Below are 63,457 nucleotides of genomic sequence, written 5' to 3'. Positions count from 1 at the left end.
ACAGCAGCTCTGGAGAGAGAATAGGGCCTTTGGAGTCAGACTGATCCTCAACCGAACTCCAACCAGGCTCTACTCTCTCTCCACAGATGCTGTCAGACCTCCTGAGATTTTCCAGCTTTTTTCTATTTTTGTCTCCCAGGAGTGTGGGGATGTTTGACCTCTTTCGGAATGCTTTGAGGACATCCCTAAAGTTTTTCCACAGCCTTCCTGGGAATCTCCAGTCACGGCTGAGATACTAATAAAACACTGAGAGAGGCAAGGGAGGAAATTGCTGGGGCCTTGAGAGAAATCTTTGTACCCTCACAGGCTACAGGGGAGGTACAAACAGTAAGATGTCTCACAACACCAGGTTAAAGTCCAACAGGTTTATTTGGCAGCACAAGCCACTAGCTTTCGGAGCGCTGCCCCTTCATCAGGTGAGTGAGAGGTCCCAGAGGAGGTCCCAGAGGATTGGAGAATAGCCAATGTTGTTCCTCTGTTTAAGAAGGGTAGCAAGAATAATCCAGGTAATTACAGACCGGTGAGCCTTACATCAGTGGTAGGGAAATTATTGGAGAGGATTCTTCGAGACAGGATTTACTCCCACTTGGAAATAAGTGGACATATTAGCAAGAGGCAACATGGTTTTGTGGAGGGGAGGTCGTGTCTCACTAATTTGATTGAGTTTTTCGAGGAAGTGATGAAGATGATTGATGAGGATAGGGCAGTGGATGTCGTCTACATGGATTTCAGTAAGGCCTTTGACAAGGTCCCTCATGGCAGACTGGTGCAGAAGGTGAAGTCGCATGGGATCATGCTAGCAAAGTGGATACAGAACTGACTCGGTCATAGAAGACAGAGGGTAGCAGTGGAAGAGTGTGTTTCTGAATGAAGGGCTGTGACAAGTGGCGTTCCTCAGGGATCAGTGCTGGGACCTTTACTGTTTGTAATATATATAAATGATTTGGAAGAAAATGTAACTGGTTTGATTAGTAAGTTTGCTGATGACACAAAGGGTTGGTGGATTTGCGGATAGCGATGAGGACCATCAGAGGATACAGCAGGATATAGATCAGTTGGAGGCTTGGGAGAAGAGGTGGCAGATGGAGTTTAATCCGGACAAATGTGAGGTAATGCATTTGGAAGGTCTAATAAAGATAGGAAATATACAGTAAATGGCAGAACCCTTAAGAGTACTGATAGGCGGAGGAATCTGGGTGTACAGGTACACAGGTCACTGAAAATGGCAGCGCAGGTGGAGAAGGTAGTCAAGACGACATACAACATGCTTGCCTTCATTGGCTGGCGCATTGAGTTTAAAAATTGGCCAGTCATGTTGCAGCTTTATAGAACCTTAGTTAGGGCGTACTTGGAATATAGTGTTCAATTCTGGTTGCCACACTACCAGAAGGATGTGGAGGCTTTGGAGAGGGTACAGAAAAGATTTACCAGGATGTTGCCTGGTATGGAGGGCATTAGCTATGAGGAGAGATTGGAGAAACTTGTTTGTTCTCACTGGAACGACGGAGGTTGAGGGGTGATCTGATAGAAGTCTACAAGATTATGATGGGATGGACAGAGTGGATAGTCAGAAGCTTTTTCCCAGGGTGGAAGAGACAATTACTAGGAGGCATAGGTTTAAGGTGCGAGGGGCAAGGTTTAAAGGAGACGTATGAGGCAAGTTTTTACACACGGTGGTGGGTGCCTGGAACTCGCTGCCGGGGGAGGTCGTGGAAGCAGATACGATAATGAGTTTTAAGGGGCATCTGGACAAATACATGAATAAGATGGGAATAGGGGGATATGGTCCCTGGAGGGTAGCGGGTTTTAGTTCAGTCAGGCAGCATGGTCGGTGTAGGCTTGGAGGGCCAAAGGGCCTGTTCCTGTGCTGTAATTTTCTTTGTTCTTTGTGGAGCAATTGCTTCGGAAGTCTGATGTCAGGCAAATAGCCTACATGTCTGACCAGTGGAGCTGGTTTGAGTGATTAAGACCTCAATGCTGGACAAGGTGGCACAGCAGAGGATGTTGTTGTTGGACCACTTTTCTTGTCATTGGATTTGGAGGATCTTGTGAAGATGCTGCTGGTGATGCTTCTCCAGTGCTTCGAGGTGCCTGTTGTAAGTATCCAAGCCTCCTCAGCATATAGAAGTCAGATCACCTCTGTCCAGTAAACTATAATCTTCCTCTCAGGTTTGACACCCTGGTCCTCAAATGCTTCCTTCCTCATTCAGCCATAGGCTGAGCTGGCACACTGGAAATAATGGTAAATTTCATCAGCTACATCTGCTTTTGTTGAAATAAGGTTCCCACAAGGTGGAAAATTATCTACATTTTCCAGGATCTTTTCTGTTGTTTAATAGTCTTTTGGAGAAGGAGTGAACAGTGACCTGGAGCTCGATTTCTGAGTGAACGAACACAAACAAACACCTTCGGAAGTCTGATGTCAGGCAAATACTTCCGAACACATCACCTGAACACTGGAGCTTGGTGACAGAGGTTGGAATGGTTTTGGATTTGGATTGAAGGTGACTCTGGTTGAACAGCTTCCTGTCTGTTCTGTGAATTAGCTCCATCTTGTGGGTAATTTGCTGGAGCTGAGATCAATATTACAGTGAAGAAGATGGAGTTAGTGTGATGACACAGACTTGTTTCATCCCGGCCTTCACTGAGCTTTCTCCTTGATTCCCTATGGTGCCTTGATGTTACACTTGATTGAAAATGGGCGGCACAGTGGTTAGCACTGCTGCCTCACAGCGCCAGGGACCCCGGGTTTGATTCCCGGCTTGGGTCACTGTCTATGCGAAGTCTGTACATTTTCCCCATGTCTGCATGGATTTCTTCCGGGTGCTCCGGTTTCCTCCCAAAGTCTGAAAGACCTGCTGGTTAGGTGCATTGGCCACGCTAAATTCTCCCTCAGTGTACCTGAACAGGCACCGGAGTGTGGCGACTCGGGGATTTTCACAGTAACTTCATTGCAGTGTTAATGTAAGCCTACTTGTGACACTAGTAAATAAACTTAACTCTTGATGTTAAGGGCAGTCATTCTCACTTCACCTCTGGAGTTCAGCTGTTTCATCTTTTGTTTGGACTAAGGTTGTAATGAAGTCTGGAGCTGCATGACCCTGGAGGAACTTAAACTGAGCATTGGTGAGCAGGTTATTGGTGAGTAAGTGCTGCTTGATAGCACTGCTGACAATACCTCCCATTAATTTTGCTGATGATTGAGAGTAGACTGATGAGGTGGTTAAGTGGTCAAATTGGATTTGTCCTGCTTTATGTGAGCAGGGTGTATCTAGGCAATTTTATACTTTGTTTGGTAGATACCAGTGTTGTAGATGTACTGGAACAGCTTGGCTCAAGGCTTGGCTTGTTCTGGAGCATAAGTCTTCAGTACTACTGTCCAGGATGTTGTTAGGGCAATCAGTCCAATATCAGTGGTGGAACAACTACTGGAGACCATTGTCAAGAACAAGATTAATTCTTACTTGGAGAAATATTGGTGAATAAGAATCAGTCTGCTTGAATTTGTTAAAAGTAGCTGATAAGGCTGATTGAGTCATTTGGTGAAGTAGCAATAGATTTTATATATAATGACTTCCAAGAAGCATTTGATAAAGTGCCAGGTAGCAGTTAAAGGCACAATGGTAACTTGGGTACAAAATTGGTCAAATAGGGCTTGAATCCATAGTTTTCTGATATAAAGGCTAAAGTACTACCACAGAGCCAAATGAACAATTCAAATAAACTTGTATTTGAAGATTTGTGATCTGGGAGGAACAAGAGTCTCAGCTACCAGGCGGAGAACCGATGAAAGCCCTGTGTCACCTCTCTTTAAGAAGGTACGCTGCATTTTATGCCTTTGAACACAGGAGCCCCCATGATCCTGCTAGCAAACCCTAACAGGGTTAGCTAACTGTATTCCTGCTGAATGAGCCCCCGACCACTGCTGGGTTAACATCTATGGTGGCAGTATGAGACCCTTAAGTGGGGATTAATTGCCATCAATGGGCCTTCCCGCTATGGACTTAATTGGGGTGGACCACCCTCCTGTGATTAAATGTGTTCCTGCCACCAAACATGTCATAGGGGGAGGACACCAGATATGGCCCTAAAATGAAAAAACATAGAAACATAGAAACCCTACAGTGCAGAAGGAGGCCATTCGGCCCATCGAGTCTGCACCGACCACAATCCCACCCAGGCCCTCCCCCCACATATTTTACCCACTAATCCCTCTAACCTACGCATCCCAGGACTCTAAGGGATAATTTTTAACCTGGCCAATCAACCTAACCCGCACATCTTTGGACTGTGGGAGGAAACCGGAGCACCCGGAGGAAACCCACACAGACACGAGGAGAATGTGCAAACTCCACACAGACAGTGACCCGAGCCGGGAATCGAACCCGGGATCCTGGAGCTGTGAAGCAGCAGTGCTAACCACTGTGCTACCGTGCCGCCCCAAAGGATAGAGTTTTAATTAAACCTGCCACTCTTTTTGACAATTCTAATAATATTGAATAGATCATTTTAAATGATCATTTTAAATGCATGCTTCCCTTAAAAATCACATTCAAACAAAAAGTGTGTTGTGGTTGTTGAGCAAGACTGGTATTGGCGACAACTTTGAGCAATTCTAAAAGGATGTCCTCTAGTCGAATTGCATTCTTAAAACAACATGAACTTAACAGATTCAAATTATTTAGTGCTCTGTCACAATTTCAGTATTATGCGAATAAATGCACTGGCTGACCTTTTTTCCAGGAGACAGAGTCTGTTGAATATCATAAAATCCCACAGTGATCTGAAATAATGAGTTGACGAATAAGTACAACCACTAACTCCATGAATCGGAAGCAGCAAGTCTGATATATTTTACAGCTTTAAAATAGTTGCTCGTCCTATCGAACTCAAGTGTTTAATCCGCATATCCCATGAAGTGGTCTTTCCTCTGGATGTGATGTATGTGTGTATATATATATATATATATAAACGTCTCATGCCCTGCTTCTTTGTGACAGCATTTCCCACTCCTACGTGTCAGTAACATTGTAGACACGAGGAAGAGATGACTATCTGGATGATAGGCTTTCGCTGGCTGTAATTCCCGCTCCGCTGTAGAAGCTGGGTCAGATGCAATGAGCCCACAATGGTGGTGAGCTGGCTAAAACCTCCGGGTGCAGGGAGACGGGCGGAACGTTGTCATGCTGCTGCTTTCACTCCACCCGGATCAGAATGTAGTGACGGAGCGGCGCGCTGAACTATGGCGTTCAATCTGGGCGGTGGGAGCTCAGGTGAGTCCGAGGGCAGGAGGAGGACGCAAAGAGGAACGGAGTTCAGCCACAAAAAGAAAAAATAAATAAATTAAGGGATCGCAGATGTAATATTAACCTCCGGCCGGCTGTCCTGTCTGCTGCAGCGGTGGGATTTGGAATGTGGCCCGGATCCGGGGGGGACAATGGGCCCCTCAGGGGGCTGCAGTGTAACCAGGGACATGCAGGGACATGCAGGGAGGTGCAAATAGACTGCACATGGCCAGCATGGAAAGGCAGCGCCTTGGCAGTACCCCCACCTCTCAAACACAACCTTCAGTCCCAGCCCCTCCAAAGGGGTGCAGAGCAATTTCACCAGATTGAGGGTGAAATTATGAGGACAGGCTGAATAAATGTGGGTTGTATTCTTTGGAGTTTAGAATATGGAGGGCCGATCTAATCAAAATGATTCAATAAAATAATTCCATCTGTTCTCTTTATATATTAACGATCTAGATGACGGGACTGGGAGCATTCTGGCCAAGTTTGCCGATGATACAAAGATAGGTGGAGGGGCAGGTAGTATTGAGGAGGTGGGGAGGCTGCAGAAAGATTTAGACAGTTTAGGAGAGTGGTCCAAGAAGTGGCTGATGAAATTCAACGTGGGCAAGTGCGAGGTCGTACACTTTGGAAAAAAGAATAGAGGCATGGACTATTTTCTAAACGGTGACAAAATTCATAATGCTAAAGTGCAAAGGGACTTGGGAGTCCTAGTCCAGGATTCTCTAAAGGTAAACTTGCAGGTTGAGTCCGTAATTAAGAAAGCAAATGTAATGTTGTCATTTATCTCAAGAGGCTTGGAATACAAAAGCAGGGATGTACTTCTGAGGCTTTATAAAGCACTGGTTAGGCCCCATTTGGAGTACTGTGAGCAATTTTGGGCCCCACACCTCAGGAAGGACATACTGGCACTGGAGCGGGTCCAGCGGAGATTCACACGGATGATCCCAGGAATGGTAGGCCTGACATACGATGAACGTCTGAGGATCGTGGGATTATATTCATTGGAGTTTAGGAGGTTGAGGGGAGATCTGATAGAAACTTACAAGATAATGAACGGCTTAGATAGGATGGACGTAGGGAAGTTGTTTCCATTAACAGGGGAGACTAGGACGCGGGGGCACAGCCTTAGAATAAAAGGGAGTCACTTTAGAACAGAGATGAGGAGAAATTTCTTCAGCCAGAGAGTGGTGGGTCTGTGGAATTCATTGCCACAGAGGGCTGTGGAGGCCGAGACGTTGAGCGTCTTCAAGACAGAAATTGATAAATTCTTGATTTCTCGAGGAATTAAGGGCTATGGGGAGAGAGCGGGTAAATGGAGTTGAAATCAACCATGATTGAATGGTGGAGTGGACTCGATGGGCCGAATGGCCTTACTTCCGCTCCTATGTCTTATGGTCTTATGGTCTTATGGTGCGTGTGCTGGGGGTTGAGATGGATCTAGAACAAGAGGGCAAAATCTCGACGTTAGTGGTAGGCCATTTAGGAATTAAAATAGGTAACATGTTTTTTGCACAGTTGTCATGGTGGGATTTGAACTCCTGCCGAATAGGCTTCTGAGTTACAAATTCAGTAACTAACAGCTGCGTTATTTTTCCCACTGAACTACCATGGGCTCAAGGCTGGAGAAAGCCTAGAGGTTATGTGATATAGCGCAATACTGCACAGAGTATACAAAGTGCAGGGATGTAATTTTTAAAATTAGAAACTTAAACAGAGGGCATGAAAATATTGAAAGGAAAGTTGTTTTTAAAGTTGTTTTTACAAATAAATACGGGAGAAAGAAGATAACTAAAGAAAGAATAGGGCCTATTACATACCAAAAATGTAATCTGTGTGGAGGCAGAAGACACATGCTTAATGAATAACGTTTGATTTTGTTTTGATTTTTTTGATTTATTATTGTCACATGTATTAACATACAGTGAAAAGTAATGTAATCACTAAAGCAGAGATTGATACAGACATTTGGGGATAAAGGTAGTGTGAGAAGAAATAGTAAAGTGCTTGGCATCTTTGAAAGTAAATAAATTACCAGGCTTGGTTAAGATGCATTTAGGCCACTAAGCAAAAGAGAAAGTGAAGTTCTGAGCATAAATTTTCAAATCCCTTCTGGCTATTGGCATGGAGCTGAAGAAATGGGAAACTAACATTGTGATGTTGTTTGTAAAAGGAGGAAAGGAAAGATTGAGTAATTGAAGATGGAGGTGGAGGAAATTATTGGAAACATTGAGACAATATGCCCCTTTCTCAAGGACGGTTCGCAAGGATTTATGAAGAGAACGTTGTGTCATAACAAGGAGAGTTGATGAGGGTAATGCATTTTGATGTCTATATGGATTTCACCAAGGCCTTGGACAAGGTTCCACATGGCATACTAGCCAGAAAAGTAAAAAGTCCAGGGACTCAAACAATAAGTAGTGAGTTGGATACAAAATTGATTCAGTGGTAGGAAGCAAAGGTTCATGGTTGATGGATAGTTTGTTAATTGGAAGATCGTTTTCAGTGGGGTTTTGCAGGGCTCAGTATACTGGGTCCATTGTTCTTCGTGGTATATCCTAATGATTTGGAGAAAACCACCCAAAATACTATAGAACCAAGGGATGAGTGAGAATGAAGAACTGAAAGAAATTAGCATTAGTAAAAATGTAATATCATAGAAATTAATGGGACTGAAAGTTGATAAATCTCTTGGACCTGATGATCTGCATCCGAGTGTTGAAAGCGATGGCTGTAGAATTATTGAATGCATTGGTGATCGTCATCTTCCAAAATTCTGTGGAATCCAGAATGGTTCCTAAAGATTGAGGTGCAAATGTCACCCCACTATTTAAGGAATGAGGGACAGAGAAAACAGGTATTACAGACTTGTTCGTCTGATATTAGTAGGAAAAATGCTAGAATCTACTATAAAGGATGTGATAACTGAATACACAGAAAATGCTAGGATTGGGCAGAGTCAACATGGATTTTTGAAAGAAAAATTGTGTGACAAGCCTTTTGAGTATTTTGGGAATGTTATGAGCAGAATGGATAAGGGGGAAAGCCAGTGGATGTGACGTGTTCGGATTTTCAGAATGCTTTTGCTAAGATCCCACACAAGAGTTAGTAAAATTAGAGTACAGTGGATTGGGAGCAATATACCAGCATGGATTGAGAATTGGCAATGGATTGAAAATGGACAAGAAGAATAAACTGGCCATCTCAGGTTGGCAGGCTGTGACTGGTTGGTCACTGCAAGGGTCTGTGCCTGGGGCCCAGCTATTCACAATATATGTCAATGATGTTGATGTGGGAACCAAATGTAATACTGCCAAGTTTGCCAATGACACAAAACTAGGTAGGAATATAAGTTGTGAGCAGGATGCAAAGAGGCTTCAAGGCACCGTAGGTTACCTCTCCATCAGGGCGTAAAGGGGTGCAGAGCAATTTCACCAGATTGAGGGTGAAATTATGAGGACAGGCTGAATAAATGTGGGTTGTATTCTTTGGAGTTTAGAATATGGAGGCACCTTAGGTTAGGCAGGCTAAATGAGAGGGCAAGAACATGGCAGATGGGAGATAATGTTGAAAAATGTGAAGTTACTCACTTTGGTAAGAAAAGCAGAACTGCAAAATATTTCTTAAATGGCAAGAGATTGTGTTGATGACCAAAGGGACCTGGATCTCCTTGTTCATGAGTCACTTAAAGCTGCAGGAGCAGCAAACATGGGCGGCACAGTGGTTAGCACTGCTGCCTCACAGCGCAGGGACCTGGGTTCAATTCCGGCCTCGGGTCACTGTAATGTGTGGAGTTTGCACATTCTCCCTGTGTCTGCGTGAGTTCATCCGGATGCTCCGGTTTCCTCCCACAGTCCAAAGATGTGCGGGTCAGGTTAATTGACCATGCTAAATTGATCTTGGTGTCAGGGGATTAGCAGGGTAAATATGTGGGGTTACGGGAACAGGGCCTGCATGGGATTGTGGTCGGTGCAGATTCCATGGGCCGAATGGCCTCCTTCTGCACTGTAGGGATTCTATAATTCTATGAACAATTAGGAAGGAAAATGGTACGTTCGTCTTTATTGCAAGAATATTTGAGAATAGGAGTGAAGATATCTTTTTGTATTTGTTTAGAGCCTTGGTGAGACCACACCTGGAGTATTGTGTGCAGTTTTGGTATCCTTGCCTAAGGAAAGATATACTTAGCACAGAGGGAGAGTAACAAAGGTTTACGAGACTGATCCCTGGGAAAGCAGGATTGTCCTGTGAGGAGAGATTGAGGACACTGGGCCTGTATTGTCAAGAGTTTGAAAGTATGAGAGGTGATCTAATTTAAACATTCTTACGGGCTCGACAGGGTAGATGCAGGAAGGATATTTTCCCTGGCTGGGGGGATCTAGAACTTGGTACACAGTCTCAGAATAAGAGGGAGGACATTGAGGACTGAGATGAGTAGGAATTTCTTTACTCGGTATAAATCTGTGGAATTCTGTACCCCAGAGGGCTGTTGAGGCTTAGTCATTGATTTGATTTATTATTTTGATTTGATTTATTATTAGTCTACAGCGAAAAGTATTGTTTCTTGTGTGCTATACAGACAAAGCTTACTGTACATAGAGAAGGAAAAGAGAGGGTGCAGAATATGTCCATGAGAGATCGATAGACTCCTTGATATTAAAGACATCAAGGGATCTGGGGATAGTGTAGGAAAATTGTGTTTTTTTAGCAATACAAAAGTATTTTCTGTTCATTCCTGATGTGGATATATTAATTGTGTGTTCAGTGAGCATTAATAAAAATGAAAACAACGCAATTCCAGGATTTTACACTCTATTAGGTGTGAAACTTGAAAACAATACAGTTTACTTCCTTCTCCTCACAGAAAAACAATTCAGCTAAAAGTCCTTGGCCTGTAACCTCTGAGCTTCTGGAAGCCTTCACTAGGGTGGTACCCCAAAGATGTGCTGAGGAACTCCCCCTTCATGATGTGGAGATGCCGGCGTTGGACTGGGGTAAACGCAGTAAGAAGTTTAACAACACCAGGTTAAAGTTCAACAGGTTTATTTGGTAGCAAAAGCCACACAAGCTTTCGGAGCTCCAAGCCCCTTCTTCAGGTAAGTCCTGAAGAAGGGGCTTGGAGCTCCGAAAGCTTGTGTGACTTTTGCTACCAAATAAACCTGTTGAACTTTAACCTGGTGTTGTTAAACCTCTTACTGTGTTAACCCCCCCTTCACCCAGAGGTTCTCAGTTAAGGATTGCAAGGCAATTACCCGGGAAGTTTACAATTTGGTTGGACAATTGCCCTGCAATTGAAACCATACAAAAGTATGATTTAAATTGCAAACTTCAGATGGTTCAGACTGTCCTACAATAACAGTTACCCAGGGCAAGTTAGAAGGATCAAAACCACTTCTAACTTCTGGGTAACTAAAATACTGATACCCCTACCGCCACTGAAGACCTGACCACCCCGCATCAACCATTGCCACTCTTCTGAATACCCAACCCCTCTTCTGACCATCTCCCACAACTGTACCTGCTAACCATCCATCATACAGCTGCTCTCCTACTGCCCTCTCAATCCTCACCCACACAATCTCCTCCACCGCCCCACCTCCAACGCTACCCACCTACTTTACAAACCTACCTTCTACCTGGTTTGAAAGTGGCTGGACCTTTAAACGTATTTGCTTTCTGGTGATTAGTGCTGTCAAAAGAGGGGTGTGGGCTCTTTACCTCTGAACGTGCAGCCCTCGACAGAAGGCCCCCCAGAGCACCATGTCCTACACCGTTCTCACCTGGCCCGAGTCAGAAGGTCGGGCGAGAAAGAATCACCTGGATTTTGACATAGATATCTCGGAGCTGAGTAGCAGTCCGACTCTACCACTTTGGGAGTAGATTTTTGCTCCATTTGTTTGCATTGTATTTAATTTTAGGTCACACGGGTCAAAGAGTAATATCCTATATCACTATGCTGTTCTTGACGAGTGAATATTTTATCCAGCATAAGTATTCCTAAGTGTGATTTATAGTTTCAGCGTCAATGCAGATCCTGCGCCCATGGTCAGATCCTGCTCCCTCCCCCCGCACACTTTAAAAACCTGTACCCGTGTCTTCTTAGTGATAAATCTGTTCTTTTTAGGAACCACTGGATTTTCTTTTGGTTCTTTTTGTGCCAAAACCACAGCACAGCCCAGTTTTGGTTTCGGAACCACCACCACAACAGCTTCCTCAGGATTTGGAGGTAATGCCAATGTTTATCTACAGGTCTGCCTTTTCAAGGGTTGCGTGGGTGCAGAGAATACTCTTTGTCAGAACTTTCCACCTGCTATCGGAAAACTTTCCTATTTGGTCAAATTGATGCCTTCCTTTTCTTCCTTTAGCTCAATTGTTGGCATTTTATATTTGACAGACTATGCGCATTTGAAGCGCCTTTTCTATTTGTGACAGCTTTTCCATTTTTTGGGGTTATTGGATTGTTTCAGACTGAAGTCTTCATAATTTGAGAAATTTCTTCGTGTCTGCTTTTGGTTTTTTTCCATTTTGTTGTTGGCACTGATTCATTAAACATTGACCTGGCAAAGCCTCCGCTATGTTGTTTGGATGGTGAGGAACTGGAACTGTCACTATCTGCACTCCTGTTTAAATATTAAACATTATAGTGCAATGAGTTCTATTAAGGTTGGCATCTTTTCTGTTTCCCTGTAAAATTCTGTTGAAAGTTTTTGTTTAAACAGTGAAACTGCAAACATGGTGGAATTTACCAAGCCGATGTGGCAGATGAGACACTCAGTGATCTCATCGTATGTGTGTGGGGGAGATGGATGATGTGTGACCTAATAATTTCAACTCACTTTGGGCTCAGTAACTCCTTCCTGCGAGGATAAGTGTGAAAAGAATTCAAAGTCCAGGGAAACATCAAAACTAGACAACAAAGATAGTAAGAGCTATAAAAAGAGAGGAGGAATTGTTACTGGACTGGTAATCCAGAGGCCCAGGCTAATGCTCTGGGGTACAGGTTCAAATCCAGCTATGGCAGCTGGTGAAACTATTGGATTGCTGTAAAAATCCACCTAGTTTATTGATGTCCTTTAGGGAAGAAAATCTGCCATCCTTAACTGGTCTGTCCTACGTGTGGCTCCAGACCCACACAATGTGCTTGACTCTTACTACCCTTTGAATTGGCCCCATAAGACACTCCAGTTGTTCTGCAGAAAAGTAAAAAAGGATTAAAACTGGGTGGACAACCTGGCATCGACCTCAGCGTCGGGAACTACAATGGCAAGCCTAGCCCTGTTGACCCTGCCCAGTCTTTCTCTCCAACATCTGGCGACATGGCTAAATTGGGAGAACTGTCCCACTAGCTACAGCCTGATATAGTCATACTTATTGAACCATACCTTGCATACAATGTCCCAGCCACCATCCCTGGATATGTCCTGTCCCACCAAAGTTTGTTCCCAGGTTGCACAGTGGTATACAGTCGGGAGGGAGTTGGACATTGACTCCAGATCCCTTGAGGTCTCATTGCATCAGGCCAAAGGTGGTGAGGGAACCACCAAGAGAGGCAGATCCAGCAGTTCAAAACTGTGCAGCCATAAGGTGCTGCGGGCTATCAGCAGCAACAGATTTATATTCAACCTGAATTTGTAACCTTGTGGCCTGGCATATCCTTCACTCTACCATTGCATCAAGCTGGGGAATCAAACCTGGTTTGATTAAGAGTGAGGAGAGCATGCCAGGAGCAGCATCAAGCATACCTAAAATTGAGATGCTAATCTGGTGAAGCTGCAATATAGAACTACATGCATGCCAAGCAGTGGAAGGAGCATTCGGAAGACAGAGTTAAGAGATCCCACAATCAATGATCAAATCTATGCAATCCCTCCACATCCAGTCATGAATGGAAGTGGACAATTCATAAACCTCCCTATCCTTAATGGTCACAGAGCGCAGCACATTAGTGCAGAAGATGAGGCTGAAGTATTTGCAACCATTTTAGCCAGAAGGGAAGGGTGGGTGATCTATATCTGCCTCCCCTTGAGGTACGCAGCATAACGGGTGCCAGTCTTCAGCCAATCCAATTCACACCGATATCAAGAAACAGCTGAAGATGCTGCAAAGGCTATGGCTCTGACAACATCCTGGCAGTAGTACTGACGACTTGTGTACTAGAACTAGCCACAATCCTAGCCAAGGTGTTCCAGCATAGCTCGAGTACAAATCTACCTGACAATGTGAAAAATTGCCCAGGAATGTGCTGTCCATCGAAAGCAGGATTACTGTCCATTAGTCCACTCTCGATCATCAACAAAGTGATGGATGATCATGAACAAATCCAGATTCTTGCCTTGTTCCAGATGTCCCATTTCCCTCACAGTGATGTTGTCAACTCAAATTTTCAGCGATGCAAAAAAAAAAAAATTTCTCTTGCAACGTTTGATTTTGACAGTTGTAACTGTTAGAAGGTATCATGCTGCATTAACATCTGACATATTGTTTTGGAAGAGTCCCTTTCATTTAATCCCTTTCATTAACAACAAATATTTTGTTTATGATCAAATTATTCTCAATTTCTGCAGAATGGTAGCTGGACTCTGAAGTTCTAAATAGTTTCCTAATTTTGGAGGTTAGTGAGTTTAGACAATTAGTGTTTAACTTTGAAATAAGCAAATCTTCTGACCTTGAACTTGAGCAAATTCTCAAACTAGACAAGCAGCCCTTTATCAAACTTTTAGTGTCAGACTGATTTAATTGATTTTTTTTGATGAAATCACAGTTTGTTATAAATAAATTGATGTAGAGGCTTGGATTCTGTGTTCAGCAACAAGCTAGCTCTTTAAGTTAATCAAGCTTTCAGCCGCCCACAGATTTCTGTATCGGCTTTTGCATGGCAGCCACAATGATTAGAAATCCATCTAGTATACTGTCCTATCAAGGGGGTCTGGGACCTGCATGAACAGAGCAAGTGACAGTGTGTTTCTTCAGCCAATGGGACTGCATGTCCCAGCAAGTGTAAGTTAGAATATTAAATTCAACGCAAAATTACATACAGAAAGGAGAAGAACAATGCGATTAAGAAAATCTTGCATCACTGCAAAATCATGTTCACGGGTGCAGTAATGTATTGGTTATTGCATTGGACAACCCAGACCCTCAGGCGTTCAAGACTCACCATGGCAAGTTGTGAAGTTGAGTTCCATCAATCTGTGCGTTAGCATCAGAAAATATGTCCAAAAAACATCCAGTTTCTCTCAATACTGTAGCCAGAAGAGCTGAGTAATAAATGTGCCAATGCTCATGATGCCACATTCTAAAAGGCCAACTGCTTACTGAAGGTATAACAAATTATTTGTAGCCCAATTTACAAACTAAAGCTACCCGTTTAATTAAATTTAACATTTCTTCGATATTTGTGTGCTAAAAGAAGAAAGACTTGCATTATATTGCACGGGGTAGCAGTGGTTAGCGCTGCTGCCTCACAGCACCAGGGACCTAGGTTCGATTCCAGCCTTGGGTCACTGTTTGTGCGGAGTTTGCGCATTCTCCCCACGTCTGTGTGGGTTTCATCCGGGTGCTCCGGTTTCCTCCTTTCCAAAGGTGTGAAAGTTAGGTGGATTAGCCATGGTAATTGCGTGGGGTCACGGGGATAGGGCGGGGGGTTAGCGCCTGGGCAAGATACTCTCTTGGAGATTTGAGGTAGATTTGATGGTCTGAATGGCCTTTTTCTGCACTGTGGGGACTTCACAGCTAATGAAGTACATTTATACTGTAGGAAATGTGCCAGTTGGTCTGCACAGCTACCTCCCACAAACAGCAACGAGACTATGACCAGACCATCTATTTTAGGTATCGTTTTGAGAGGTGAATATTGCCCAGGACGTGGGGGAGAATACCACTGCTCTTCTTCAAATGTCATTTATGCACCCAAAATTTCTAAACTGGTTACTTGCCATGCATTGCTAAGTCAGGTTGTAAATATTCTCCTGCTGAAATGTCTCTCAAACCCTGGGCTACATATCCTTTGTTTATTAGTTACATTAACACTGCAATGAAGTTACTGTGAAATTCCCCTAGTCACCACAGTCCGGCACCTGTTTGGGTCAAAGCACCTAACCAGTATGTCTTTCAGAAACTGGAGCACCCGGACGAAACCCATGCAGACACGGGGAGAATGTGCAAACTCCACACAGACAGTGACCCAAGCTGGGAATCGAACCCTGGTCCCTGGCGCTGTGAAGCAGCAGTGCGAACCACTGTGCTACCGTGCCACCCCACCCCTTTTATGTTGTCTGCTGTACAGTGTTTACACATTGGAAAGAAACTGCACCTTTTTCATCATCCTTTATACTTGAAAAGAAAGGAACGGCTCAAGGAATGTTCCTTTTTGCTCAAAGAATAATTTTTTTTAAAGAGAGGAAAATATTGACTTTTAGAATTCTGATTTTTTTCTTACCAGCATCAAGGCTGTTGAGTTTGCTCTCCATCCTTTCGGGATTGTTCCTGTCACGTCACCAATAGAGGAAAGTGACAGGGTGGTGGGGGGTCCCTGGAAATGTTCACTCCAACAAACCATGTTACAAGCTGGGAAATCTGAATTCAAAGGCAATAGGGATAGTTTTCCAGGATCAATTGGGATTTAAAGTTTAAGTTTATTCATTAGTGTCATTAACACCGCAGTGAAGTTCCTGTGAAGATCCCCGAGTCACCACACTCCGGTGACTGTTCGGATACACTGAGGGAGAATTTAGCATGGCCAATGCACCTAACCAGCACATCTTTTGGATTGTGGAGGAAACGAGCACCCAGAAGAAACCCATGCGGACGCAGGGAGAACTTGTAGACTTCACACACAGTGACCCAAGCCAGGAATGGAACCCAGGCCCCTGGTGCTGTGAGGCAGCAGTGCTAACCACTAACATTGTCTTCTCCCCCCCCCCCCCCCCCCGGTTTGTGAAGCCATAATAAGATGCACTCTAAGTGTTTACCAAGTTGGGAAGGAGGCCAAACAAACAAAATGGTAAGAATGCTTAAATGATGTTTAAAAACATCTGGCATAGCTGTCCCAAGACCTGTCATTTTTTTCTGGAAAATACAAAGTATTTTGAAGAAACGGTGCTGCCACTGGACTTTTCCTTTCCTTTCTGACAGAATGTTGGACTTGCAGAACACGTTGTTGAGGTCTTGTGAAGAGAAGATAAGGTTCATATTTTGAGTGGGATCCTTCATGAGCACAGCCAACATCTTGTAGTTTAAAAGCTAATACAATGAAATGATTACCTTCTAATTTAGCACTTTGTATGCTATGTTATATATTTTTGTTAGGTTTTGGCCCATTTGGAACCACTAACACTACCGCAAGTGGACAAACAGCAGGATTTCCTTTTGGAGCATCGACAGGTATGGTAACATTTATTGTATCAACTTGTTTCATCATTTGTTGATCAAATATTGCACTTTAAAATCCAATGTTTTCTTTTGCTGGATGTTTATCGCAAGCTGTCTTGACCTTCCTTACCTACAGTTCAGTGAACTTGCTGGTCCCTGGGTGAGGTCCCCCAATTTGCTACCCTCTCTGTGGGAACTATCTCGGCACAAATGCCAATTTGTTATGATTTCGGATGGGATGCCGCAAATTGTCATTGGCCAGGGTGAGGATTGATGAACTGACTCCCTTTCTTTATTCGACCCCCTTGATTAGTTGTGACATGGTTAATTTAAAAAGGATCCCTTCCCTTGCGAATACTTTCTCCCAGCCCAAATGTATTTATGTTTTAACAGGAGCCAACTTAACCAGGCTCTCTCGAGTTAAAGAAAAAGTGAGTTTATTAATTAGTAAAATGTGAGAAAAGTAAAAAATGCGTGCACACACACACACTAGAAATGAGAAGTGAGCCCAAAAAGTAAAAAAAAAAGAATCAGCCTTTGACTTGTCCATGATGAAACATTATTGTCATTGAGATGTGTGATGTCAGTAGTGCTGACTTCAGCATTTGAGCTGCTGGTTTCCAGATTCTGCAGATTCGCTGAAAGGAGTTGTCCTGCTTCCTTTTCAATGGTGGCTTTGCTGACTTGACTTGCTTCCGGCAGTCGGAGAGAGAGCGAGACTTTTTGCCTGCCATAGCAGCGGTGTGCCTAGGATATTCTTCAGCTCTGACCTCCACAGCACACACTAGCACAGTGGAACTATAACCACAGATTCGCACACCGAGACTAGAGTTGCAGTTGGTTTTTAATCCCTCTTCTTGTGTATTTCTGGAAGGGGGAAAAACACAAACAGATCTGGGATATAACTTACAGGATATGATTCCTGCTTAAATGATCACCTTCCATTATCTCCATGGGAGATGACAGTTAAGTCCTTCTTCCTTTGAAATGTCTCTGTCTGAAAAAGAGTATGTGACGTTCTCTTGTCTCTCACTCTCAGGACGGAGTACAACTTTTCAGGCAGTCACTGCTTTATATCCTCAGAATTAACATTCTCAGCCATCTTTGGCTCGTATGGCCCTTCTTAAAATCCTGATCTTATTTAAAAGTTCAAAAGCCTATACGAAATTTAGTGTTATGATTCGTTGTTATGACAACAGTGACCTAATTCCAAAAGTATTTAATTGACTGTGAAGTGCTTTGGGCATGTCTGGTTCTATATAAATGCAACTTCTTTATGAAACTTGTCAACTTTCATCACTCGTGCTCCAGAAAAGTATTGATTCTTTTGTGGCTATAATGTCACGCAGTAGTCCCTTCTTTGTCAATAATATTCAGTAAGGGTATGGTTCTGCTATAAACATAAAGCAGATTGGATCCTTGTACTCCAGCTGTGTTACGAGGTGCATAATTTCCTAAGAGTTTGTCATTAGGGAAACCCAGCATGGATTTGTTGAAGTCAAATTATGTTTAATGAACTTGATTGAATTATTTAATGGAGACGGTTTGATGACAGTAATGCAAGTGATGTTGTGTAGATGGACTTCCAAAAGTAAATTGATAAAAATGCATCAAAATAGACATTCCAGCATAGTTGAATCCCATGGAGTAAAAGGGAAAGTGACAGCATAGTTGGCTGATTATCAAGAAACAGAGCAGTGGTGAATGGAGGTTTTTAGTGTGGAGGATGATGCACAGTGGGGTTCCCTGGGAGTGGGTACGGGGATCACAGCTTTACTTGATGTATATTAATAACCTAGACTTGGGTGTACAGGGCACAGGTTCAAAACTTGCACATGACGCAAAATTTGCAAGTTTTGTGAATGGTGAGGAGGACCTAAGACAGGTTGGAGTGCGGGGTGGGCACATGACAGATGAAGTTTTGTGCTGAATGTTATATTTAAAATATAATATAAAGGGTACAATTCTAACAGGTGTGCCCTGGGGTCTGTGTGCAGTTTGTTGAAGGTGGCAGCGCAGGTAGAAAAAGTGACTAAAATGGCATACAGGATCTTGAGCTTTGTAAATAGAGTACAAAAAAAACAGGGAAGTCATGGCGAAATTTTATAAAACGCTGGTTTGTCCTCGATTGTAGCATTCTGTCCAATTCTCGGCACCACATTTTAAGAAGGATGTGAAGGCTTCAGGGAGGGTGCGGAAAGGTTTGTGAGAATAGTTCCAGGTATGAGGATTTCAGTTCTGTGGCTAGTTTGGAGAAGCTGGGCTTGCCCTTTTTGGAGCATGTTGGGAGAAGATTTAGGCAAAGTGTTGTAAATCATGTAGGGTTTCTGGAGAGAGAAAATATTTTCCATTGTCGGCAGGGCCGAGAAACAAGGACATTGATTTTGGCTGATTGGCTAATGAACGAGGGAAAGCTTTTATTTACACAGCAATTGGTTAGGATGTAGAAAGCAGTAACTGAGTGTGTGGTGGAGGCCGACACAATCAGGGCTTTCAAAACCGAATTAAATAAACAGCTGACGAGAGAAGATTTTTCAGGCGATGGGCGGGAATCAGACCAGCTGAGTTGGTCTTGCAGAAGCAGGCACAACCACGATGGGCCGAATGGCCACATCCTGTTCTGTTACCATTCCATGGCTCTATGATAACGAGAAGTGGACAGCTGCTCTGAAAAGATAATTGAGGTGGCAATGGAAAACATCATTAAATATTTTATGAAGAATAGTGAGCAAAGAATGCTCGTTTGAAGGTTAGAAAAGCTAAAGGGTATAAAGGTCATTTGCACTGCTTTTAATGAACATATTTTTGGAGTGTCTCATGAATTTACATGACCACATATGAGCTTCAAAGGTAGATTTGATTCTGCAGTCTTATCAAAGGATTAGATCGAAAAATACCAATTGATACCAACAATTTTTTGCCATGGTCCACATCAAGTGTGTAATGACACCTGTAGAGACCAATAAATTTTAAAAAGAGATTTGAATTTCCTGTGCCTGTCTGGAGAATTGTGCAAGATCTCAAATTTTAAGATTTTTACTGTAACAAACTAAAAGCACCATTGATTAAACACTATGTAGTAGGCAACTTATACTTTAAAATACAGAAAAGGTCAGCGAGGTGACATTTAACATGATCGAAAATACCATACCATGTTTATATTTCATGCTGTTCCTTAAATAGACATTTCAGTGTTCCATTGGTTATTGCACTGGAGGGAGTTACAAACAGGCAGGAATTAGGTCATGGATGGATCGGAGCACAGAAATGAACGTTTCAAATTTGAATTGTCACCTGACCAGGTGTCAGTGTAGGTCAGCAAAGACGAGGGGATACGGGAGCAGACTATATTGGCAGCAGAGGTTTGGAGAAAGGAAATTTCTAGAGGCTGGAAGATGAGTCTGTTACTCTAATGATCCCCTGGCCAGAGTCTGACGGTGTTGAAAGTATAAATGTGGATTTCTGGTACTGGTGAGCTCAGGGAAGAGCAGAGTTGGAAGTTCGGCATCATCACGATGAACCGAATATGGATTCAGAAGCTCACATTGAGGTTGACTAGGACACCAGGTTTCCAAACCATTTGGTTTTTCCTGAGGTGGTGACTGGTTGGTACGAGTACAGAGTTTGATGTGAGTGGGGGGGGGGCTAATAGCCTCTTTCACTCAATGCTTAGCTTAAAGATATGGAGGTGCAATTAGAGCTGTTTGTATTGGCACATGGTAATTTCAATAAGATGAAAAAGATTTAGGCAGTATATAAAGAAACATTAAAGGCAGAGAGTGTGTATAGATGGGTCTTTTTCTAAATGGAGGTCAGTCACCAGTGGTGTGCCCCAGGGATCTGTTCTGGGACCCTTGCTGTTTGTCATTTTCATAAATGACCTGGATGAGGAAGTGGAGGGATGGGTTGGTAAGTTTGCCGACGACACAAAGGTTGGTGGGGTTGTGGATAGTCTGGAGGGATGTCAGAAGTTACAGAGGGACATGGATAGGATGCAAGACTGGGCGGAGAATGAGAGGATGAGAGGAGACCTAATAGAGGTATATAAGATGTTGAGAGGCATAGATCGGGTGGACTCTCAGAGGCTTTTTCCCAGGGTGGAAATGGCTGCTACGAGAGGACACCGGTTTAAGGTGCTGGGGGGTAGGTACAGGGGAAATGTTAGGGGGAAGTTTTTCTCACACAGGGTGGTGGGCGAGTGGAATCGGCTGCCGTCAGTGGTGGTGGAGGCAAACTCAATAGGGTCTTTTAAGAGACTCCTGGATGAGTATATGGGACTTAATAGGATGGAGGGTTATAGGTAGGCCTAAAAGGTAGGGATATGTTCGGCACACCTTGTGGGGCTGAAGGGCCTGTTTTGAGCTGTAGTTTTTCTGTGTTTCTATTATTGATTGAATTGATTTATTATTACAGTCACATATATTGGTATACAGTGAAAAGTATTGTTTCTTGCGAGCTATACATACAAAACATGCCGTCCATTGAGCACATTGGGGAGAAGGAAAGGATAGGGTGCAGAATATAGTGTTAAGAATTAGAATACAGTTTTAAGAGTATAGAATGAGAGTAAAAGTTGGAATTAGTGGGTATGCTGGGGACAGCTCGCAAGAAGTTACCACGCTCCGACGCCATCTTGATTGTCCTCACTTGCAGCAAATTCCCATTAACTGTAGGTTTTAAAGACAATCTTTAAAGGAGTAGAGTGGGGGAATTCCGGAGCTGACTTACATTGGCTCCTGGTTAAACAATACCTCATTTTTAAAAATTCTCATTCTTGCATTTAAATCCTTCCCTGGCTTCAGCCCTCCAATCTCCAACGGATTCACAACCCTCCAAGATATCTGCACTTCTCTAATTCTAGACCATCCCCGATTTTAACTGTCCCACTACTGGTGATCATGCCTTCGACTGCAAAAGCCCTAAGCTCCTGAATACCCTCCCTAAAGCTCCGACTCTCTTTATTCCTCCAAGACATACCTTAAAATCTATCTCCTTAACCTAACTTTTGGTCATCTATCCCTAATATCTCTACGTAGCTTATCAAGTTTTACTTTATAATGTTTTTGTGAAGTACCCTGTGACATTTTGTCACATTTGAGGCACTGTTTAAGTTGTTATATCGCAGTCTTATTTTTCAGCAACTTATGATACTGCACCACTTTTTGGAATCAAATGCTAAAGTTAGATAAGTATCACACAGCCAACATGTTGAAAAACGAAAAGGCTATCTATATAGTGGCAGGTGGGCCAGGAACTCTTCAGATTGCAATACAAAATTGAGCACAAGTTTGCAGTTAGGGGAGAAAATGTCGAGGGTGTTTTAAACTAGTTTTATTGACCCAATAGTTACTTGGCAAAGTACATGAGTTTAATAAAAAGAAATACATGTTCCTGACAATCAAGTCCTGAAAGTAAGATTATTATTTTAAAAGACATCTTAGTCATTGCAAACTGTGAAGATGTACCAAAGGTTATGGCTGGTTAATTTTCCAACATCAAAGATTTATTATTTACTGACAGAGTGATTGTTCATTAGAACAGCTTATGTAGGCGGCAGAATGGAGTTTGGATATTTCACAACACCAACCGGCTTGAATTCTATTAACATGCATTACCTGCAGAAAAACTATTCTGCTGCTCAATGTTCTATCTTGCACCAAGTCTCAATCATCGCCTGTGCTTGTTGACCTACATTGGCATCAGATACCTTGATTCTCATCTTTACATTTAAATCCCTTCATGACCAGTCTGCTCCATATCCCTGTAAACTCTTACAGCATCCACCGCACCATCCCACTTCCATCGAACTATTTGTTCCCTTAACTCTGATCTATTTGCATACTCCATTCCTCCTCCAGTTCAGTATTTGCAATCCTGCTTTCAGCCTTCCAGGAACCGTGTCTTGAATTTCTTTGCAAAATTCCTGTTCCATTCTACCTCCCTTTCCTCCTTCAAGATTCTTCTTAAAAACAACTTATTTGACCCATCATTGTACCTCTTTGGTTTGGCATCCATGTTTGTCTGATTATGCCTCTATGAAGCATCTTGGGATGTTTTCCTATGTTAATGTGACACGTGCCATATAATGACATGCAGCATGTGACATTCTTAGATATATGGGGCCATTGCATGGAACTGTGCCATTAGTATAAAGAAATTAGCCACTCGGCCAATGTTGAAACATAAATCGGGCAGTGGGGAAACTCTGAACTGTACCTCAGTCAAACTGTTCTGCCCCTTTGACCTCTGGTAGCTTCCAGATTCAACTTCACTGAACTTCATTATGTTTCCCAGTGTACAAAAATACACTCGTGACTTTAATACTTTTAGCATGGATTATAAATATATAGTAAATACAATATTTACCTTAGTTGCGGAATGGCAATGCTAGACTAACCTTTAACCTTTTAGATGGTATGACCCTCTAGTGTTTTAATTGGCCAAATCTAACATGAGAACATTTTGGGTCTGTAATGTTTTTTTACAACACAAGGTATTTATAATCCTAGATTTGTTACTATATATCCTATAGATATCTGCATCACTAATTTGCATTTGTTTTAATGAGTTCCATTTTATACAATCTAATACCGTTCCTAATAAATCCGGGGAAATCCAAACTGGAGGGTCTTGGCATTTGTTTTGGAATCGTATGAAATGTTTTTTTTTAAAGTAACCATTTCTTGCATCAGTTTTACAGTGCTTCCTTTTCTGCAGGTTTTGGTGGGCTTGGAGCTGCTACAGCCAGTAGCTTTAATTTTGGGGGTTTCGGACTAAACGCTAACACTGCAATTGGCTTAAATATCGGAGGTTTTGGTGCAGCTACAACCACAGCTTTTGGTTTTGGTAGTGGTGGCTTGGCTGGCACAGGTAGTTTCCTGCTACTGAAAGCAAAGTGGCAGATTATTTTTAATACATTCATTCATTTCCGTGCCTCATTTCATCTGAGTTATGGTTTCAGCAAGCTTTTGACACCTAAATTGTTACCTATGAGCGAACAGATCCACAGCTGAGTAGCTCAGTGTTAATGCGACGTATTGTACATACATTGGTAACCTTGTACTGTAGTAATAAACATTCTATAATTCATCATCGGGTTCTTATTCAATTTTGATTCAATTTGTATTTGTGGTGGCTACAGGTTCTGTTCACCTTCTGTGTTGCAGCAGTTGGTTGCAACCGTTTGAAGTAATGATCAGTCTGTACTTGGTCTTGCTATATCTACTTCAGGAAACACTGTGCATTTAACCACAGAATCGTGTACCACAAAAGACGGCCATTTGGTCCATCATGTCTATGTCAGTTGTTTGAAAGAACCATCAAATTAGTTTCACTTCCCTGCTTATTCCCTTTAATCTTGCAACTATTTCCCTTTCAAGTATGTATTAAATTTCCTTTTGCAAGTTACTATTGAATTTGCTCCCTCCATCTTTCCAATCAGTGTCCAATCAATTCCTAACGAGCAGAACTCTGGAAAAAAAAACATTTTCTTCATTTTCTCCCTGGTATATTTGCCAATTTTCTTAAATCTGTATCCTCTGGTTACTCACCCTCCTCCCAATGGAAACAGTTTCTTTCTGTCTAATCTGCAAAAAGCCCTTCATAATTTTAAACTCCTCTATTAAATCTCCCCTTAACCCTCTCTATTCTGAGAATAATTCCACCTTCTCTACAGTGGTGTAAAAGGATAGTCATTTGAATTGTATGTCCAATGTTAACAGTAATTTTTCTTTCCCCTTTTTAAGGTTGTAGAATGATTTCTGTGCAACCAAACTAATGGGCACACTGTAGATGTAGCTGTTGAGCTTGACTTGAAGAGCTATGTGATTGTGACCTAAATGTACTCCTCTGCTCATTGCCTCACATTAACATCATGGTCAAGTTTGGTAATGTTTAGGTGTGAATCCATGAAGTGTTGTGTCTCAACACCGACACACTTTGGTGTTGCTACAAACGCTCTAGTGGATGTTCTGTGAAATGTGACAAGGTTTTGATCATGAACAGTAATTTGACTTAGCGTTACAGACAGTAAAACAGAAGGACTTAATTGGATAGCAAGTTGCTTTGCAGTATTGATCAGAACTCAATTACATGTTTATTAGAATTCGAGCTAACTATCCAAAATAGACTTCACCTCATTTAATCTTTTTGCGTAAACAAAATAGGAGCCAATATTTCTAAAAGCCAGAAGGATTTTATTATTTTAAATTACGTTGGTCTGCTGTTCTAATTGTCTTGATTTTACAACATAAAAGGATTAATATTTTTGAGGGGGGAGTTTAAAAGTTAATTAGTGTCACAAGTAGGTTTACATTAACATGCAGTGAAGTATAGGTATGGAAGTTGGGAAGTTATGATGCAGTTGTACAGGACATTGGTGAGGCCCCACCTGGAGCATTGTGTTCAGTTTTGGTTGCCTTGCTATAGGGAAGATGTTATTAAATTGGAGAGAGTGCAGAAGAGATTTACAAGGCTGTTGCCAAGACCGAGTTATAGGAAGAGATTGGACAGGCTAGGACTTTTTTCTTTGGAGCGTAGGAGACAGGGATGATCTTAAAGAGGTGTATAAGAACATGAGAGGCATGGATAGGGTGAATGCACTCCGTCTTTTTCCCAGCGTTGGGGAATTGAGAACTAGAGGTTTAAGTTAAGAGGGGACAGAATTAATGGGAATCTGAGGAGCAACCTTTTTTACACAGAGGGTGGTACGTATATGGAATGAGCTGCCGGAGGAAGTGGCTGAGACAGGGACATTGATAGCATTTAAAAGGTTTTTGGACAAATACATGGATAGGAAAGCTTTAGCGGGAAATGGGCCTAATGCAGGCAAATGGGGTTAGCTTAGAAGGGCATTTTGGTCGGCATGAACCAGTTTGGGCTGGAGGGCCTGTCTCCGTGCTGTAGATTTTATGACTCCAAGTTATTGTGAAAATCCTGTGAAAGGGGGACTTTCTGAAATTATTTTAGGGCCACTTAACTTATTTTCTTAGCATCATAGCAGTCCAAAAATGTGGCTGTTCTACTGTGCAGATTGTGCATCATTTTCTGCTCTGATTTTGTTTGGTTTTGAACATATGATCATAGAATTCGGATCTATAGAATCCCAACAGGGCAGAAGGAGGTCATTCGGCCCATCAAGTCTGCACCGACTCTCCGACAGAACATCTTACCCAGGCCCACCTGCCACCCTATCCTTGTAACCACATGCATTTACCCCACTACTCCCCCCAACCTTAACATCTTTGGACAGTAAGGGTTAATTTAACATGGACAATCCACCTAACCTCTTTGGACTGTGGAAGGAAACCCATACAGATACGGGGAGAACATACAAACTCCGCACAGTGACCCAAGGCTGGAATCAAATCTGGGCCTCTGGTGCTGTGAGGCAGCAGTGCCACTGTACCATCTGTTCCTTGACCAACTTGGAAGACTAATGGAATAACAAAGGAGCCCAACCCTGCTTTGTATCGGACGCAATCTTTGCTCCAAAAATTGTTGCCAGACTTGTTATAGCTCCTAAACCTACAAGTTTCTTTTTCTTTTCATCAACCCTGCAAATTAGGTCCCACTTGCAACCAGCTTCATCCCATTGCTGAATTTAAATGTAAAATACAGCAACTTGACTGACATCAGTGGTAGCAAGTGCTTCCTGGTCCTTTTCAATCCTTGCTGGTGCTTTGGAGGTGTCACTTACTTGTAAATTTAGTCACTGGATGGCCTTGTAAATCATTGAAAATGTTCACTGAAATAGACAGATTTTCATTATGTTGAAAATAAAAGTTGAAGTTACTACATTTTTCTAATTGACGTTTCATGGAGTTGCATAGCCCAACAAAGTCCCAGGTTAAATTTGATGACTTAACTGATCTCAGATGGAAGTGAGGGTGCAAGAATTGGTCTCATTACTTTGGGATAGAGAAAGAAACAGATTTTCAAGGGTTTTCTTACCTGATGCTCACCAGATACACTTTTTAGAATAGCGAACATCAGGTATATCACAAGCTATGCTGGTCAAATAATTCTTCTCTCAGCTCATGAGGAGCTCTAAAGTGCCTTTCTTTCTTTGTGTGCCAATAAACCTACTTTATTTCTTGAATTCAATAAAATTTACAGATGTGTGTTAATTTCTGAGCAAGAATTATACAGATCACAATTTTCAATAGCTTATGTTTGGTCGCTGGATTGTACCTGGTGTTTTCGCAATATGTCTCCTCCACTGTGTGTGAATTCCTGCAATCTTCTTTTAAAAAGCTGAAACCTGTGCATTAAGTTTATTTTTAAAAGTGTCAAATAGACTGTCTTATTTGTGTTAGGTGTGTGGTACAATGGGGCAAGAGAATGTTTATTGCTTAGTTTAAGGGGTATATCTTGCATTTTAAACTAAGATGCTCTGTAGCTGGATCTGATTCGGTTCATTTGCACTTGTGATATTGTCAAAAACGTTTTCTTATTTTAACTCATTGTACAGCATGAGTCACTTTTCATCAAAAGGTTATTCGCTGTTACTTGTATTTGAAATTTATTTTTTATTCCTGTAAAATTCTGGTTGGCATTCCCTTTTATTCCCTTTTAACTATTTTGGGTCATTACAAAGAATGTGAAATTTTGATCTAATGAGGGCAAAGAAGCAAAATGTAATGTTTAAGCTTTAGAGGGCCTGCTAATCAGGGTTATGCATGGACAACTAATATTAAGACAAAGTTATAACTGAGGCTAGACAAATACACTTGCTCCTATACCTGTATGAGTCAAAGTTTTAAATGCTGTGAATAGAATTATTTTTGGGATATCGCATCAAAATAGTTTGCCCGGAATATATGAATCTGTAGTCCATGGGTCCTTGCGTTGCAGTGACATTATGTTGAAAGTTCCACGTTGAAGTCAGAGGCATTGAAATTATACAATCGGCTACAAGTGATGAATGTTGAATGTATTGCTTTGAAATTCGTTCTTCTGCTGTTGGTGGAGAGATTAACCTATTTATTTTAAATATGTTAATAGCTCCTTTAGGAGAGGCAGGAGCTTCATTAAGCATTATTTCAAGGCTGTTCCATTTTCCAGTTCCTTGTGGTGTACATTAGTTTTCTGTGTTTTTAATTAGCGCCATTCAAAACCTAAACATTTGAGTTTCCCTGCCTTAAACCTTGTGTTTTGTTCTAAGCATCATTTTTCCAGTTCTTTGATATATTTTATGAAAGTTAAAGTCAGTTTCTGATCATTTTGTACTGTGACATGCATGGACTTTCCTTCTCATCCACATCCTGTTTGCACTGCAATTTGCATTTCCAGTACCCAGATTTTTGTGACTGTTATTCTCTCTTCTAAGTCATGTTTTTGCAGTTTCTGCTGACTTTGGGTTAAAATCGTGTCATCAGATGAGCCTTTAAGTGACACACTTATCCCATCCTGCACTCATACAGTTGACAAGGAGCATCAGTGTGTAGGTTTTCTAGCTATAAATAATGTATTTTTGCATTCGATTGGTAGGTGTTTGTGACCCATCATTTCAAAGTGTAGCAAGTTATTTTTACAATATCAAAATTGCATTTACCATCCTGGCAACAATGATAGGAACTGCAATTCCCCTGCTGGTCCGATTTACTGAAAACAAGGTGCTAGATTTTTACCCAGTACACCTTTAGTATGTCAAAAATTCTTACTCAACGATTTTGTCTTTGTTGAATATTTAGCTGTGGTTGCATTAGTTCCACTTGAGACAAACGTGGACCATGTTTATTTTCTGGGTGTCTTTTATAAACTTAAAATGTGTATTAATAATTATTTTATTGCAGCCTCTTCCTTTCTTGATGCTGTAATGTTGCTATTCAATCCAGAATTTTTTTTAAAAGAAAATTACCGTAGATGCTGGAAATTTGAAATAAAATAGAGAATGCAGAAATACTCAGCAGATCAGGCAGTGCCTGTCGAGAAAGAGAAACAGAGTTTCGGGTCTTTTCATCAGAACTGTAATTTTTTACAGATTCTGTATAATGTGGCCTGTTTGATGCCCTGTGTTCAGTCACAGAATCGTAGAATCCCTACAGCGCTAAAAGAGACCATTTGGCCCATCACGCCTGCACCATCAACAATCCCACCCAGGCCCGAGCCCTGTAATCCCACATAATTTACCCTGCTAATCTACCTCATGAAAGCAATTGTTATTTATTAGCCCACTGTCAATGGCTCAAAGAAAGACAAGTCCCTTCAGAAAGCTGACTAAAAATATTTGCCTTACAGGTGTTAAAAGCCATTTTCCAAAGTTAATTGGTTTAAACTTAACATGTTTAAACTTAACAGCAGTGTTGAAATTATGTGGACTGAACTCTTGAGTATAAATCCTTCATTGTTCATGTTGTATATGAACGCCCTAGAACTAAAACACGCAGAGTACCTTGACAGCACTTTCAGGTGCCTTTGAGATTGGTCTAATTTTAAGAAAGGAAGCCTGTTGCAGGTGAATAGATGAGAGATATCCCAGGACATGAACTGAGGTTACAAGAAAGATATCTTGTTTTTAAAAGCAGTGATTAATAAGATCAAATAAATTCATTGTTCTAAGAAGATTGTGAGTCTGAGAATGCTGCATCACCAAAGGAGCAATTTGATTTAAGAATGTTGTGTTCAGAATTCTAGATGGAAGAGTGAAACATTCAAAAGGCTGCAGAAGAAAATAATGAAAGGTATTTCCAGCTTAGCATCACTGTGCTGTAACGAGATTATGGTATTTTTCACACAACTTTAATCTCCTACTCGTAATGCCCAACAACCTGTCACCCTGAGATTGTGATTATGTACTGATGAGTGGGAAGTATTGGCATGTTATTAAACTATGGTCAGAAATTGGTCCCTAAATCTGGAAATACGCTGAAAGAATACTTTGATGTTTTGAAATAATGGTGGGTCACAAATATATAGGTGTAACGTTAATTAGTTGACTTTTTGTTGAACTCTGATCTTTTTTAAATGTCCACATAGGTGGTTTTGGAGGGTTTGGCACAACTACGACAGCTGCTCCTGCATTCAATTTCTCAACAGCACCTGCCAATACAGGGGTAACAGGTAAAAAAAAACAAAATGGTAATCGTTTGCCAGGGAAAGAAATTTATCAAGTTTCTTTTGTGCTTTTTGAGGAGGGTGGTCTGGTCCTATAGGGGCAAGGAATGGTAATCTGCACCATAGAAGCACAAACTAATTGAGACTGAAAATTTCCTTTAAAGTTACATGCTTTTTGATGAATCTTTGCAATAGCATAAAGGAATTGATTGATATTTTATTGGAAACAGTAGCAATCCAATGGCAAATGATCCCACAGTTTATTTTCGTGCAAGAATTGGAGGGAAAAATCCCAGTTAAGGAACAGTGCAACAGTAAATGAACTAGATTGAATTCTCAAAATGTTTGAACATTGAAATTTGTTGACTATTGTTACCTCGGATTTACAGAGAGGTGCTGCTTAATGTGTACTTAAAACTAATGGTTCTCAAAATAATTTTAGATTTTCAGATCCCAATAGAGTCTACTGTTTCCATTGTTGCTGCTCATAATTTGAAAGTGTTTTGCTCAACTTCTGTTCTTCGAGATGAATCTATAAATTCTCAATTAGCTTAGTGCATGCGAGAGATTTGTCTCTCGCATGCACTAAGTTAACTTTGTACGTGCAGAGATGCGTGGTCTACAGCATGTGGTGATGTTAGTAGCAAACTATAGAGAGAATGGAGAAGAAATATAAAAGAATGTTTTGTTGATTAAAGTTTCCATTTGCATTTTTATGAGAAAACATGCCTCACATCCCTTGGCAATAATTTTTCTCACAAGCACAAGTTCTTCAGCCAATTAGCACTCACCCATGGGTAGATCTAGTAAGACTTTTGGGTAAGTGCTACACACACCTACAATTGAGCCTTGTAAGAATTTCCAAAATACACAATGTATCATGCAATTTTTTGTTCTATTCTCCCCTGATTTTCTGGTGAAATGTGCTTTATTGTCTGTCTTCTAATAGCTCACCAAATTTGCTGTTGTTTGTGAGTGAGCATTGACTGCGAGGGTTAGTAGACCTTTTGACAGGAAGCGTGATGCAGTGGGATTGCAATTATCCAATTACTTTAGCTTATTTCTGCGACTGAGCTGGAAGCAGCCTAGGGCACATGCCTCTTCAACTCCGCCCTGGCTGAGATTGAGTTTGGTGATAGAAAAACTTGATTTGTGGATTTCTGTTTAAATTGCAATGAATAGGAGGATCTGGCACTCAGATCTTAACATTTTTTTAAAAATCAAGATGTCAGAACTTCAAAACAACCTTTTCAGAGCGGATCGTGGGGCAGGAATTTCAGATCTTAGAAATCTTAGATGGCGGGGTTTCTACTGGGGGATACATCCCCACCAACCATGGCAGACCTGGAACCATTTAATGCTCTGAGGAGTGTTAATTGGCTGGGGGTGGGATTTTCACCTGAGTGTGGGGCAGGAATCCCACCTCAGAGCTGCTGGCCAATTTGACTGGTAGGCAGCTGGTTGCCCTTGCAGCAGTGTTGGCAGCAGTGGGCAGGACTGGGGTTACAAGGGACCACCCATGGGAGGGCAGACCTGTTGTCTGGGGGAAGGGGGCAAGGTGGTGAGGAGAAACCAATATGGAAAGGGGAGCCCAAGGAAAGTCTCCCCCCCCCCCCTCCTCCCCATTTGAGGCATAAGCACGATGGCCTGTCAGGGTTCACCCTTACCAGTGATTTTCTTCCACTTGAAGGATTGAGGCAGGGTGGGAAGAGGCCTTTAACTGGCCAATAATTGGGGCATTCCTCAAGGGCTACCTTTCTGTATCAAATTGTGGACAAATCGGGTGCGGGCAGGAGGACAGCGGGAAGGCTACCCGGTGAACTTACATCCCCTTGCAAACCTGCCAGCAGATTTCTTTTAATTTATTCTTTCATGGAATGTAGGCATCATCGGAAAGACCAGCATTTGTGATCCATCCCTTGAACTGTAGCTTACTAGGCCATTTCAGTGGATAGTTTCACAGTAACTTCGTTGCTTATGACTCAACTAAATTTTTAAGTTTATTTATTAAAGAGTCAACCACATTTCTGTGGATCTGGAGTCATGTGAGTCAGATCAGGTAACAATGGCAGATTCTTTTCCCTAAAGGACATTTGTGAACCAGCTGGGTTTTTATGATAGTTGGTGATAGATTCATGGTCATTGTTACTGAGACTAACTTTGCAATTCCAGGTTCTTTTATTAGTTGAATTTAAATTCCACAAGCTGTTATGGTGGGTCTTAAACCTTGAAGCTGGATTACTAGCGCATTGACATTATTGCTGCATCATCATCTCCTGCAGCTATTTCTGCCCATAATTAAACAGCCTTTACTTCAATCAGCATGCTCCCAGATGACTCTTAGCTGAATACGCTACTTGGTGTGGCATTGAGACATGTCCCAGGCCCAGCCCCTATTCTGTGTGGATTTACTAATTTGCTGGTGTGATATGTCAGGCTGGCAGTAGGGGATATTACAATTGACCTTGGTATCCAGGTGAAAAAACTGGCCAGTTTGCCACTGGTTGCCTTTCATTTCCCATTTCAAGAACAGCATGTAAAAAGGATTGTAAGCACTCTTTGTAGTCAGACAGCTTATCAGCGTTTCTTGTCCACCCCAACATTTGGAAAATTGGGGTGGCACAGTGGTCAACACTGCTGCTTCACAGCTCCAGAGACCCAGGTTCAATTCCGGCTTTGGATGACTGTGGAGTTTGCATGTTCTCCCTGTGTCTGCTTGGGTTTCCTCTGGGTACTCTGCTTTCCTCCCATAGTCCAGAGGTGTGCAGATTAGGTGGATTGACCAAGTTAAATTGCCCTCTGTGTTCCAATATATGTAGGGTAAATTGATTCGCCATGCTAAATGTGTGGGGTTCTGGGGTTAGGGTGGGGAAGAGGGCCTGGACAAGATACTCTGTCAGAGAGTCAGTGCAGACATGATGGGCTGAATGGCCTCTTCACTGTAGGGATTCTATGAGGTAACACATGGTACCTCAGAGTGCAACTCTAAAACAACCAAATTGACCAGCTCAAAGAGAGAATTAATAGGGAAAAATAATCCACTCACTCATTACTGAAATCACTTGGGTATAGTTTTCATAACTCACTAATCTAAGTGTTGAACTAATCCATGTTGTTGAAACAATGTTGATTTTTGTGGTTATCTGTTGGAGGGAATGAACGAACTGAGTCTTCCGAGACTGTATAGAACTTCAACAAAAACAGCTTTATTCAACATGCATGAGAGAGAGCAGTACTCAGAGCTTTAATTCCAGCTTGTTCCCGAGCTACTCTACCCATCGTAGGTGCTTACACGTTCTTGTACGTTTTCGCATTACAAAGTGCAACATTTCGATTAAGTCATCATATTGTTACTTTAAATTTGTTAAAGTTCTGTTTTGATCACATTATGCTGATCCATTATCCTGTGTGTTTTATCTTTAATTGTTTTCTGAACATATCCTGGCTCTTTGTTTGCCATATCAAAGCACTGTAGTTATCAAACCAATTTCAATAGTGTGTTAATTGTCCCCATTTCCCTGATACTTGATTAGTTTTCCAGAAAAACATTGACTCCTCTGGACATTGTGGAGTCTCTAAGTGGTATTGATTCTCTTATTGTTGCTGTAACCTCGGAAAGACCTCTTTCCATCACCAACACCTTCTCATTTGCTTAATCATTTATCTCTTCCGATATGTGTGATCCCATGATAAACCTTTAGTTGGGTTTGCCTTATGCGTTGCAGTGCTACTATATGCCCATCCTTTCTCCAAATGTTGTCTGAATCTTTCACAGCCCCCTCTCGCTCCTATTCTTTCGCTTCCTCGTGTTTTGCTGCTAGTTGTACCTTCCCTACACTATCTGAATCTCGTTCATATGCAGCAACTGGCTTCACTTCCTCCTCCTGCACTTCTGGGACTTGCTCTGTACATAAGAACATAAGAAATAGGAGCAGGAGTAGGCCATCTAGCCCCTCGAGCCTGCCCCGCCATTCAATAAGATCATGGCTGATCTGAAGTGGATCAGTTCCACTTACCCGCCTGATCCCTATAACCCCGAATTCCCTTACCGATCAGGAATCCATCTATCCGTGACTTAAACATATTCAACGAGGTAGCCTCCACCACTTCAGTGGGCAGAGAATTCCAGAGATTCACCACCCTCTGAGAGAAGAAGTTCCTCCTCAACTCTGTCCTCAACTGACCCCCCCCCTTTATTTTGAGGCTGTGCCCTCTAGTTCTGGTTTCTTTTCTAAGTGCTTTGTAAGAGCTTTAGTTGCCCTGTCTGCATAATCATTGCCTCGTTGGTGTGGTGTCTGTATCCTTTTGTGGGTTTATCTTAATTACTGCAGCTTCAGATGGAGCTTTGGCCCTTTCTATCAGTTTCTTTATGTGATCTTCATGTTGCACATGCCCCTCTGAGGAAGTTATGTATCCCCATCTAGCCTAAGCTATCATGTAATTGTGTACTATTCCAAAAGTGTACTAGCTGTCGGTGTAGATATTCACCCTCCTTCCCTCAGTTAATCGCAGTACTTCTATTAGGGTTATCAGTTCCGCAACTTGAGCTGACTTTGTTCCTGGGATCTGGCTCCCTTTTAGTACAGCGCCTGCTCTAGCCACCACCACCCATGTTGTGCGTGGGATCCCCCCCATGGTATTTTCTAGATCTATCTATATATAGTTCTAATACATCCTCCCCTTCCAACGGTTCTTCTGCTATCCCACCACTCTCGCCTTCATCAACCTTCTCCAAATAACTGTGTTCCATACCTTCTCTGACTAGCATGGATGCTGGGTTGAGGGCTGAGTCTTTCACTATCTGTATGCGCTTATCCGCCGGGAGTAACACACACCCACCCCCATTCTCACACTCTAAGTGGAAGGGTTTGGTGAGACTGCTTACTCCCCTCTAGTCAGTTCTTGCAACGGCTCAGTGAGTCCTGAAGAATTTTGCACAAACCTTCTGCAGTACTTGAATAACCCCAAAGCTTGCCTCCCCCCTCACAGTCTGGGGTTTTGGCACCTCCAAGATGGCTTTCTTCCTTTCTGCTGGGATTTTCTTCTCCTCCTCAATGTGGTAGTCTAAGTATACAATCTCGTCCTGCGCCACCATGCAGCCCCTGATTATAATTGTTCCCAACCGGGAGTCCCAGGTCCACGATTCTGGTTAAGTGCGGCCCTTTCTCATCAGTCAACATTTTTAAGAAAATGTCACTTCGGTTTGGGAAGGCTACCCCAAGTGGTGCTTGTACGCCTCGAACTTTCTCTCTGCATAATCCTCTACCCTTTCTTTCGGTCCTTGTTTAATCAGGGTGATCAGTGTCCAGTTTGGGCTACCTCTTCCCAGGGCATTTTGCACCGCTAATTTGAAGGCCGCAAAGTGGGCATCGTTATTTCCCCCTCCGCGCTGGGTGATCCAAGTGTGATCTTTATGGTTGTGGCATGCCTACCCAAACTGGCGCGGGGACTTTTGCCCTCAACAATCGGTGGATATCGTCATTGGTCAACTCATGGGCCTCCCTTAATTCTTCCAATTTATCCCAAAAAGGGCTGTCATTGGTTTGCCGTTTTTATAGGGGATAATTCATTTAAAATCATGTTTCTCCCCTGCTGTAAAGGGCATTTGAATCTGTTGCTCAGTGGTCTGTCTGTCCACAGTTTTCGATACAACTCGTAAAGAGGCTAGTGGCTGTGGCTCACCACCCTCCTCGAAAGGAGGAGGAAATGCATAATCACTCCTATAATGTCCGCCTCTGTTTACTCTTTCATCTAAACTGTCCCAGTCAACACTGTTGTCACTGTCTTCCACTAGGTCTGATGCCGTTGGTGCCACACTCCCTACAAATCTTCCATGTGGTTTTTTCCTGACCCCCTCCTGTGTGCTCCACACAGCTACAACTCTCGCTTCGTGGTGTTCTTTTGCCCCTTGGTTTTTTTAATATAGCTATTGCGACTATTACCCCTATTACTTGTTTTTAGCTTGACCCATCCACCAAGCCTTTTGTTTGACCGCGGGGGCTTCAGAATCGTGTTCCTTCTCCCTCATCATCTTAATTGATTTGTGTTATGATTTACTATCATCTGTACAATAGATTCCTCATATCCCCATTGTACATTCCCTATACTGTCTTATCACTCCTGGCTATCATAGAACCATAGAAACCCTACAGTGCAGAAAGAGACCATTCGGCCCATCGAATCTGCACCGACAACAATCCCACCCAGGCCCTATCCCCGTATCCCTACATATTTACCTGCTAATCCCTCTAATCTACGCATCCCGGGACACTAAGGGGCAATTTAGCTTGGCCAATCAACCTAACCCGCGCATCTTTGGACTGTGGGAGGAAACCGGAGCACCCGGAGGAAACCCACGCAGAGAAGGTGCAAACTCCACAGACAGTGACCCAAGCCGGGAATCGAACCCAGGTCCCTGGAGCTGTGAAGCAGCAGTGCTAACCACTATGCTACCGTGCCGCCCCTCTACTCTCGTGAAATTCTCCTCCGCGGTGCCTCCTCCTTGCAGTGGACGAGACCCTTCAATTCTTCCTTCTCGCAGAATTCTCCGTCGCGGTTTTTTCTCCAGACCTTCTGGAAATCTTCTTTTTCCATCTCTGTGACCCGACGCGTGGCATTTCCCTGTGCAATTTTATTCAATCCCATACGGTCAGACCCTTCTCCGTATTGTTCTGCAACTTGCAGCCAGCCAACGACTAGTATGGGATCGCTCCCCTAACTATGGAGCCAAATAGTCGCCGGTCATCCAGTGCGGTACCCTGCTCGAAGCGCCAATTTTTGGAGGGAATGAACGAACTGAGTCTGACCTTGTAGAAATTCAACAAAAACAGCTTTATTCAACATGCGTAAGAGAGAGCAGTACTCGGAGCTGTAATTCCAGCTTGTTTCCGAGCCAGTCTACCCATCATAGATGCTTACACATTCTTATACGTTTTTGTGTTACAAAACACTATATTTCGATTAGGTCATCATATTGTTACTTTAAATTTGTTAAAGTTCTGTTTTGGCCACATTATGCTGATCCATTATCTTGTGTGTTTTATCTTTAATCGTTTTCTGAACATATCCGGTTTACCTGTTTGCAATATCAAAGCACTGTAGTTACCAAGCCAATTTCGACGTATGTTAATTGTCCCCATTTCCCTGATACTTGATTAGTTTTCCAGAGGCACAATGGCTCCATTGGTCATTGTGGAGTCTTGATAAGTGGTATCGATTCTCTTATTGTTGCTGTAACCTCGGAAAGATCTCACCTGGGGTGTGACTGTTTAGTGCCGTCTGGGATGTAGTTATTTGTAATTTGTCGTGTGTCTGCTTGCAGTGAGTGTGGCTACTACAGTTAGGCTGCCTGTTTAACCCTTTCCATTCTTTCCTCTCCTGCTGCAGCCCACGTTCCCTGGGTTGCCCCACTACGGTGTCTCAACATTAATTCAGTGCTTAAATTTTTTGGGTTCAGTATTTCCTCAAGTCAGATTCTCTTTCCTCCACGACGCAGAGAGAAGCTTCAGTTTAAGAAGAAAATTAAAATCAGTAGAAAAAAGGAGAACGGTTAATCATTTATAGATTACTGATATTAAAATAGATCCGGATGAGAGACTTGAGCGCATGAGTCTCAGCATTGAGAGAGGTGCAGTCTTTTAAAGGAGCTGTTAAATCAAGGCGATTTGGGAACTTACTGAGCGCCAATTCGGCTGCTTTCTTTGTCTGGCATAATGGGAGTGACCGCTCTTCAAAAATACCCAGTTGTTTGGAAGGTGTTTTGGGGTGAGCTGAGGATATGATACGCTGCTCTCTAAACTCCAGTTTCCCTGTTACAACTTGGCTGTAATCTTTGCTTTGTTTTAAGACATTGTTATAGAATCTGTATTTTTTAATTTCTTTTTTTAAACTATACGTTATAAAAAATATTTTTCCTTTAGATTAACCTGAACTACAGTAACATTTTGGTAACCCTAAGAGAGCCTGTGATGCATTTTTACCTTTTGTAATTCCGTACAATTTTCTTTGTTTTCCAGGTCTCTTCCAGAACACACAGAATAAAGGCTTTGGGTTTGGTGGTGGACTTGGCACAGGTACTGGCACAGGTCTAACAACTGGCTTAGTCGCTGGTTCCACGTTTGGAGGATTTGGTGGCTTTGGTACTCAGCAGCAACAGCAAAGTAAGTTGCTAGGAAGGCAAAGAGACTGTAACTAAAGTTTTGTTTAAAAGAAGATGAAAATTTTTAAAATCCACTTCAAATATGGTTTTAGCGGTTGTTAATAAACCTTCAGTTTAGTTTGGGGGTTATGGCATTGATGTGTTATGCAGACTTAAAGTACTTTCTGTCTTTACCTACAAGGTTACTGATAGCAAGAGAGAAAGTTGCCCTTGTATTTTATGTATTATGCAAATGCATAGGCATATACAGTGGAGATGAGTTGTATTGGTTCCCATTGTAAGTAAAATGTAACTGCCCCCCCCCACCCACACCCCCCCACACACACACACACACACATTCTTCAGTAGAACTTCCTTCCCCATTTCCCAACTGACAAAAAATAATCATATTGCTGTTGTACATTTATAGCTGGAGGGCTTTTTGGACAGGCGTTACAGCCCCCGACACAGTCAGCTCAACTGATCAACACAGCAAGTGCCCTTTCTGCACCGACCTTACTGGGAGATGAACGCGATGCTATATTGGCCAAATGGAACCAGCTACAAGCATTCTGGGGAACTGGAAAAGGTTACTTCCATAACCACTTGGCTCCCGTCGAGTTCACTCAAGAAAACCCTTTCTGTCGGTTTAAGGTGAATGTTTAAGAAAAAAAAGCTGTTTGTTTTTGTATATTAACATGGGACGTGAGGGTATTTGTCTTTTGGGAACAGAAAAGGCTCTCCATAAATTCCACATTCTCCTGGGCATGGATTTGTCACAATCTAACCATTCTGTTAATCACAAAGAAAACCTCATGATGTCTTCACAAGGTGTGCACCCTGATCAATAAAAGGATTTTGCTGAACGGATAGAGCGAAAGTATTTTACAATTAAATGTTTACATTATTTGAGAGATAGGATGCACAGGGGCAAGGAAACAAATGCACTAAGGGGGATTTTATTAATTTTTGTGTTGGTCATTGCAGAGGTGATCTTGGGTACAATTGCACAAGTTTATTCTATTTCCTGTGCTATAAAATCACATATCTATTCTGTCAGCACTCCTGAAATTGGTAACAATCTGTTATACAAACAACTGACATAGTCGGATTTTGAGGCTCTGTGCGCTGTCGCTGTTCAGTTAATGGTTTACTTCTGATATGCAAACATATAATATGAACAAGGAACAGGAGTAGGCCACAATGACACAGTGGTTAGCACTGCTGCCTCACAGCGCCAGGGACCCAGGTTCAATTCTGGCCTCGGTCACTGTCTATGTGGAGTTTGCACGTTCTCCCCGTGTCTGCGTGGGTTTCCTCTGGGTGCCCCGGTTTCTTCCCACACTCCAAATATGTACAGGTTAGGTTGATTGGCCATGATAAATTGCCCCTTTAATGTCAGGGGAATTAGGTGGGTAAATATGTGTGGGTTACGGGGATAGGACAGGACCTGGGTGGGATTGTTTTCGGTGCAGGCTCGATGGACCAAATGGCCGCCTCCTGCACTGTAGATTCTGTGATTCAGCCTCTCAAGCCTGTTTTGGCGTTTAACAAGATCATGGCTGATATGATAGCAACCTTAAATTTGCATTCTGCCTACCCCCTAAAACCTTTCACCCCCTTGCATACCAAGAATCTATCCATCTTTTCAAGAAGAAAGTTCCAAAGACTCATGACTCTAAATTAAATAATTTCACCTAATTTCTGTTTTGAATGGGTGACCCTTATCTTGATACAATGACCCTTAGTTCTAGATTTTGACACAGCAAATGAGCCTGGCTGCTATCAACCTGGTGAGCTGGGATCCTCTCATTTCCCTTGTAGCAAAATTGAAATAGTTTCATTACTGCTCATATGTGCAAAATCCCAAAGCAATTGGAACGGTTAATTTGAGCGGCAAAGGAAGATTATAATCTTTCAATGGTATGCTGAAGTACTTGAATGCTTAATGTTAAGTACGTAAAATAGTACTTAATACTCATTTTGTAAGTATAAATTTTATTTTTGTCGTAACTACTCCATATTACCATCCTATATCAAACTCAACACCATCTTTTAAGTTTCTGATTGGCTTCAAAACCAGCATTCATAAGCAGCCAAGTTTTTAGCTGAAGCTACAAATTGACCATTATACTTCAACCTTGTTGTTATTGGAGCAGACAGATTATATTGTTCTATCATAGATGTCCAGCATTCACAACTCAAAGTGGGCCTGGAAGCTCATCGTTGTAACTTATGACATAGGCAGCAGTACACTACAGACACAAATTACCTTGTGAACTATGCTGCAGGAATTGACGTTGGTTAGCATTTTGACATTTATAACTTGTGCATGGCCAATATAATCCGGCATCTATGTTGTTGCAGTCTTTTTAGGTTTATGTACAGTCCGAGACACTCATCTTGAGGACGTGTGAATGTAATTAATCTTAAAACTCCAATGTTTTGCATCTTTCCATAGACTGTTGGTTTCAGCTGCATACCCAGTAGTAAGGATGAGGATGGTCTGGTAGCTTTGGCTTTCAATAAAAAAGAGGCAGATGTCCGAAACCAGCAGCAACTGATCGTGGAATCATTGCACAAAATTCTTGGAGGGTTGCAGCAAATCATAGTGAATGTTGAAGGAATCCGAGCACTTCCAGATGATCAGTAAGTGCACTGTATGCCAGTCAGTTGAAGAGAATTTGGTAATGACAGGGAATACATTTCTAGTTGTTTTTGGCATTGAACTGTTCTGTGTCCGCCGTTAGTACAGCTAGAGGCAGGGCAGCGCTTTCTCTGTTCCCAACAATTTCTTTTACAGAACCAACATTCTACAAATGCTGGAAAAACTCAGCAGGTCAAGCAGCATCTTAAGTTAAAGTTTCAGGTCAACGATCTTTAATTGTTCTTGCATCTTATTTTAGAAGCATCCTTGCTTATTACATCAGTGTAGTTTTCCCCCACTAACCTTCCTTGTAGCCACTCTTAGTAAGATTGCTCGTCTTGGACTGTTTTGCTTGAAATGTTTGCACCTTTTAGGAATTAAGTTAAAATCGTCTAAACTAATTTTCACATAGGGCTTGTTTCAAATAAGGTCCCATATAACTTTGAGAAATAAGACTTCTTTCCAACAGTCCAGCCTGGATTCGAACTTGCAGAAGAAGAAGGGTAGTGTAGTGCACACAATTCCACACATTCCCGATCATAGGGGTGCTATCAGTAGAACTTGGGAATTGAGTTTAATGGATGATAAATGAACAAAACATATATTTAGTGATCGAGAAGCTATTATAGTTAATTGATCTGCAAGCTTCTTCAGGCTTTTGAAAAAAAACACATTGAGCATTAAAAAATGATTGGATCATTTTAAACTAGATGGATCTAAATAGCAAAAAATGCTTTTTAAATAACCACATCGGAAGCTTTCCAAAGATAATCTCCATTGATGCTTAAAATTTTAAATAACAGCAGTAACCTTCCAAGTGCTTTCCACTATGATGTCTTGCTGGTTATAGGTGAAGACAATTGAGATTCTGATTGATTTGCATCTTTCTGAAAAGACTAAAATAACTGTACGTAAAGAAATGCAGAAGATGCTGATGGTTTGGTTAACTGAACCGTTTGGACAGGCGGTGGCGCAGTGGTTAGCACTGCTGCTTCACAGCGCCAGGGATGGGTTTGATTCCAGCCTTGGGTGACTGTGTGGTTTTGCACATTTTCCCTGTCTGTGTGGGTTTCCTCCGGGTGGTCCAGTTTCCTCCTAGAATCCAAAGATGTGCGGATTAGGTGGATTGGCCATGACAAAATTGCCCCTTAGTGTCTCAAGATGTGGGATGCTGTTTTGGAGAGTCGGTGCAGACTCAATGGGCCAAATGGTTTCTCTTAGCATTGTAGGGATTCTATGTTCCTCCGCCTATGTCATTGAAGGCACGTTATATGATCACAGGGGAAAGTTAGTTGTAAAGACGATTTATTTTTACTTTCAGAACGGAAATGGTGATCTATGTTGTTGAACGTTTTCCAAATGGGAATTCGAGGAGAGTTTCAGCAACAAATCTCTACAGTTCACTGGAACAAACTAATGTGAAAAATCATCTGATGCAGTTAGGTGTGATTGTTGCCCTGCCCAGGACAGAACTCTCTCCAGCTCAGATGAAACAACTGCTGCAGAACCCTCCTGCCGGTATGTAGTGAAACTTTACTATTTAATAATACAATTACCTGTATATAGAAATAAACAGATAATGTGGCTTAATAGCGTCTGCACTCGAATACAGGACCCAGGAACTGCAATAGACAAGATTTAAGTTATCATGTGAACTGTCTGACACACTTGAGACTCGGGCCCCTTACCCCAGAGGACAACTCCTGTTGATCCATTGTGGTAGTTGAAAGGAAAACTTGCATTTATAGCACTTTTCATGACCATCGGACATCCCAAAGCACTTTACAACCAATCAAGTACTTATTGAAGTGTCGTCACAGTTGTTGGAAACGCAGCAGCCAATTTGCACTCAGCAACTTCCCACAGGCAGCAATGTGTTAATGATGCGATAGTCTGATTTTTGTGATGCTGATGGAGGGATAAATTTGGCCAAGTCAGCAGGGATAACTCCCGTGCTGTCCTTTGAAATAGTAAGAAGTCTCACAACACCAGGTTAAAGTCCAACAGGTTTATTTGGTAGCAAATACCATAAGCTTTCGGAGAACTGCTCCTTCGTCAGATGGAGTGGAAATTTCCACTCCATCTGACGAAGGAGCAGTGCTCCGAAAGCTTATGGTATTTGCTACCAAATAAACCTGTTGGACTTTAACCTGGTGTTGTGAGACTTCTTACCGTGTTCACCCCAGTCCAACACCGGCATCTCCACATCTTTGAAATAGTGCCATGGGATCTTTTACTTCCACCCTCGAGGCCGGTGGGGCCTAGGTTTAATGTGCATCCAAAACACAGCACCTCTGACGGTGCAGCACCCTTCCAAGTACAGCACTGGAGTGGCAGCTTTGATTTTTGTGCTGAAGTGGATTAGGAAGGAAGGGAAAGGTGAGATTTACGAGGTATGTACCTGAACTTTCTTGGACCATGTGGATATACCTCAGTATTTAGATTGGTGAGCAGCATTACTGCCACCCATGGAAATGTCTGAGGCAAAAGTAAAGTTTAATTTACCAAATTCAATGTTTCAAATATCAGAGTTACTATAAAGTGTAGGTTATGAAAGTTCTATGATCTTTAATTCTCAGTTTTACTTCCATATTCTAAAAGGAATTTTTTATAACTTTTCTCAATTTTTATTAAAACAAAATTTCAACAATACTACTGTCTGGGCTGCAGCTGAAAGCTGATGGGATGTTTGGGGCGGTACAGTGGTTAGCACTGCTGCCTCATAGCGCCAGGGACCCGAGTTCAATTTCGGCCTTGGGTCACTGTCTGTGTGGAGTTTGCACATTCTCCCCGTGTCTGCGTGGGTTTCCTCCGGGTGCTCCGGTTTCCTCCCACAGTCCAAAGATGTGTGGGTTAGATTGATTGACCATGCTAAATTGACACTAGTATCAGGGGGATTAGCAGGGTAAATATGTGGGGTTACGGGAAAAGAGTCTGGATGGGATTGTGGTCTGTGCAGACTTGATGGGCCGAATGGCCTCCTTCACTGTAGGGATTCTATGATATCAATGAATTTAAGTGAGTCACAGCATTATAATGTTTCAGAAATACAAAACTATTGTTCACTTATGTGTTCTAGCAAAATGTTAATCTTGAGTGAATGTTAAAATTACTGATGCCATTTTCCATTCCAGGTGTTGATCCAATAATTTGGGAGCAGGCTAAAGTTGATAATCCTGATCCTGAAAAGTAGGTTTCTCCATCTCCTTGCTTACACACCCACTGCATGACTGGTGGAAATGTTATAACACTTTTGTTTTTGCTTTTGTTTTCATAATTCTTTTGTGTCTGTCTCCATGATTTGTATAAAGTTTGATGTGTTGTGTGCAAACATTGACTGTGTTCATCTGAAATTTCCCTCTTTTGTTGTTGCGATGGAGGTAGCCTGTGTACAAAATAGTAGCTTACTATGGCAGGGAGGGATTTGAGATTAATGGGTTAAGCAGTTCATGAATCTTTTGAGGTATAATTTCAGGGCCTCTGTTCCTTTGCCAGTACCACATTAAGCACAGCCAGGCCAACACCTAGTTCTAAAGTAGCCAAAATGGTTTGTGGTAACAATAAATGAATACTCATACCATTATGATGGATCTACAAGTTCTTAATTTTGATTAAATTTCAGGTCAGTCCCAACACAGTGATGAAGCTTCCAACCTTAAATATTTAATCAACTGTGATTGGACATTGTGGCTTGGATAAAGAGGAAATACTTTGTTATATCTGGCATTTTTTCGATGTCTCAAACACGCTAATTGCAAATAGATTTGGTGTGTTTTCCCTCTTATGCTTTATGTTTAAGGAATGTTATAATCTGTCTTATGTCAGACCTAGGGTAGTAGTCTGATTTGAGATGATGGGTAGTGGGAGATCATTTCAGCTCTCTTGCAAATTGCCCCTGCTGTGGCCAACGGCAGAACCACAAATTCTTGGTGTTGATGGCGAAAAGGCCAGAACCTTGACGGGCAGCGGCTGCTTGCAGGCAGAGGATACTTCAGGAAGAGAACTAATTTCCTTTAAGCACAAACAAGGAAAGCAACAGGAAACCACCTCATGTGTCCTTTCCCCTAGTCATATTGCTCAATGAAATTGAAAATGGGAGGCTGTTACCATGCAACTGTCGGGGCAAACACAGGACAGTGAGGTGTGGAGAATGGAGCAAAGGGCCCTCTGGGTGGATCACCACTGCTATTTTGTCAGCAATGCATTTGAAATAAATGAGTCTTACACTTCTGAGAAATATTCATTGAATCGATGTTTAAATTTTTATTCCACAGTATACTTGGGCCAGTGTAATTTACTAGCTTTTGTTTTAGTTTCAGACTTTTGAGTCTTACAGTTAGCTTTTTGTAACAAAATGTTTGATTTTTTTTTTTCTAATTTCTCTAAATTTTAAATAAAAAGAAAGTGCTGGAAAAGCGCAGCAGGTCTGTCAGCATCTGTGCAGAGAGAAATAGAGATAATATTTTGAGTCCAGTACAAATCTTCTTTGAAACTTTCCAAAGAAGTCTTGAACTCGAAATGTTAACACTTCTTCACTCCACAGATGCTGCCAGACCTGCTGAGATTTTCCAGCACTTCCTTTTTATTTCAGATCTCCAGCACCTGCAGTATTTTGCTTTCAGCCCACCAAATTTTAACCTTGGGTCATTTAATGTGGGGCAGAAAACTGGAGGAAGCTCCCTCCTATTGCGCATTTATGAGAAAACTGAAAACATTTTTTAAGATAGTTATAAATTTTGCACTCACCGCCAAGTGAGTAGGATGATGAGGGTAATGTGTTGTATTTATCAAAGCCAGTGTAATCAGTAGTTGAATCAGATGGGCAATAGGATCTTACTGAGGGGGCAGTTTGAAGCTAAGCCCACGCATAATCCAGCCAAACCCACGCATAATCCAGCCAAACCTTTTGCCATCATAGCAGCTAATTTATTGGGAATTAGGTTATTTTGTTCATTGAATCAAAGAGCAGTAAAGGCTGCAAATATTTTTGTACTTTAACCCCATCATCATTGCCAAGATCTAACATTTATTAGGAGGCACTTGTAAAGAGAGACTTTTGATTTGATTTATTATTGTCACATGTATTAGCATACAATGAAAAGTATTGTTTCTTGCACACTATACACACAAAGCATACCATTCATAGAGAAGGGAATGAGAGAGTGCAGAATGTAGTGTTACAGTCATAGCTCGGGTATAGGGAAAGATCAACTTAATGCAAGGTAGGTCCATTCAAAAGTCTGATGGCAGCAGGGAAGAAGCTGTTCTTGAGTCGGTTGGTTATGTGACCTCAGACTTTTGTATCTTTTTCCTGACGGAAGAGAGTATGACAGGTGTGTGGAGTCCTTACTTATGCTGGCTGCTTTTCAGAGGCAGCAGGAAGTGTAGACAGAGTCAGTGGGTGGGAGGCTGGTTTTGGCCCTATCACCTGTTTAAAGATATAATTGTGCAATGGGTATGCTCATAATGAGAATGTCTTATTATTAAACAAGGAAGCCGTGTAATTAACTGTTTACAGGTGCACAAACTATACAACTTCAAAAACAAATGAATTTCTGTGAATATTCACATTTGGCAAAATAACAGCTGACGTTTTTCCCTTTAAACAGTATTTTTAGAAATCAATTCTTAGCATTTGGTAAATATCTTCTGCGTCTGATCTACTGGAACTTCAGCACAGTGGCTAAATGAGGGGGGGAGAGGGATGATTTTCTTGGGAGTCTCACACTTTCTCCTAAAAGAAATGTAATCTCTGATATCATTTCCTAATGGGGTATACCAGAATACAATTAGTGTAACATATTACAAGGGACTCTGTAACAACTGGTCATGCACCATAAATATTAACACATTTGACATTAACCTCCAGCATTGTCTGTACATGTTTTATACCATATATGTACGCAATTCAAATCAGGAATCACCTGCGTTTTGAGCAGCAATTATAAGTTGTATCCCTTGCTATTTCTACAATCTCTTAAAAATTGATCAAAGATTTGTTCTCCCATGAGAGAGATTTCCTGTTCAATAATAAATTGACCTATAGCACAATCACACAGTGAGAATATGACTGATACCCAATCGCAATAGGCTATTAACCTTTATTTACATGAAGAAAACTATCCATTTTGATCCTGAGTAGGGTGAGTTTGCTTTCCAGGACTCTGTGCATTTCCCTGAAAAGTTGGTATCCTGCATCTCCTGATCATCTTACAAACGTCAGCTGCACGGACGATCACACTGATTCTCCACAATGCTTTCCTGCACTCTGTATGCAAGTTGATTACTGACTATTTATTCTCTGTCTCTTCCTCTATCCTCACCCCTGCCCACTCACTCCAAGGTTGATACCAGTGCCCATGGTTGGTTTTAAGGAGCTGCTGAGGAGGCTTAAGTTCCAGGAACAGATGACAAAACAACATCAAAGCAGATTGGATGTGAGTTGGGATTCCATCATGAAAAGCCATTTTTAGGCCACTGTTTCAGTTCCGTTTACTTAATCTTAGCTTTTGCTTGTTGCAAAATTCTTCTGTGGTATGATGATAGTATAAGTTGTGCAGCAATGGTTTGGAATGTGCCCAGCCAGAACAAACTCTTGAGAATCCATTATTTCTGTCACCAAAACTCTTTTTGGTGCAGTGATGATGAAGAAATTCTGTATCATTCTGCCATGTATATTGTTTCTTTGAACATGTTTGGAAACAGCAAGGTATAAGTAATTCAGGTTATCTCGAATTAACATCTTTATACGAGTGGGTTTAATGGACAGTGGGGAGGCACAACTCACTGAAGCACCAGTTGGTGGCACTGCAGGATTTGATTTGATTTATTATTCTCACATGTATTAACTTACAGTGAAAAGTATCGTTTCTTGCGCGCAAACAGACAAAACATACCGTTCATCGAGAAGGAAACGAGAGAGTGCAGAATGTAGTGTTACAGTTATAGCTAGGGTTTAGAGAAAGATCAACTTAATGCAAGGTAAGTCCATTCAAAGGTCTGATGGCAGCAGGGAAGAAGCCGTTCTTGAGTCGGTTGGTACATGACCTCAGACTTCTGTATGTTTTTCCCGATGGAAGAAGGTGGAGTCTGGTTTGCGTGATGGATTGGGCTACATTCACAACCTTTTGTAGTTTCTTGCTGTCTTGGGCAGAGCAGAAGCCATACACTTTGGTAAATCAGACCACAAGGCTGCTCCTGCTCCCGGCTTACAAGCAAAAACTGAAGCGGGGGAATCCATCAAAGAAAGTCATGCAATGTTGGCCTGAGGAATCGGATGATCTCCTAAGGGACTGCTTAGAGTCAGTGGACTGGTCAGTATTTAAAAACTCTGTGACCAGCCTGAACGAGTACGCCACTACAGTAACTGACTTCATTAGTAAGTGTGTAGAAGCCTGTGTGCCAAAGAAGCAAATCCGAGTGTTCCCCAACCGGAAACCATGGATGAACAGGGATATCCACTGCCTGCTGAAGTCCAGGCCTGAGGCGTTCAAGTCAGGCGACCCTGACCTAAACAAGAAAGCCAGATATGATCTAAGGAGATCCATCAAAGATGCCAGAAGACAGTACCAGACCAAGCTAGAGTCCCAGGCTAGCCACACCGACTCCCGCTGACTATGGCAAAGTCTGCAAGACATAAGAGGCTGCAAGATGAAGGCATGTAAAATCGTCCACTTCAACGCACCTCTCCCTGATGAACTCAATGCATTCTACGCCAGTTTTGAGCAAGAGGTCGGCGAGAGCATGCCCTCTACCATGGAAGCCCTGGATGAACCTGTATCTGGGGTCACCATTGCAGATGTCAGAGCATCCTTCTCGAAGGTCAACCCATGAAAAGTGACTGGCCTGGATGGGGTACCTGGACGTGCACTCAGATCCTGCGCGGATCAGCTGGCAGGGGTATTCACAGACATCTTCAACCTCTCTTTACAACAATCTGAGGTCCTTATCTGCTTCAAGAAAATGACTATCATCCCGGTACCTAAGAAAAGCCAAGCAGCGTGCCTTAATGACTATTAACCGGTGGCTCTGACATCCATCATTATGAAGTGCTTCGAAAGGTTAGTCATATCATGAATCAATTCCAACCTCCCGGACTAACTGGATCCACTACAGTTTGCCTACCGCCGCAACAGGTCCGCAACAGACGCCATTTCCCTGGCCCTGCACTCAACCCTGGAACAGCTAGGTTACAAGGACACCTATGTCAGACTCCTATTTATTGACTATAGCTCAGCCTCCAACACTATTATTCCTACAAAACTCATCTCCAAACTCCGTGGCCTGGACCTCGGCACCTCCCTCTGCGACTCGATCCTGAACTTCCTAACTCACAGGCCGCAATCAGTAAGGATAGGCAAAACACCTCCATGGTCATCCTCAACACCAGTCCTCAACAAGGCTGTGTTCTCAGCCCCCTACTATACTCTTTATGCATCTATGACTGTGTGGCCAAATTCCCCTCCAATTTGATTTTCAAGTTTGCTGACGACACCACCGTAGTGGATCGGATCTCAAACAATGACGAGACGGAGTACAGGAATGAGATAGAGAATCTGGTGAACTGGTGCGGCAACAATAATCTCTTCCTCAATGTCAACAAAACAAAGGAGATTGTCATCGACTTCAGGAAGCATAAAGGAGAACATGCCCCTGTCTACGTCAACGGGGACGAAGTAGAAAGGGTCGAGAGCTTCAAGTTTTTGGGTGTCCAGATCACCAACAACCTATCCTGGTCCCCCCATGCCAACACGATAGTTAAGAAAGCCCACCAACGCCTCTACTTTCTCAGAAGGCTAAGGAAATTTGGCATGTCAGCTACAACTCTCACCACCTTTTTACAAATGAACCATAGAAAGCATTCTTTCTGGTTGTATCACAGCTTGGTATGGCTCCTACTCTGCCCAAGACCGCAATGAACTACAAAAGATCTGAATGTAGCCCAATCCATCACGCAAACCAGCCTCCCATCCATTGACTCTGTCTACACTTCCCACTGCCTCGGCAAAGCAGCCAACATAATTAAGGACCCTATGCACCCCGGACATTCTCTCTTCCACTTTCTTCCATCAGGAAAAAGATACAAAAGTCTGAGGTCATGTACCAACAGACTCGAGAACAGCTTCTTCCCTGCTGCTGTCAGACTTTTGAATGGACTTACCTTGCATTAAATTGCTCTTTCTCTACACCCTAGCTATGACTGTAACACTACATATCTGCACTCTCTCGTTTCCTTCTCTATGAACGGTATGTTTTGTCTGTATAGCACGCAAGAAACAATACTTTTCACTGTGTATATTAATACATATGACAATAATAAATCAAACCTGTGATACAACCAGAAAGAATGCTTTCAATGGTGCATCTGTAAAAGTTGGTGAGAGTCAATAGCTGACCATAAGACATAGGAGCAGAATTAGGCCACTCGGCCCATCGAGTCTGCTCTGCCATTCAATCATAGCTGACGTGTCAAATTTCCTTAGTCTTCTGAGAAAGTTCAGGTGTTGATCTGCTTATATAAAATCCAAACTGGAACTAGGTGTACATCTTTCACTCACAGAGCAGTCTTTGAGAAGTGGATAGATTTGTCCTGTCCTGCAAGATCTTGATTTCCGTTTATGCCATCACTCAAATTCGACCGATGTAAAGTTTGAGGCCCAGATTTTAGCTCCCAGATTGTGTTCTCAGACGGGAGAATTCCCAGTTCTGCAAACCCGACCTTTAAAACTGGCGTCCCGCAGTTGGGATTTTGTTGTGGGAGGGTGCTGGGTGGGCTGGATTCAAAGGCGGCCTGCTGCACCCCCACCCCTGGAACGGTTCAGAGGCTGCCAGATGTGGAGGTGAGCTGGGCAGAAGGCCTGCCTCTGTGCTCCAACACTTTTTTTTTTATAATTGAAAACAAAAACATTCCTCCAGCCCTTCACTCTTCAACCCCCACACACTCCCCATGCCACCTCATGGCCCCCATGCCACCAATGCCAATTCAAGCTCCTCTACCCACCTACATGCCCTTCTCAAACTCCCATAACTCCAAATCCACCATTATAACCCCTATGCCAACTCATGCCAATTCATGTCCACACTCGCCACCCTTTGCCCTTACCCTCTCCATGCCAACTTGCCTTGTATTCTTTGACAGATCCTTGACAGCTTACAGTTCCAACAAGTTTATGCACTTTTTACGCACAATTATGTTTACTTTTAACAATCTGAAAGAGTGCCTTACTTCTCTCAAAGTTGTCCTGGCACCATATACCTCTCCAAAGGGGTACCTTGACTATCCAAATGAATCCACCTACTTCCAATCAGCTCTGACCTGATCTAATCTGCACACTCTGGCTTTCACACTCCTGGCTGACAAAAATCCCTCTTCAATGGCCAGCTGCCTCTGTAAAGCATGCGTGCACAAAGCCCAGCCCAACTCGAGTCCCGCGCCTGTGAAAATAGCAAATGCTGTGTTCGGGGCCGGGATTCAGAATTTCTGGGATTTTCACCACGATGGAAAGCCTCCCATTGTAATGACAAACTGCTGAGTTTCATACCTGTGATACTCCTTTCTTTAACGCATTCACAAATTCAGATAAACAATCATCTGGTGTGTTTTCTCCAACCCCAAACACAGATTATATCTGAGGATGTGAACGAACTGCAGAAGAACCAGGCCACAACTGTAGCAAAGATAGCTCAGTACAAGAGAAAACTGATGGATCAAGCTCATAAAGTCTTGCAGGTAATTTAATGTATAACATTTTTAAAACGCGCATTTTTGAGGAATTTATCGACATATAACTTTTGTTCTGTGACATCAAGTAAGGAATTGTCTTGGATGAGATGTTTCAGAACAGAACTGCTATGTTTGTGTTGTGTGGTATGCCTAATCTCCCTCATGATGTGCATTCCCACTATTTTCCACACCAGTCATCATCACCTCTGAGTAAATTTGGTTCACAGTTGGTGCTGAATGGTGAGAAATTTTATGTAATGGATGAATGCCCATTGGGAACAAAAGTGAAGTTTACCCAGACTGACTTTGTTCATCGGCCCTGGAAACCAACTGCATCGATTTTTAAAATCTCATAATTCTCTCAGGACTTGAACTCCAGTGCCTAAAGTGAAATAACAATATCTGAGCCACCATGTAATCCTCACCCCTGTGAGCTTAATCTTGTGATTTCATTGTTCCCTCCTCCCAAACATTTTCCGACTTGGGTGGCACAGCAGTTAGTGCTGCTGTCTCTCAGCGCTAGGGACCCAGGTTCAATTCCGGCCTTGGGTGACTCAGTGTGGAGTTTGCACGTTCTCCCCGTGTCTGCGTGGTTTCCTCCGGGTGACCCGGTTTCCTCCCACGCTCCAAAGATTGGCAAATTAGGTGGATTGGCCATGCTAAATTGCCCCTTAGTGTCCCAAGATGTGTAGGTTAGGGGGATTAGTGAGGTAAATATGTGGGGTTATGGGAATAAGTCCTGGATAAGATGCTCCGTCAGAGAGTCGGTGCAGACCTGATGGGCTGAATGGCCTCCTTCTGCAATGTTGGGATTCTGTGATTCTATTCTGAGTAACTGGGCCATCTGGCTGCTACAGATCCTCTGAAGAATCCTCATTATTTAGTTTCATGGGATAGATGTGTTTACTTTGGCCCATTTGATCTCATTTTCCAGAGTGTTAAACCTTACTGTCTTTCAATCACAGCATTTACTTTGATAAATTTGTCCAATGCCTTGGCTTCAGCCAGTCTTCTTGATAGTCTGTCACTGCTGTTGATCACATTTTGAAAAGCAATACCTTTCCACATCTGACCTAGATTTTCCCCTCACAGTCTGGTCACGTGTCGTCTTGTTTTGTTGCCCTGATTTACAGGAGGATGTATTGTTTCAGGTTTGCTTTGCCTATCCCGTTAAGTATCTTATAACTGGATTAAATCCTATTTTCTGTGTCACTTTCCAAGTCTGGAGAGCCTTATGTTATTGAGTTTTAATTATAGCTCTTCCCTCAGACTTAGCTCCTGCTCTTTTCTCGGCGCTGCCTTCGGGCTTGAGAGGTGAGGGGCGTCAGTTTTGCTGTATAGGCAGGGTGAGCTCTCTACAGACCAGCACCTCAACTCTTGAGCAATGCTGCTCTGGATCGTGCCGCCCAGGTCAGCAATTTGCAGGACATATGAAGTCTGGCTGTAAATGCAAGCAAAAGATTGAATTCAGATCAAGTCTCTGAGATATGGCAAAATAAGAGATGTTCTGAAAACACATAGCAAGTCAGTCAGCGATGTTAAAGAGCAAAGACAGGTTAAGACAGTTCAGGTGTCTAATCTGTCATCAGAACTCCTTTTCACAGCTGGCATAACCTGTATGTTTTCAAATTTTTCTGTTTTTATTTCTGACAGATGCTTCCTATCTTTACCATTGATAACTTTGTACCACTACAGCTTGGTACCATAATGTCACAATAGCAGTTAAGATTTTAATAGATTTTGTACCCTGTTTTATTCAATAGTTGCCGACATTCATTTCAGATGACTGTTTGTTTCTATCTTTGTGCAAATCATTTTTAATTTTACTATGATACTTTATTTAGCAGATTTGTATTCAGAATTTAATTTTGCGGAGCCTCACTTTTGGGACAAAAATATTGTTTTGTGATGTAAAAGATAGAAAGTTGGTTCATGGACATAATAAGAAGTCTCACAACACCAGGTTAAAGTCCAACAGGTTTATTTGGTAGCAAATACCATAAGCTTTCGGAGCTTGCTGCTCCTTCGTCAGATGGAGTGGTCTCTGTTCTCCAACAGTGCACAGACACAGAAATCAAGTTACAGAATACTAATTAGAATGCAAATCTCTACAGCCAGCCAGGTCTTAAAAGGTACAGATAATGTGGTTGGAGGGAACATTAAACACAGGTTAAAGAGATGTGTATTGTCTCCAGACAGAACAGCTGGTGAGATTATGCAAGACCAGGGGCAAGCTGTGGGGGTTACTTGAATGCCAGTGAATGCCAGTCACGGGCATTCAGCCTTGGATCTTCAGGTAAGCGTTCTCCAAGGCGGCCTTCACGACACACGACAGCGCAGAGTCACTGAGCAGAAACTGATAGCCAAGTTCCGCACACATGAGGACGGCCTAAACCGGGATGTTGGATTTATGTCACATTATCAGTAACCCCCACAGCTTGCCCCTGGTCTTGCATAATCTCACCAGCTGTTCTGTCTGGAGACAATACACATCTCTTTAACCTGTGTTTAATGCTCCCTCCAACCACATTATCTGTACCTTTTAAGACCTGGCTGGCTGTAGAGATTTGCATTCTAATTAGTATTCTGTAACTTGATTTCTGTGTCTGTGCACTGTTGGAGAACAGAGACCACTCCATCTGACGAAGGAGCAGCAAGCTCCGAAAGCTTATGGTATTTGCTACCAAATAAACCTGTTGGACTTTAACCTGGTGTTGTGAGACTTCTTACTGTGCTTACCCCAGTCCAACGCCGGCATCTCCACATAATGGACATAAACCAGAGTAATATTAATCAGTGTTGCTCAGATTGAAGAAGTGTGGAATCCCAAGGTCAGTTCTGATCTAAATTGTATATTAATGATTTGGACTTGAACAAAGTGATACAAAGGTTTTTCAAACAGTGTAAAAGGCTATAGGAGTGTGTATATGGATAAATGGAATGGGTAGAAACAGTTTAATATAGAGAGGTATGACATTGTGTACTTTGGGAGAGAAACACTCGGAGGAAATGTACGGAAGGGTGTGGATTATCACCGAGAAATGTGGATTCAATACATCATTCATTGAAGGTGTGAACACAGGTAGATAAAGCCATTCACAAAACACTAATAACATTTGAGATTTTGTAAATAGGACATAGAGTACAAGAGCAAAACGGTAATGATTATTTATGCAAGCCAATGCCTAAGCCACAATTAAGCTATTGGGTCCAGTTTTATTGAAATGATATCAAAACCATAGAAAGTAAAGCTTAGTTTCATCAAGGAAGAATTAAAAATTAAGGCCATTGTGAAGCAGTTTTTTAAATTTGTTTATGGTATGTGGACATTACTGGCCAGCATTTACTACTTATTCCTAATTGTCCTTGAGAAGGTGAGTTATGTTCTCAAACCTCAGCAGTCCATGTGATGTAGGTACACCCACAGTTCTGTTTGAGAGGGAGTTCCAGGATTTTGATGCAGGGATAGAGAGGGAACAGTGGTGTGTAGGTGATGGATAGGGTGTCAATCAAGCGGGGTGCCTTGTCTTAGACATTGTTGAATTTTTTTGAGTGTAGGCGGAGCTGCACTATTTCAGGGATGTGGAGAATATTCCATCACACTCCTGAACTGTGCCTTGTAGATGGTGGGCAGACTTTGGGAAGTCAGGGAGTCAGTTACTCTTCACAGAATTCCTAACCTCTGACCTGCTCTTGTAGTCAAAGTAATTATATGGCTGGTCCAGTTCAGTTTCTGGTCAATTGTAACCACCAGGATGTTGATAGCGGGGGATTAAGTGATGAGGATGCCAGTGAATGTTGAGGGAAGATTCTCTCTTGTTGAAGATGGTCATTGCCTGGTATTCATGTGGCGTGAATGTTACTTGTCGCACTTAAGTGCCATGAATGTGCCTAGTAACAAGCAATACCTGGAATGTAACACAACTAATGGGTCGAAACCACCAGCATCTCAAAAGACATTTCACAGGATCTGAGTCTCCTAATAACAAGATTAGCAGGCTGCAGACAAACCAGAAGAATACATCGTCATGCTAATAGCAAAATAAGTGATTGAACCATCGAGGGGAGACACACATATCAATTATTAGAGCCACGGACCTGAGGGGACAGACAGCAAATACACAGTGAGAGCAATCAAAGGGAAAATAGTATAATTGCCGACACTCAGGAAAGCAGTGAGGCAGATTTCACCTGGAAGCCTGTTCTAGTTAGACAAGAAGCAAGAATGCAGAAACCTTTGTGGAGGCAGTTAAAACCATATCTTTGCTGAAGAGATGCTTCCCAGAATAACTCATCAATCATGTACAGTGTAGTAACTATAAGCTGACCTTTACTTATAGATCTATTGAAGTGGATGTTGTTTGGGAAGAGGGAAGTCCTGAAAGAGTTCAGATGTCTTAAATATACTATGGATTAAAAAAGTTAATTTCTACATAAACTGTGTGGTTGTGTTTAGTAGTTCCTGTACATAACTATCTTGGATCATTATATTCCTGTTTGTGTATCTGTCTCTTCTTTATTGTAGTAAATAGTTTTCATACTATGACTGGGCTGGTTACTTTATCACTGGATTTTTCACGTGACTCCTCACACCATTTCTGTAAACAAAATTACACACACACCCTGAACAGGTGTTTCCAAGTTGGGACCCCCCGCAGATAACATCAGCTGGGTTCAAGACAACAGTCCAAGCCTGAATATTGTCCAGGTCTTGCTGCATATGGACACAAACTGCTTCAGTTTCTGAGGAGTCAGGAATGTTGCTGAACATTGTGCAATCAACACTGAGCATCCTCGTTTTTGACATTATGACGGAGGGAAGCTCATTGATGAGTATCTGAAGATGGTTGGGCCTCTGACACTACCCTGAGGAACTCGTGCAGTGATGTCCTGGGAATGCGATGATTGATCTTCAATGATCACCTTTGTGCTCCAACCTGTGGAGAGCTTTCCCTTGATTCCTAGTGTCTTCTGTTTTGTTAGGGATTCTTAATGCCACACATTTAAATGCTGTCTTGATGTTGAGTGCAGTCACTCTCACATCTTAGTTCAGCTCCTTTGTCCATATTTGAACCAGGGTTGTACTAAGGTCAGGAGCTGAGTTGCCCTGGCAGAACCCAAATTGAGTGTCAGTGAGCAGGTTCTTGCTGAGCAAGTGCCACTTGGTAGCGTTGTTCATAACATCTTCCGTCAGTTTGCTGGTGAGCGAGAGTAGACTGATGGGACAGTACCTGGCTGTGTTGGATTTGTCCTGCCTTTTGTAGATGAGACAAACTGGGCAAGTTTCCACATTGTTAGGTATATGTCAGTGTTGTAGCTGTCCTGGAACAGATTGGTTAGGGGCATGGCTACTTCTGGAGCTCAAGTCTTCAATACTATTGCCGGAATATTGTCAGGGCCCGTAGTCTTTGCAGTATCCAGTGCTTTCAGCTGTTTCTTGATATCATGTGGAGTCAATCGAATTGGCTGAAGACTGACATCTGTGATGCTGGGACCTCTGGAGGAAGCTGAGCTGGATCATCCACTCGGCACTACTGGCTGAAGAGCGCTGTAAATACCTCCGTTTCATCTTTTGCACTACAGTTCTGGGCTCCCCCATCATTGATGATAGAAATGTTTCTGGAGCCGCCTCCTTCCTAGACAAGTCCCCAGGGCCTGATGGGATATACCCCAGCATACTGAGAGAGGCAAGGGAGGAAATTGCTGGGGCCTTGAGAGAAATCTTTGTATCCTCACTGGCTACAGGGGAGGTCATGATGTGGAGATGCCGGCGTTGGACTGGGGTAAACACAGTAAGAAGTTTAACAACACCAGGTTAAAGTCCAACAGGTTTATTTGGTAGCAAAAGCCACACAAGCTTGTTGCTTGTGTGGCTTTTGCTACCAAATAAACCTGTTGGACTTTAACCTGGTGTTGTTAAACTTCTTACAGGGGAGGTCCCAGAGGATTGGAGAATAGCCAATGTTGTTCCTTTGATTAAGAAGGGTAGCAAGAATAATCCAGGTAATTACAGGCCGGTGAGCCTTACACCAGTGGTAGGGAAATTATTGGAGAGGATTCTTCGAGACAGGATTTATTCCCACTTGGAAATAAGTGAACGTATCAGTCAAAGAAGACCGAAGGTAGCAGTGGAAGGTTGCATTTCTGAATGGAAGACTGTGACTAGTGGCGTTCCTCAGGAATCAGTGCTGGGACTTTTGCTGTTTGTAATATATATAAATGATTTGGAGGAAAATGTAACTGGATTGGTCAGTAAGTTTGCGGATGACACAAAGATTGGTGGATTTGCGGATAGCAATGAGGACCATCAGAGGATACAGCAGGATATAGATCAGTTGGAGATTTGGGCGGAGAGATGACATGGAGTTTAATCCGGACAAATGTGAGGAAATGATTTTAATACAGATAGGAAATATACAATAAATGGCAGAACCCTTAAGAGTATTGATAGGCAAAGAGATCTGGGTGTTCAGATATGCAAGTCACTGAATGTGGCAATGCAGGTGGAGAAGGTAGTCAAGAAGGCATACAGGATGCTTGCCTTCATCGGCCAGGGTATTGAGTTTAAAAATTGGTAAGTCATGTTGCAGCTTTATAGAACTTTAGTTCGGGCGCACTTGGAATATAGTGTTCAATTCTGGTCGCCACACTACCAGAAGGATGTGGAGGCTTTGGAGAGGGTACAGAAAAGATTTACCAGGATGTTGCCTGGTTTGGAGGGCATTAGCTATGAGGAGAGGTTGGAGAAACTTGATTTGTTCTCACTGGAGCGATGGAGGTTGAGGGGACACCTGATAAAAGTCTACAAGATTGAGAGGATGGACAGAGTGGATAGTCAGAAGCTTTTTCTCAGGGTGGAAGATCAATTACTAGGGGGCACAGGTTTAAAGGAGATGTACGAGGCAGATTTTTTACGCAGAGTAGTGGGTGCCTGGAATTCATTGCCGGGGGAGGTAGTGGAAGTTGATACGGTAGTGACCTTTAAGGGGCGTCTTGACAAGTACATGACTAGAATGGGAAGCAAGGGATATGGTCCCCAGAAGGGTAGGGGGGTTTTAGTTAAGTTGGGCAGCATGGTCGGTGCAGGCTTGGAGGGCTGAAGGGCCTGTTCCTGTGCTTTAATTTTCATTGTTCTTTGTTCAGTTTGTCATTTAATTGTCCACCACCATTCACGGATTCATTAGCTGAGGTGGTAAGTAGCAGGAGGTTTCCTTGCCCATATTTGACCTGATACCATGAGACTTCATGATGTCTGGAGTCAATGCTGCGGACTCCCAGAGCAATTCTCTTCTGATTGTATGCTACTGTGCTGCCTGCCACCTCTGCTCTGGGACAGGACATAACCAGGGCTGGTGTTGGTGGCTGGTCTAGGACATTGTATGTGGGGTATGATTCTATGAGTGTGTCTTTGACAACTCTCCTAATTTTGGCACAAGTCCCCACATATTAGTATGGAGGATGTTGCATAGCTGACAGGGCTGGGTCAAGCAACTAAATGGCTTACTAGGCCATTTTAGAGGGGAGTTGAGAGTCGATCACATTGCTGTGGATCTGAAGCCACATGTAGATTAGACCAGGTATGAACGGCAGAAAGGACATTAGTGAACCAAATGCATTTTTACAATAATCAACAGTGGTTTTGTGGTCATCATTAAACTAGCTTCTTGATTCCAGATTTTAGTTATTGATTTTCAATTCTACCAGTTGCTGTGGTGGGATTTGAGTCCTTGTGACCCAGAGCATTATCTTGGACCTCTCTATTACTAGTCCACTGCGATTATCGCTACACCATTGCCTCTCCTTATCTTGAGATATGTTGTTATGTTAAATGTGCTGTCTAAGTAGAATAAAGTTTCAAGTTTATTTATTAGTGTCACCAGTAGGCTTACTACAGTGAAGTTACTGTGAAGATCCCTAGTCACCACACTCTGGCGCCTGTTCAGGTACACTGAGGGAGAATTTAGGACTGCGGGAGGAAACTGGAACACCTGGAGGAAACCCGCGCAAACATGGGGAGAATGTGCAGACTCCACACAGACGGTGACCCAAGCCAGGAATCTGCTGGTGCTGTGAGGCAGCAGTGCGAATCACAGGGAGATGGGACTATACTGATACTGAAGCCTGAGATTTATTCTGTATTTTTGAAACCATGAAGTATTTTGATAGAATTATTAGATAAAGAATATTTTTGCTGCTTATATGTGATCAGTGGGTTAAAATTGTTACTAAGAAGGATATTGTGAGAAATGTCTTTACACAGCAGAATTTTGAAGCATGTAAATATTGAGACAGACATCATTCCATCTTTTAAGGGGAAAATGGATAAACAGAAGAACTTGCATTCATATAAAGCCTTCATGACTCTAGGATATCCCAAAGCACTTTTTGCAGAGATCCAGCACACATGCAATGGGCTGAATGGCTGCTTCTGTGCTGTAACCATTCTATGACTCTATGATTTTTTTTTACAGCCAACGAAGTACTTCATGAAGTATAGTCGCTTTTGCAGTGTAGGAAACAAGGTAGCCAATTTGCACACAGCAAGCTCCCACAAACAGTAATGTGATAATGGCCAGGTAATCTGTGGGGTGGGGGGGGTTTAAAAAAAGATAATGACTGAGGGATAAAAATTGACCAAAACCCTGGGAGCACTCTCCTGTCCGTCTTTGAAAGAGTGCCAGATTTCAAAGATACTGATTATGGGGAATAGGAAAATAAAAGTTTATAAATATTCTCAAGAAACGAATAGAGTAATTTAAAATAGAGATTTTAAATCGGTCTGGCAAAGAACCAGCACAGTTGTGGTGCCCTGAGTGTTTGCTCCTGTACCATAAACCTGTGTAGTTCTGGGAGTGTTCTTGGAGATTTACATGTGCAACTTGCAACGGGTAATCAATTCTCAAGTTCCTGTGTTATTTTCTCTCCTCTAGGTGTTAATAAAACAAGAGATCCAGAGGAAAGCTGGTTACGCAATTCAAGCAGAAGAAGAACAGCTTCGTGTTCAGTTAGACACTATCCAGAGTGAACTAAATGCACCAACCCAGTTTAAGGTACAAAATAATAAATTCCGGGGATTCGATGTTTAAGTTTGTTTATTTATTAGCGTCACAAGTAGGCTTACATTAACATTGCCATGAAGTTACTGTGAAAATTCCCTAGTAGCCACACTCCGGCACCTGTCGGGCACACTGAGGGAGAATTTAGCATGGCCAATGCACCTAACCAGCCCGTCTTTTGGATTGTGGGAGGAAACCAGAGCACCCGGAGGAAACCCATGCAGACTTGGGGTAAACGTGCAGACTCCACACAGACAGTGACCCAAGCTGGGAATCGAACCCGGGTCCCTGGAGCTGTGAGGCAGCAGTGCTAACCACTGTGCCACCGTGACGTCAGTAGCCAGAACAGTTTGCAATTAGCGTAATTGGATTAGTGAGGTTGCTAAGTAATGTAAATGGAGAAGTCAGTATGTTGCAGTAATGATGTTTATGTGCAGGGCCGTCTGAACGAACTGATGTCTCAGATAAGAATGCAAAACCATGTCGGAGCTGTCAGATCAGAAGAGAGATACAGTGTTGATGGGGATCTCTTGGGAGAAATCAAACAGGTATCTGAGCTACAAATGTTTCCCAATTAGCCAGAATACGTTCCATGGAAAGAAAATATACTGAGGTTTGAACATGAACTATTGATTATTGTGAAGATTAAATTTTGGCACAACAGAAGCTTAGTCCTTTAAATTTCTTGCAGTTTTCGAAAGTAATACTAAAATTTTAAGCAATGTTGCATCAAAAGCAACAGTTTGGGTTAACCAGACAGTATTGAAGATTTTCACATTTTAATTTGCTTTCTATCATTCTATTAACTCTTGTCAAAAATTGTACAATAACCTGGTAACCTTCAGCTCTGATGAAGGGTCATCCAAACTCGAAACGTTAGCTCCATTCTCTCTTCGCAGATGCTGTCAGACCTGAAATTTTCCAGCGTTTTCTGTTTTTGTGACTTTCAAAACTAATTGTGCTGAGAAATACCGACACTTGTTTTTTTTAAACGCCTGCTAATGTAGCTCATTTCTCTCCCTAGCACCTGAAGTTGCAGCAGGAAGGACTGAGCCATTTGATCAGTGTCCTGAAGGAAGATCTGGAGGATGTGAAGCTAATTGAGCAGGGCCTTAATGAGAGTGTTCATATTCGCCGTGACCTTTTTAGTTGATGGCTTTTCTTTAATGTCACTGTAGATAAGAAGGATATTTTTCTCTCTGTCCAAACCCGTTTTTTTTTTTTTTGGTTCAGCCCACCTGCACAAAAGATATCGCATCTCCACTTTTCAAACGAGAACTTTGGTGTAGGGTGGAGAAAGTAATGTTGTTGCCGTTCATCATTAAATGCTGCAGTCACCTCAAACGTCTTGTAGCCTCGGGGATTTGAAATATTTACCTTAAGAGCAGCCAGCCAGTTACAAAACTTTACAATAGAGATAAGTGACTGACGACTCACTTTGTTTAGCATGTCAAAAGGCATAGTTTAGAAACTACTATGTGCAAATTATGGGATGAATGTTTACAATGATGGGATTTTCTTCAGTCTGCTATTTTAACGTAGGCTTTAACCTGTTATATCCGCTAATACTGCAAATAGTAATTTCTGGATTCACATCTTCACTATTTTTTTAATGTGTGTAAATATGTTGATTTTCCTGTTCTATGCAATAGGTTGGGACAGATTTTGTTTTTTTAAAAATGCTGCTAATAATCAGACTTGCATTGAACAGGAATGACTATGTCGGTACTGACTAAGTCAGGAACAAATTGGCGTTTGTTTATATTTTGAAAGAAGCATGCACTTGGAATTTTGCTTAACTTGGACAAGTGTGTGTTTCACTGTTCTGAGTACTCTGAACAGTTTCTAGAGCTTAAATCTGACCTTGATTTGTCACGAATGTGGAAAATTTGAAGTGTACTTTATTGGATCTAATAAGAGCCCTGGAGACTGGAATGGTGAATTAATAAACAATTAATATTAGGCCAGAGAAACACAAGGGCTGGAGATACAAACCCAGTTTATTTCTTTTTAAACTCATACAAGTATATTTATAGTATTGTGACAAGGAGCACAGATTGACTTTGTTCTTGGGGGTTGACTTTTTTTTTTAAGAGCTTATTCATGATATTTCTGCAAATCAAAGTGTACAGCTAATTTTTTTGTTATCCAGCAGGGAGTTCAGGTTAGTGGCAGTCATGTTTACAAATTATTTCCCTATATCATTTGTACCTGATTATGGTCACTTTGAAATGTACATCAATACAATACCTTAGTGCTGAAGTGAGCCATTGGCCAGACAATTGAAGAACTACTTTAAGTGTGTTAAATGTTTGTAATAATTATGCAAAGAGGAAATAAATTCTAAATAAACAATTTGCTTTAATAATCATTTGCTTCTGATTCTTTGAATATTAATTTCATAATTTAAGTCAGACCTTGTTCAGCCGCAAACAGTTCTATAATTTGATTGAATTTCCTCGACACCCCCTCCCCACCGTCCGTCCTCCCCACCGTCCGTCCTCCCCCTTTCCCCAGCTTCCTCCAGTTCTCCACCCCAAAGAGAATGTTTCAGTTCCCTCTTTGGACTGTTAGTCAAAACTGGAAACTTCTTGCCGATTGCTGTCAAATGATTGGCTCTAATTCTTCATGCTGAATGAGAAATGGTTTCAGTGTCTAAAAAGCGTGGGGCTCGGTGGTTCCTGTTCGACTGAGAGTTTGGAAAGGCTACCTGTGGAAAACTGATGCTGAGTTTCAAATAATAGAATGGTGTAGATCACCTAAGCACCTTTTATTAGACAAGCTTTTGAGGGTAAGGGAGATCGGGTGGTGTGACAGGTTCTAAAATGGGCCAAATTGCAAATAGCACTGAGTCTAATGAATGGATCTGGTGAGCTGACTGGACTTTCTCTGCCGATGCTTTCTTGTAATCTCTGTGGCTGTTTTCTCACCTAGGAGTCCAAACGACAGTAGATGACTGAGCAAAGTCTGAACTGAAATGCTCGAGCTGAAGTTCTCACTTTGCTTGCTGATATTCACGATTCTCTATTTCAGTGGCTGGAAGTTTGTATTTTGTTTGATTGTATGCCTGAAAAGAAACACAAATGCTGCAGGACATCTTTTTGCGCATCTCCATGAGCCAAAAGATGTGCAGGTTAGGTTGATTGGCTATGCTAAATTGCCCCTTAGTGTCAGCGG

The 63,457-nt window shown here is 42.2% G+C and overlaps 1 protein-coding gene across 4 annotated transcripts; it reads left to right on the top strand.

Moving 5' to 3' along the window:
* Positions 1-4,993: 4,993 nt before the first annotated feature.
* Positions 4,994-62,651, top strand: nup54 (nucleoporin 54). Of its 4 annotated transcripts, XM_078214211.1 has the most exons (14): positions 5,111-5,273; positions 11,416-11,517; positions 16,599-16,673; positions 29,640-29,723; positions 37,733-37,876; positions 38,285-38,508; positions 40,316-40,503; positions 41,823-42,019; positions 43,636-43,690; positions 46,845-46,938; positions 51,123-51,230; positions 60,155-60,274; positions 60,718-60,828; positions 61,305-62,651. In XM_078214211.1, exons 1-14 carry the CDS (start codon positions 5,243-5,245, stop codon positions 61,431-61,433), a joined length of 1,662 nt encoding a protein of 553 aa, XP_078070337.1. In that variant the 5' UTR covers positions 5,111-5,242; the 3' UTR covers positions 61,434-62,651. The 4 variants fall into 4 exon arrangements, with proteins under 4 accessions (XP_078070364.1, XP_078070354.1, XP_078070337.1 ...); XM_078214228.1 differs by lacking the exon at positions 11,416-11,517 and having other exon boundaries at positions 5,028-5,273; XM_078214220.1 differs by lacking the exon at positions 29,640-29,723.
* The last annotated feature ends 806 nt before the right edge of the window (positions 62,652-63,457 follow it).

This window comes from Mustelus asterias, chromosome 1 (assembly GCF_964213995.1).
Source record: "Mustelus asterias chromosome 1, sMusAst1.hap1.1, whole genome shotgun sequence".
NCBI classification, from domain to species: Eukaryota; Metazoa; Chordata; class Chondrichthyes; order Carcharhiniformes; family Triakidae; genus Mustelus; species Mustelus asterias.
The sequence above is the reverse complement of the archived record's forward strand: the minus strand, read 5'-3'. Positions and strand labels throughout refer to the sequence as shown.

Bases quoted from the DNA above. Each gene is read 5' to 3' on its own strand.
- nup54 (XM_078214211.1), top strand. From the start codon at position 5,243: ATGGCGTTCAATCTGGGCGGTGGGAGCTCAG. The intron at 16,674-29,639 runs GTATGGTAACAT...ATGTCCACATAG, and splicing joins TCCTTTTGGAGCATCGACAG to GTGGTTTTGGAGGGTTTGGC. The intron at 43,691-46,844 runs GTAGGTTTCTCC...ACTCACTCCAAG, and splicing joins GATAATCCTGATCCTGAAAA to GTTGATACCAGTGCCCATGG.